The sequence below is a fragment of the Siphateles boraxobius genome, unplaced genomic scaffold, assembly GCF_051911475.1.
Source record: "Siphateles boraxobius isolate OS27281-9 unplaced genomic scaffold, OSU_SipBor_1 29, whole genome shotgun sequence".
Classification (NCBI taxonomy): domain Eukaryota; kingdom Metazoa; phylum Chordata; class Actinopteri; order Cypriniformes; family Leuciscidae; genus Siphateles; species Siphateles boraxobius.
The window spans coordinates 15,964,872-16,036,960 of record NW_027508908.1 but is presented as its reverse complement, the minus strand read 5'-3'; the positions used below and the strand labels follow the sequence as shown (position 1 = coordinate 16,036,960).

Below are 72,089 nucleotides of genomic sequence, written 5' to 3'. Positions count from 1 at the left end.
AAAAAAAAAAATGGTGGAAAATTGAAAGGTTGCATACTCTGTATACCAAAAGTAGGCTACACTGTCTTACATTTAATGGATTTTTTTCTCTCATTCTCCCATCTTAATTTTTATAATTTTGTTTCTGCTTTCAGTCTTTCACCAATAGATTTAACTCTAAAATTAGAGTTAGTCCCAAAAGCCCTCTTCAACTGATAAACTGACTCAATTTCAAACAACTAGCTAAAACATTTAGCAGATCATTTCTTTCGGCAAAACCTAAAAATAATGGGATTATATCCTAAAACTGAGAAGACCGAAATAACCCTTGAAACCGCTCAATGGAGATCATTTATTAGGACAAAAGACATTTATAATATAGTCTTGTGTAACCCAAACTTTGACTACAGACAACAAAGACAAAAATATGTCCAAATAACATGTGAACCCATTAATCTGTTAGTTTTGCTCATACTTGCTATTATGGTGAGAGGTTATCTGCTATTATTAAAATACATCAGACAGAAAATTGCAAACTACTGTATTTAACACATACGCACATAATTCAGAAAACAAAACAGAATATATGTTACTAACCTGGCAAATTATTTTATCCTCGAAAGCAATCAGGTATGACATGTTTTCAGATGGACTGATAAACATCAGTGTGCCCTTATTTGCAGAAGTCAGCCAATCAAATTGAATCTTACTAGATTTTAAGGGCTGTCTCAATTGCAAAATTGGTAAAGTTCACTTCCTAAAAAGTCCCACAATGCAACATGAAAACCAGGGAGCATCAATGCTCACTGTTCCCTTAATAGAATTTCTGAAGCACAAAACAAATCATGATTCAATGCCAAATATTTTTTTTTTTAAATACAAACCATTATTTAAATGTCAGCACAAACATACATCACTAGACAGGTAGGCTAATAAACAAATCTAGCAAACATGTATCATTTATTTAAAGCTGAAATGTTGCACATAATGTTTAACAAGCAAGGTATATCATATTATATATATATATATATATATATATATTTTTTTTTTTTTTTTTGTCCTCACCAGTGCCTAAATTAGTGTACATGATATATTGCTTCACAGAGGAAGCCGGAGTTGATTGAGCTGTCATTGTATGGAAAAATACAACTTGGACATTCTGCTATAAATAACATTTTGTGTTTCCTTTTAAAGTAAAAAAAAAAAAAGAAAAGAAAAAAAAGTCATAGGCTACATCAAAAAAAGAAAGAATACTGTACTTCCTTACTATTGAGAAATACAGGTGAAAAACAGACTGTGAAAATAGTAGTTTGTCTACATTCACAGTATTTATAAAGCATGCACAAAGTACCCCATAGACTACTACTTCCAGTGTGGTTCTGCTTTACTATCCCATGATGCCACGGAACAGGAAAAGAAAAGATCTGGGGGCTCATTTATAAAACTGTGCGTAGAATCCTTACTAAAAGTGTACGTGCGCCCGAAAGCCAAAAATGGCGTACGCAAACAAAAATTGAGATTTATAAAACCGTGCGTATGCCAGAATCTGCGCTGAATTCACTTTATAAATCCCAGTCATCGTAACATTGTGCGCACATGCGTCTCCACCCCGAAATAACCATATATGGAGCTTACAACGCCTAGTTTCACTATGCATATCGTTTGCATATGACTATTCATCCACGTGATAATATGTATAACGGTTCCAGACATTAAGAAAATATGAAATACGGATTTCATTAGTAAAAATTATTTAATAGCCTATCCTTGCCATGTTTTTCAATAAATCAAATAGTGTAAAATACATTTCAGAGAAAGTTTTTCTCAATCTTTTCCACTGGCCAAATAGTATTTTTAATTGATTTATATTTTTATTGGAAAAAGATAGTTTTGTGCAAATTATGCACAACAAGGTCTATTTTCTCAGACAATCTGCCATTATCATGATAAGCAATTAATCTCTGTAGTTAAAACATTAAAACACAGCATGCCAGAGGAAAAGTGTTCAAAAGCATTGCATCCACAACAAATAATTATATTTATTGAATATAAAAATGTTGTAACTTCTCAGTAATGATTTCATGTAGTTTAAGTGTTTAACACCATTAATTAGAATGGCATATTTAATCTAAATGTTTATACCAGAAGTAAAACATAGTTTAAATAATTATTTTATTTATTTAAACTGTATTGTGAACATGCACTGTAGGCCTATTTATGATTAGGACGTATAATGAATGTACGGTTTTAGAAAGGCTGCATCAGTTTCACTAAACGGCCCAACGCGCTCGCTGGCGCAGACAATTAAGAAGGGATGGATGTTTGCTTCATGTGATAGGCTTGATGAGTGAAATTATGATTGTATTATCTTTCTGTATATGTATAATTTTCTTTAGATTTTCTGTCTAAAAGTGACCAAAAAGATATTTAACTCCAGCTCCCCATCGGTGTCGCCAAACTGCTCCATCTCCAAAACGTTTGTACGCATGGGTCAGAGTTTGCGTACAGGTGCGCAAATTTTCCCGTCAAGTTTGTTTTTATAAATCACAACTTATGCGTCGGAAGTAGCATCTTATGCGTCGGAAGTAGCATACGCATCTTTCAGGGCCTGTTTTGTGCGTACGCAACGGTTATAAATGAGGCCCCTCGAAATGATGCAGGATTGTAAGTGTGCTCATGTGAGTGGAAATTGTTGCTAGCCAATACTTGGAGGCCTTTCAAGACTATGGTCGGTCCAGCGACCAAGGCAGAGACCCAGTCCAGGACTGCTTTTCTAAGATCCAACCACAAGATCACACAATATAACCTGCCCATGCTAAACTATGCTTAACAAATAAAACATTTAGTGTGGCTGACAGAATTAGTTGTGCGATTTTCTCTTTTACTCCACAGTTTTAAAAAACACAGTTTCCTAAATGAGAACTAGTCGTCAGAAATCCCATCTACTCCCCTAAAAAAGACAAACAGAAATAATGAAAGAGAGACAGACAGACAAATAGAGACAGACAGACAGATAAACCCTGTCATGTGAAATGGAGCTTAACCCACAGGACATTTCTTTAGATTTAAATTATTAAGTCATTAATCATTGTAACTGCACATGTTTAGTTCAATGATAAAGGGAAGTGTCCTGAATTTCTATTCACTCCTATGGGAAATTCAGTAATGCGCATTTTCCACATAGACAATGCTGTTAACCAAAACAGTAACAGGAAAATAATCGCCGAGACCATATTGAACATTTCACTCCTCTGTGGTACAGTAATCTACAGTTTCATGTAGATTCTTTCCTGTAATAGATAGTCTGAGAAACCATATCGGAGTGATGCGCAAAAAGACCACAATATGCACAGACTGGTGGAAGGTATTTTCCAAACCATCCTATATTATTTTAACGCTGTTCCCAAGCTGCTACTTCTTTGCGAATATGCTTTGCAAGGTAAAGCAAAACATCCAACATTTGGCCGAGAACCCGTATGCTGCTTAAGGGGTTTAGTGGGAAAGCACTAGATCTGCCATAACAGTAAAGATTAAGATAAATAAATTAAAAATCGCTGCACTACCATATAAAGTCTTAAAAAAGGCCACATGTTTATGAAATGGCTAAAGGGAATGGTAAAAATATACAGGTCTTGAGCACAACAGAGAGAGATTAAATGTCAACGGTGAATAAATAACAAGGGCTAAAATAGCTTATGCTGATTAAATAGGGAGACTTTTGCAGACAGTGGACAAATAAAAACAATCCGTGGCAGGCATTATTGTGAGAGACTTTATTCGATTTGAGTGACCTTTTGTTTAACATCATCTGACCCAGGCTGGCTTTTATATCCCCCATATACAAATTAAAAATTCCAGGATTATTTGGATGCATTTAAATCAGTTTAAGAATGATACCGATTGTCTCTTGGACTCTCAAGAGGGAATCTGTTGACCTCAGCTAGCAGATATAAAGCTCAGATTGCACGAACCGAGCGTCACTGGCTAACTAAGCAAGAGGACACATCTGAGACATGGTTGCACGCATGAGCGGAATGCTGTGCTTTATGGGTGATGTGAACCCTTGCGGCTACTGCACTAAGGTCATAACTTCCACAACAATTCTGGAAAGAGCAGGCTACTGAGGGAAGCTGTTTGTATTGAGAGGGAAGGAAGAGCACCATATGCATTTTCTTATCACAGTTGTGCAAATATTAAATATTCTCATTGTTCCAAACCAATATTTCATATTACAAAAAAAGAGGGAGAATTTTAGAAGATATGTTGTATTCCATACATTCATACAATATAGAACATACTTTTTTTAGCGGTCATGGTGTAATTACTTTTAATTACTTTTTCGGGTGCAGGCATTTGTGCTATTCGGGCGTTTTCTAAACAACGTTTGAGTTAGAATTCTTATCACTCAACATCAGAGAGTTGTTGTTGTACCGATTCGGACGGGACTAGCATCTCTGTGTTTCTCTTACGAGAGGTTCTCTCGTATTGCGCAAGTTGCTTACGCTACGGGTAAAGTCATCTTTTCTAAAGATATTGAAGCCAAAAATGATTCTTAATTTTCCATTTATTGTCAATGCAGTGCAGCAGCCAGCAGACCTAGAGTAGGGTAACTTGCGTGCTCATTGGCTGCCCTGCGGCAACTGCTGCAGCCTACCACTGAGCCTACCACTGACGTCGCGCCCTCTACGGGTCACAGCCCGCCAAAATGGGGATTTGCTAAGCTTACAAAGTCAGGCTCGGAGGCTGCATCACTGATTTCATCATCTTCAGCGAAGCTCTCCGCATCGCTGGACTCTGAGAGAAGCTGTCCGCCGTCGAAACTAGCGACCAGCACGCAGAGGAAAGCGCCTGAAGAAGCCGGTCGTCTTCGCCACCTTCAGCCTTCCGTGCCGGCTACGCCATCCGGCTTCGAGTATCCTTTTTTCAATGCTTTTGCTCCTGTGAGTGTTCGCCACCGGCCGCCGCGACACTCACTCTCTCTAAAAGAGCGCAAGCATGTTTTTCAAAATGCCTCGCCTTTCCTGCGGCTCCAGCAGAGCCCTGCTCAGCGCCAGAGACCGCCATGTGATTTGCGCTCTCTGCCTGGGCCCAGACCAAGCAGCCTTCGCCCCGGATTCGGGAGGCTGCGTGCACTGTGAAGCGCTTCCGCTGTCGACCCTGCGGGCTTGACTCGAAGCCTTCACCACGGACGCTGTCAATCCGCCGTCTGGACCGCGCAAGAAGCGCCGTTAACAGAGGATACCGGAGCCTGAGGTCACAGTGAAGGGCTCGCCGGATTACATCTCTCCTTCTCCGCCCCTCCCGGACGCCGAGCTGCCGGCTTCAGCCCTCACTTCCGCCGCCTCAGGGGACGAAGCTGAAGGAATCGACCCAGGTGACAGGTGTTCCATCCTGGCATTGGACAGTGAGGAGTGGTCGAGTTCTCAGCACTCCGCCTCCTCCTCGATCCAGGAATCCAGCAGGACTCGGGCTGGCGTGGACGCTGAACGCATGCGTCTCCTCTCCAAGGCCGTCGATCAACTCGGACTGGATTGGTCACCGCCCAAGGAGCCCGCGCCCAAAAGGCCTCCCCTTCGGGGACCCCGGCCCAAGATTGCGCTGAAGCCCGAGCACGCAAAGCCCTCCTAGCAACAGCAGAGAGGAAAAGACGGTTGGGTCTCGCTGCGGCCGGACCACCGTCAAAATATCCCGTCCTGTCAGTCCCCTCAGAGAAGGCTACTGCAGACGTACTTTTAGCAGCCAACGAGTCGGCAACACAGCCCGCTCGCCTGCACACAACCGCCGTTGTCATGGCGACCCAGAGAAATCTAAAAAAGAGTTTAATTCCTGGTCATCCTGCTCACGCCGTTGGTGTTTTAAGTGTAGAAAAAGTGCCCACAAATCCGTGCTCACCCCTACACAAACACAATACCCCCCGTCTCTCACACACTCACAGAGCCCACTCTCATAAAGTTGGCAAATGCCGCTCGAGTGCTAGATGCAGAGAATGTGCCCACAAATCTGTGCTCACACCTACTCGCTACCCGCTCTGTTATACGGCCACAACAGCCTCTCGGCCAAGTTATGAATGTAAGTCACGTGCCCGCTCACGCTTACTGACAAACACTTCGCCCCAGGCTCCGCTCGCGCTCAATATCAAAAAACATTCCCCATTCACAGCATTCGGGACGCCACAAGTGATACAGTCAGCCACTGCTGTCTGTGAGCCGCCGTGTCCGAGATCCGAGGGTGCGTGCGCCCCGCACACACCTCCGGTTCAGTTTCCCGAGCCCACGAAATGCGGCGATCGGAACCCGGAGTCCATTCTTCCCCTAGCTATACATGTAAAAGCATGGGAGGCTATTCCAGGGGTATCAGAATGGGTGCTGAGCACAAGACAGGGCTATTCTCTTCAGTCCGCTCGCCGTCCCCTCGCTTTCGAGCACGGACCGAGACGAAAGTGAAAGTGGATGTAGCGCATCTACTCCGCGCAGAAATAGCCAAACTGATGTGCAAAGGGGCCATAGAACCAGTACCTCCTCCTCTGAGCGAGTCAGGCTTTTACAGTCGCTATTTTCTCGTACCCAAGAAGGACGGAGCTCTAAGACCTGTCTTAGATCTGAGATATTTGAACAAAGCTCTCATGAGAAGACCGTTCAAAATGCTCACAACCAGACAAATCCTTGCGCAAGTTCGCCCGAGGGACTGGTTTATCTCTCTCGATCTGAAAGATGCATACTTAGATTCCGATAGTGCCCCGTCACAGGCCATTCTTGAGATTCGCCTTCGACGGTCAGGTATATCAATACACCGTCCTCCAGTTCGGCCTGTCTTTGGCACCCCGTACATTTTCGAAGTGCATGGACGTGGCTCTCGCCCCCATGAGAAAACAAGGCTTGCGAATTCTGAACTATTTGGACGATTGGCTGATTTTAGCAGAGTCAGAGATAGAACTGTTATCTCACAGAACAGTGCTCCTCAGTCATCTGGAAAACCTGGGTCTCACGTCAACTGGACCAAGAGCTCATTACCCAGTGGGAGTCAGTTTCCTTTCTAGGAATATAACTGGACTCTGTGGCTATGACGGCCCGTTTAACGACACAGCGCGCACACCGTGTCCGACACCTAGCCGCATCTTTCCAGGACGGCATTCCAGAGGATGCTGGGCTGTATGGCAACGGCTGCGGCTGTGCTTCAGCTGGGCCTGCTGCGCATGCGCCCGCTGCAACGCTGGTTAAACGCCCGAGTGCCTCACCAGAATTGGGCTTCAGGCCTCAGACGGATCAGACTGACTCAGAGCTGCGTTTCAGCTTTGCAGCCCTGGTTAGTGCCCGACTGGTACCAGCGGGGGGTGACAATGGGAGCTGTCTCACACCGAAAGTTCATCTCGACGGACGTCTCCAACTTAGGTTGGGGTGCCCTCTTCGAGGGCAGACCGGCCTTTGGCCTGTGGTCAGACCAAGAGAGACACTTCCTCGTAATCTGTCTGGAGATGATAGCGGTCGAGAAGGCGTTTAAGCGTTTCCTCCCGTTCGTACGGGACCACCACGTCCTAGTCCGCATGTCTGTGGTTTTCTACATAAACCGTCAAGGCGGTGTCAGATCCAGGAGTCTCTGCTATCTGACAGAACGCCTTCTCGTTTGGTCTCAGCATCTCCTGCGCTCGCTGAGAGCTGCGCATGTGCCAGGCCCCCTGAACGACGGCCCAGAAAAACTTCGTTCCCCCAGGGGAATGGTCCCTGCACCCCCAAACAGTCCAATTACTGTGGCACCTTTTCGGCAAAGCGGAAGTCGACCTGTTTGCGTCAAAAGACAACGCTCATTGCCCGACGTTCTTTTCAAAGAAGGACGACGCGCTGGCCCAAATCTGGCCCAGCCTCCCACTTTATGCTTTCCCTCCGGTCTCTGTTACCACTCGGTGCTCCTTATAGCCCCGCGATGGGAGAATCAAATCTGGTTCCCGGAGCTGATGCGGCTGTCACACACAGCCCCTTGGCCGATTTCGGTGAGGAGAGATCTCCTCTCTCAAGCCCGCGGCTCAATCTGGCATCCCCATCCAGAGCGCTGGTATCTGCACGCATGGTTAATCAACAAATACCCGTTGTCCTGCCAGAAGGAGTGATGAACATGAATACGCAATCTCGAGCTCCCTCTACGAGGCGGCTCTACGCGTCTAAATTGTCGGTGTTCTCCAAATGGTGTCCTGATAGAGATCTAGACCCACGTACGTGTGGGGTACCGTGTAGAGGTCTTCACAGTGCACCCGAGACCCGTCGACCCAGGACCCGTACGGGTTCGGGTCTATATTTTAAATGATCAGCCAGGTCCGGGTCGGGTCCGAATCTATTACTTCGGGTCCCGGGTCTGTTTAACATGTGTAATACATTGATAATATTCAAATCAGCAACAAAATATGAGGGTTAACCGTCACATAAATGTTTTCTATGACGCTCAAATTGCGTTAAAAAACATATTTTAGGCTGATCCATCCAGCTAGCGCGCATGTGCAGTCTCAAGCGCGTGTCATGTTTCTATGGCAACCAGAGCTTCCGCCAAACCGCGCTTTACATTTTCTCCCATTTTTATAATATAAATGAACCGTCTTGTTTAATCTTAAAGTTTTGGTGGTCAGATTCAGACTCAATGCAGAGCACAGATATGATAGCAAATAAATAACGTCAGCGGCCATGGCACTGAACGAGCAATCGTTATTATAGTTCAAAAGGTCAAACAGTTAAAGTTATTATGCGAGTTAACTCGAGTCAGAATGTACATGTGCAAAGTTGCATTTGTCATCCATCACTGTGACATCAAATGGACTTTTAAAGCTGAAATGAGTGGATTTAGCTTGGAATAACGAGAGAAATAACATGGATAGAACTTTCTTGTCGGTGGATTGTAATGCATCACAGTCAGTCAGGTAACGTTACAAGGAAGTGAGACGACGGCTACTAAAATTAGGTAAGACAAAAAGGTTTATTTTTCGCAACTTGTGTGAAATAATATATGTGACAATTGGGTCCAGTCGGGTTTGTGTCTTCCCGCCGGGTTCGGGTCCAGTTTTCAAATAATAGACGGGTCCAGGTCGGGTCCGGGCAGTACATTTATGGCATTTCTCGGATCTGCACAGGTCCGGGTCCAACTTTTGAAATAATAGACGGGTGCGGGTCGGTTCGGTGTAGCACATTACGGGTCTCTTCCGGTTCGGGCATGAATTTTTGGACCCGTGAAGACCTCTAGTACCGTGGTTGCTTGGCTTCCTTCAAGAGCTATTGGATAAGGGCAGGTCCCCATCCACGCTTAAAGTATATGTGGCGGCCGTTGCAGCATTCACTGACTCGACGCGCGGCCAGCCAATAGGAAGAAACAAGCATGTCATCCGCTTCCTTAGATGAGCCAGAAGGATGAATCCCCTGCAACCCCAGTCGGCTCCCCTGTGGGATCTTTCCTTGGTCCTAGAGGCCTTGAAAGCTTTCCCCTTTGAATCGATAGATTCCGTGGACCTAAAGTACCTCTCGTTCAAAACCGTTTTTCTGACAGCTCTGTCAACATCAGTCAAACGTGTTGGTAATTTACACACGCTATCTGTTAGCGCTGCGTGTCTTGAGTTCGGACCAAATGACTCTAAAGTCATCCTCAAACCAAGGCATGGCTATGTCCCTAAAGTGTTGGGCACTCCCTTCAGAGCGCAGGTCATTTCTCTATCTGCTCTGCCAGCATCCGATAGTGAGAGCAATGTTAATCTCCTCTGCCCCGTCAGGGCGCTGAGGGCTTACATTACACGCTCCGCCCCTTTCAGGCACTTGGAACAGCTCTTTGTCTCATTTGGTGGGCGCACCAAGGGTCTTGCTGCCTCGAAACAGAGCCTGTCCAGATGGATAGTGGAAGCTATCGCTTCTGCTTATGTGTCTAAAGGTCTGCAATGCCCCTTGGGCATTAGGGCTCATTCCACCAGAGGCGTGGCCACGTCGTGGGCTTGGTCCAGCGGGATATCCATTCAGGACATTTGTGAGGCAGCAGGCTGGGCCTCCCCGTCCACATTTGTTAGGTTTTATAACCTGGAAGTTCCCGCCCTGCAGGCTAGTCTTCTGTCAGTATGAGCGGTGTGCATGTCTTGCCCAGATTTATCATGCGCAGACTACTCACACGACCTTAGCTCTCCTGGTTGAGCTGCACTGTATGATGAACAGTAATATAGACCAGCATCGCCGCTCTGTATACCCTATATGTGCTTATAAACATGTGCTGGCCCGCATTGCTGGCCACCTGATTCCCACTTATCTATGTTCCCCGGGAAGCCCTGGAACTCATGAAGTGGATGCTGGGCGCGCACGGCATTGATAATGGGTTCCTGTAGCGTAAGCAACTTACACAATACGAGAGAACCTCTCGTAAAAGAACGTACTCGGTTACATACGCAACCTCGGTTCTCTCTAAAAGAGGGAACGAGTATTGCGTAACCCGACCGTGCAGGCGGCACGAGCGATTTTCGCTTCAGCTGATGAAACCAGTGACGCAGCCTCCGAGCCTGACTTTTATACGCCAAGCCACCCCCATTTTGGCGGGTTGTGACGCGTAGAGGGCGCGACGCTCAGTGGTGGGCTGCAGCAGTTGCCGCAGGGCAGCCAATGAGCACGATAGTTAGCCTGCTCTAGGTCTGCTGGCTGCTGCACTGCATTGAAAATAAATGGAAAATTAAGGATAATTTTTGGCTTCAATATCTCGAGAAAAGATGACTTTACCCATAGCGTAATCAACTTACGCAATACTCGTTCCCTCTTCTAGAGAGAACCGAGGTTACGCATGTAATCGAGTACGCTATTACAGAAATGGGGGTGTGTGTTTTCATGGGCGATACAGAAGGGCATGTGCTGTGCATCACGCATCCCATACAAAAATTGAATATATGGCTATATATGTACTTATATTTTAAATAGCATGACATATTTATACATCTATTTGATGTATCTGAGAACACAATATATGCCTGCAACATATATGAACATTTATGTGTCCAAACATGTGAAGAACATTTTTGAGTTCATCCATATATGATACCATATATCTGCATATATTACAGTATAGTATTGGTTTCTCGCATATATGGACAACATTAAGTATAAATATGTGACATACATATTTGTTTCCCACATATTTAATAAATGTATGTAAACATACATGCAATACTGATGCATTGAAATAAGTACATATATGCGTCTTACATATATTTAACATTTATGTGCATATATGGGAAAATATATATGGCACTTACATGAAAAGCCATCTTTGCTATATTTTGAAATATATGTTTCATATATGTCTGTGTTTTATATATATGAATTTTGCATATATTCTCATATAGGCAGCAGACATACATGGGCACTGACATTATATATGTAATTTACATATATTGACATATTACATTTCTTGTTGAGTAAATAAACGATACAAATTTTGATTTCTGGGTCAATTAAATCTGTAAACCCCTTTTAAAGGAACCGTTCACCCAAAAATCCAGTGCTTCTCTCTCCAGGCCAGTAGGTGGCAGATGTGCACCATTTACACTGGTATGCTAATCAATTGGATCTGCCAGGATAAAAACACCAGAAGAACAAAGCTGCATTCCCGCCATTGCAGATGATGTTCCTCATTTAAATATTGGGTTTTCCACCAAAACCAATTGGAGCGCTTAGCTGTTCGAGTTATGTTTTTGTTTAAAATGGTAAATTCTGCAAAAAGCAACGCAGGAACTGGTTATTATGCCAACACTCCTGAGGGCAATTAAGTACTGCACTGTAGAGCCATTGAGAATGAGTTTACAGTGGTGGGAATGGAGACGACTGTGGGAGCAAGTTAATGACAGGAAGCAGAAAAGTCTGGTGATGCTCTACAGCCACTCTTAAATTACCCAAATTAGGACTGAAGTATGTATCGGTTTCAGGATATGAAGAGATAATGATAGAGACAAAGCAGGCTGCAGTAAGATGTTTTTAAAAGAAATAAGGGGGTTTAGTGATTCAGTGAATACAGTTTCAGTCCATAATTTTGTATTTAAAATGAAGCTTTATTTCCATGGCAACACTTATTAGTTTAGCCAGTTTTAACTAGGCTATGACATATACAGGGAAACAGACTGAAATCCCACGTAAATTTCCAACAGAAGCGTCCAGCATAAGGGATTGGAAAGAACCATCCTAGGTAATTTGATCTTACAATTATATCCAATAGAACCTCTATTAGCAAGCCATCTGATTGGCAGAACCTAGCATCTATTAAATGGAAAAAACAGATTTATGTCAGTTACACCCAGAGTGCCATCTACAGGATAACATTTCAAAATCTGCAAGCCTAAATACATTTCACATTATTACCATCTATTGTTAAGCAGCTTGTTTAAAACTTTAGCATAAGATTCCTCTTAATTAATTGATACAGAACAATGACTTATCCTTTACATCCCGTTCCCTCCACCATCACCACTATGTGATTTCTACCAAATAGAGGGGGAAAAAAGTGATTGATTACCAAATAAAGTGTGCTAGAACATTTATTAAATAATTATGAGAGGAAAGCTTATATTAAAGACATAAGAGAATAACATACATGCTAAACATATTAGTTCTCAGCAAGGACTTGCATCAAAAAATAAAATTTAAAAGTTCTTAGGGAGTCATGAGACAGATTAGACCTGTTATTACTTGCCACATGAAGGCATAACTGTTCAGCATGACATCTTACTACATCTCACTGATGTCAGCCAGTACAGAAACAACCTCAGGGGTTTCAGCAGTGATCACAATAACATGTTCTAACTCTTCACTACGTAGCGGTCATGCTATGAGAACAACCACAGAAATATCAGTCTTAATGTATTGACTGTCAAAGCCGTGAAAGTAAGCAGTGGAAAAGCCTGCTGCAGTGTTTAGATTTTACTAATAGTTGTGATTGCTGAGGCCGTTTCTGTGGTACACTCCTCTTCGATCTGTTGCAAGGCATTCAGGTCACTTGGAGAAGGAGGGACAGACTAAGAGAAAATGCATAAGAGTCTGTCAGTTAGAATAGAGCTGCTCTTTAAAACTAAAACAGGTCTCACTGATAGCTAAGGATCAAAACGATAAAGGAATTTTCAAACAAAAATTGACAAATGCCATTTTGATGTTTTTGACAACTTATTTACAAGTGTTTCTCAAACCAAATGTCAGGACGCCAAACCATTTTGAAAGATTCAGCTGAGATTATCTGTGAATAATGACTTAAATTTCAGTGAGTTCATCACAAAAATCTGTGCTTCAATGCAATACATGGTCACTTTAAACAATCATATTAAAAAGATCTATGTGAAGATTCTTGAAAAAATGTTTTCGAGTTCCACATTACACAGAAAAAAAAATACATTATACAAATAAGTATATACACATATGCTGCTTTGGTTCTCAAAAAAACATTTCTTCTTATGTATATTACAATGATTTCTAAAGGATCATGTGACACTCAAGACTGAATTAAGCTTTGCCGTCACAGGAATAAATTGCATTTTAAAATGTATAAAAATAGAAAATGTTAATTTAAATTGTATATAAGATTTATAATATTTCACAATATTAGTGTTGTTATAAATGCAGGGTTGGTAAGTGTTGGACATAAAAAAAAAATCAAACTGACCCCATAATATAATATATTTTACAATAAGGTCTCATTTGTTAACATTAGTTAAATGTATTGCTCCTTGTTAGTTACTTAATGCATTGTTACAGTATTTATTAATCTTTGTTAATGTTAATACAAATAGTCGTTCATTTGTTTTCTCTTTGTGAAAAGATTGGGGGGACAAAAATCATAATCCCTCATATAACAGAGACATATACATATTATATGTTACAGCAGCTTATAGAGGAGCATTAATATTTCCAATTCAGATGTAGTCGACATTAATATTTCCAATTCAGATGTAGTCGACCTTGTTCACAAACCTGTGATACATTTTGAGAGACTACTAAAAAGGGGGACCACAAATTGTCAAATTCAGCTTCATTTACTTTAATTGTAGCCCCAAGATGCTCAACTTTTAAATTTGAATGTATTAGTAAATGTTGAAATTAACATTAACTTAGATTAATAAATGCTGTAATTAACATTAATTTAAGATTAATAAATGCTGTAGAAGTATTGTTCATTCTTAGTTTGTTTCAATTAAACTTGTTAACCAATGCTAACTAATGAAGCCTTATTGTAAAGTGTTGAATATAACAATATAATATATATGTGAGGGCAAGTGATTAGAATCATTTGGATAGAATGAAGCAGTAGATTTGTAACTAGTTGCAGTGTTAGCAGTGTCATTTAATCAAGGAATTAAGGAAAGTCTGCAAACTAGCATTCTTGACACGATCCTATTATGGATACTCAAAGCAACCGCTGAATTGTATACGTTTATATAAATGGCATGTTGGTTGCTGCTTACCTCTGATTCTGCTGTAGCAGTTGTTACAGAAGAGCTGTCTGTGTCTGACTCTGACCTGAGCTCCGGACTCGATCCCTCTCCCAAGGTCAGTCCTGCAGCTGACACACTGCAAGATCAACAAGAAACAGTGAGTCCAGATACACATCAAGATGAGCATATAAACCCTTTCTTCCCATGACTCCATGCAGAAAGTCAAAGCCTCCCAAATCAGCAATGCTAATTATTGGGTCAGTGTGAGCAGATCCTCCACCATAGCTACATTTGAAAAGGTGATTTTTTGTTTTATGTTTTTTGTCAAAGCTGTTGAAGCAGTGATGTAACGGTCCTGAGCTGCAGTGAAGAAATAAGCAGTTACCGGTTCCCGTAAACAACATAACCCCTGCAACCAGATACAGGAATCTAAAAGGGACAAACATCATTAGAAGGAACGCAAGTGACCAAAGATCAAAGCAAATACCTTATTTTCCGGAAAATAAATCGCATCCGACTATAAAAGTCGCACTATAATTTGCTGAGAGAATTTTATTTTATTTTTTTAATGGGTGTGCGTCACATTTTATTATTACATTCAGAAATAAATGTAATGTACAAATAAATAAAAACACTTTTCAAACCATTAACACCACTATAAATACATATTTTGGTTCCCTTCACTCAACAAATCATTACATGCATCATTTTGGAATATAAATCTCAGAATGTTTTAGATTACAAAAAAAAATTATTCCGGAAAATGCGGTATAGTTGTGTGTTTAGAAAAGCCTGTGTGTTCAGTGACTGGCAGGGTTCTGGTCAAGTTAACCTTTAATTGGTTGTGAGAGGTTACCCAGGAGGAGTGTTTATTTTGTCAAGTTTATTGGAAATAAGGCAATCAGAAAACAGGCTGGACTTACAATGTCTTCCAATTCAACAAAACATTTTTTAACTTGGAATTAAAACACGTTCAGGTAAGAGTCCTGGAATGATTTAGTGATGCATTTTCTTACATAAATCCCAGGTTTGAATCAAAGTATGAATATGGATAGAAATCTACACCATTTCTAATTTGTTTTGCATGCTTATAATCTGATTGCCTACAGCACAATAGAAGAATGTATTGATGCTAGGTGGCTAAGGATCGCCTGTTGCCCCAAATGCTAAAGGTTAAAAACCCAGGCTAGGTGCAACAGATCCCCGGAAGGGCCCACTCGCTCCTAGTTTCAGGTGACCTCTAGTCTCACCTTGAAGCAACCAATGTGAAAGCAGAGCTCAAGGGAATCGATGACCATGGCGGCTCCCTTCCCTAGAGGCTGCTCGCACCTCGAGCACATCCGCCTGCCACTGAGCAGCCTACAGGCACCACATGCCAGTGTCAGAGTCAGTGTCAATGTCAGAAACAAGACAGCATTTGCTCTGCCCTTTCCCTGATTTGACTGCAGTTAACAGAAGAGGTTGGCGGCAGAGTACTGAAAGGTTCGGAATAGCATACTACCATACTATGCTGCATTTATACTGTACACATTAACACAGCATGCACAGTGTTCCATGGAATACCCAAATTGTCAAAATGCATGCTGTGTGGGATACTGCTTCCAACAATGCAATACTCTCCACTTGAGCTTTCAGTGTAACAAATGGACTGGAGGCAATGATAATTTTCACATTTGCTGTTTTATAAATATGCAGTCAAAAAGTTTAAATTTTGTACACAAAATTAAATTACAAATTTACAGTATTTCCAAGATGAACTAGACTACATTTGGTTGATTTAGCCTGGAACGTAGTGAGTTTTTGTAGCATACAACCATTTACAAAAATATTGCATACTCTTTCGCATACTGTTTTTCAAACATTGTGTGCAATACATTAGACAATGCAGCATATTTTATACACTACCGTTTAAATGTTTGGGGTCAGTAAGATTAGTTTTTGAAAGAAGTATCTTATGCTCACATAGACTGATAAAATGGATAGAAACAGTAATATTTTGAAATATTTTCTGCAGTTTAAAATTAATGTTTTCCATTTTAATACATTTTAAAATGTATACGTGTATTCCTGTGATGACAAAGCTGAATTTTCAGCATCATTACAGTCATTAAATCATTACAATATCATTACATCATTACAGTTTTCAGTGTCACAAGATCCTTCAGATCAATTATTCTAATATGCTGATTTTGTACTGAAGAAAAATTTCTCATAATGTTGAAGAGTTGCTTAAATGAGTAGTTCACTTACAATGTCATCCAACATGTCCATTTCTTTTAATCAAAAAGAAATTAAGATTTTTGAGGTAAACATTCTAGGATTTTTCTCCATATAATGGACTTCAATGCCAACCAACGGTTTGAAGGTTCAAACGTCAGTCTCAATGCAGCCTCAAAGGCTCGAAGCGATCCCAGTCGAGAAATAAGGGTCTTATCTAGCGAAACGATCGGTCATTTTCTAAAAAATAAATAAAAATGATATACTTTTTAACCACAAATGCCCGTCTTGTATCATCTCGGAGATGCATTACGTCATCACGTTGAACATTTTTTTTGCTAGATAAGACCCTTATTTCTCGACTGGGATGGTGTCGAGCCTTTAAAGCTGAATTGAGACTGACATTTGGACCTTCAAATCGTTGGTTGCCATTAAAGTCCATTATATGGAGAAAAATCCTGGAATGTTTTCCTCAAACTATTTTTTTTCGACTGAAGAAAGACATGGACATCTTGGATGACATGGGGTTGAGTACATTATCATTTGAAAGTGAACTAATCCTTTAACATGTTAAGACACTAAGATAAGATACAAGATATTTTTTTTTAGGATACAATGAGTAGAAAGTTCAAAAGAAGATAATTTATTTGAAATACAGGTCCTTCTCAAAAAAATATTGTGATAAAGTTAATTATTTTCCATAATGTAATGATAAAAATTAAACTTTCATATATTTTAGATTCATTGCACACCAACTGAAATATTTCAGGTCTTTTATTGTTTTAATACTGATGATTTTGGCATACAGCTCATGAAAACCCAAAATTCCTATCTCAAAAAATTAGCATATTTCATCCGACCAATAAAAGAAGTGTTTTTAATACAAAAAAAGTCAGCCTTCAAATAATTATGTTAAGTTATGCACTCAATACTTGGTCGGGAATCCTTTTGCAGAAATGACTGCTTCAATGTGGCGTGGCATGGAGGCAATCACCCTGTGGCACTGCTGAGGTGTTATGGAGGCCCAGGATGCTTCGATAGCGGCCTTAAGCTCATCCAGAGTGTTGGGTCTTGCGTCTCTCAACTTTCTCTTCACAATATCCCACAGATTCTCTATGGCAGGCCAATTGAGCACAGTAATACCATGGTCAGTAAACCATTTACCAGTGGTTTTGGCACTGTGAGCAGGTGCCAGGTCGTGCTGAAAAATTAAATCTTCATGTCCATAAAGCTTTTCAGCAGATGGAAGCATGAAGTGCTCCAAAATCTCCTGATAGCTAGCTGCATTGACCCTGCCCTTGATAAAACACAGGGGACCAACACCAGCAGCTGACATGGCACCCCAGACCATCACTGACTGTGGGTACTTGTCACTGGACTTCAGGCATTTTGGCATTTCCTTCTCCCCAGTCTTCCTCCAGACTCTGGCACCTTGATTTCCGAATGACATTTAAAATTTGCTTTCATCCGAAAAAAGTACTTTGGACCACTGAGCAACAGTCCAGTGCTGCTTCTCTGTAGCCCAGGTCAGGCGCTTCTGCCGCGGTTTCTGGTTCTAAAGTGGCTTGACCTGGGGAATGCGGCACCTGTAGCCCATTTCCTGCACACACCTGTGCACGGTGGCTCTGGATGTTTCTACTCCAGACTCAGTCCACTGCTTCCGCAGGTTCCCCAAGGTCTGGAATTGGTCCTTCTCCACAATCTTCCTCAGGGTCCGGTCACCTCTTCTCGTTGTGCAGCGTTTTTTGCCACTTTTTTTCCTTCCCACAGACTTCCCACTGAGGTGCCTTGATACAGCACTCTGTACAGCACTCTGTCTTACCCTCTTGCTTGAGGGTGTCAATGATGGCCTTCTGGACAGCAGTCAGGTCGGCAGTCTTACCCATGATTGCGGTTTTGAGTAATGAAACAGGCTGGGAGGTTTTAAAAGCCTCAGGAATCTTTTGCAGGTGTTTAGAGTTAATTAGTTGATTCAGATGATTAGGTTAATAGCTCGTTTAGAGACCCTTTTCATGATATGCTAATTTTTTGAGATAGGAATTTTGAGTTTTCATGATCTGTATGCCAAAATCATCAGTATTAAAACAATAAAAGACCTGAAATATATCAGTTGGTGTGCAATGAATCTAAAATATATGAAAGTTTAATTTTTATCATTACATTATGGAAAATAATGAACTTTATCACAATTTTTGAGAAGGACCTGTATATTTCTCTCATTTTTGATCAATTTCTCCATCCTTGCTGAATACTGATAGATTTTGTATTTTCAGTTACAGATTCATTTACATTGTGACTGTATCAGATGTAATCCACTCTGTCTGTGTCTGCAAAGGTGTGTGCCAACTGGCCCATACAGATGAATTGTGTATGTATGTATCCATTCAGATGTATGGCCCACAGAAACTGATTGTTGTGAATGACAAAGAATCAGCATTGCTCAGAGTGGATTAGCAAGTTAGATCGATATCCTGTGGGAGGTCCTAACAGGTTTCTATTGTTTGTAGCCCATAGGCTATGTTTTCATGTATAAAGTTCTGTCATACAGACAGAACGTTGGGTTAAGATTGTTGAAGGGCAACATGCGAACATCACTGGTACACTACAAACCTTCAATAAATTCTTCTCCCCACAAGAACTCTGGTCAAGCTTTCTTATTTTATGTATTGGAGACATCTAATACATTGGCGAGGCACCCAAACCACTGCTCGGCCAAATACAGCAAAATCTAACAATACAAGTATTATTTTTTAATTTTTTTACAATTGTACTGATCCCAAACTTTTGAGCTGTAGTGAACGCCACGTTATATGCTGCAAAATGCAGTACATGAGTATACCATTCCGATCATAGTCACTGATTGCTAAGATACCTGGGGTTAAAGGTCAGGTAGAGTGAGATCCTTAAGAAAGACAATAAAAGAGCTGCACTTAAAATCGTCTAAAGGTATTTAAACTGAATATGCATTTTACATAAAGCAATGCTTTGGTTGCTTTGACTAGTCCATACCTGCCACACTGCTGAGAGTTTGAACGGGACTCAGGGATCGAGGGCTCGGGAGTAGTTGTGATTGGTTGAGTGTGAAAGTTGGAGGCTGACAAGGAGCTCTGTTTAAGACCAGTAGAGAAGATCGCTGAGCCTGGTCCCAAGCTGCTGCGTCCACTCCTGTAAGAGCCAGTGCTTCCCAGAGCAGAATGGGGTCTGTTTGTGATGCCTGAAGTGTAGGACTGCCTAGACCAGGAGCTGGTCGAGTGGAGGTTCTCCAGCGATTCATATCTGTGAAGAGATTGAGAAGTTAAAGACAGACTGGAAATGATGCATTCCTGGTTGACAAAAAGTACACTATTATTCAAAAGTTTGGGGTCAGTAAGATTTATTTTAATGTTTCGGAAAGAAGTCTCTTATGCTCAGTAGCTCAACAAGACAGTATTTGCAGCATTTAATCAAAATACAGTAAAAAGTAGTGGTCGACCAATATACACGTTTTTCTTATTGGCCGATATGTTAGAAGCGTTTACGGTCTTTGTTTAACAGTCATATTTAATACGTTATTATATGGAACTGTTAATAAAGGTAAATGGTATGCAAAAAAGTATAGTGTTTTATATTATTAGTAACAAAGGCAAACACTATTATACTTTCTCATTTACAGTCAGCATTCAGCAAATATGCATTTATATAATTTAAACAAATCTCTAAATATCTAATAAACATTTAATTTCACAAACCTTGCAAACTTTTCTGAAGTGCGCATTTGTAGCCTGCATAAACGTGTTTATGACATAAACGTGTCATAAACGTACAGTGCATAAACACTGTACGTGACGTTCGGTCCATGTGAATTAAATGCAGACTGGTGAGAGTTCAGCTTCACTGGAGACGCCCGATCGACAAACTTTAAACCCTTGATTTAAAAATATGCAGTGCTATATCCAGTTGCATGCAATTTTCACTGTGTGCTGTATGTAAAATTAGTGTCACTTTGTCTTTATTTGACAAAATATGATCCCCAGTGCACACAAACTTAGCAGATTACCAGTGTCCCATACGGTTTAATTCCTTTTATTCATATATTTTTAAACAATTACTTTGTGAAAAATACTGTAATAGGATTGAATAAATCAAGAAGTTGCCATCTAAAGTAGAAGCATATTTTAAAAACTTATTTTTAAAACGTTTTTTCATATTTATTAAATATATATATATATATATATATATATATATATATATATATATATATATATATATATATCAGCAATCAAAAAAAAAAAATAACAGTATCGGTCGACCACTGGTAAAAACGGTAATATTGTAAAATAGTATTATAATTTAAAATAACTTTTCTATTTTAACTATTAAATTATAAAATAAAATATTTTACATTTTTTCCTGCGATGGCAAAGCTGAATTTTTAGTACATTGTAAGCCTACAAAAAGAATCTGTGCTAAACAGTATAAGGGAAACTGTTTATTCATTGGGACCTCTTGATTGACGCTCCCGCAGTGATGGACTCTTTGTTGATGCTGGCATTTCGCTGACGGATCCAACTGCCGTCTGTGAGGAGCTGCGTTTTCTTCCTCATCTCCTCCAGGATCTGCAGACGTTCCTTTTCTGCCTGTGACAGCTGTCCCTTCTTTTTACCGCTCCCTGCAGCTAATGAAGGGACAAGCCAGAGAAGAGGAGCATTGTACCTGATAGTCAACTCACAGGAACTCGCATAAGAGTAATCAAAATGAAAGTAATCAGACCTTTAGCATCATGTTTGTGAAGGCTTTCAAGTGCAGGGGTAGATTTTGACTTCGTCCTAGGCAAAATAAGCACATGAAAGAAATAGAGTGAAAAAATATAAATCACCACTACAAGCCTAACTTTAAATGTGAAGTGTGTTATTTTTGCATCACCAACAATAAATGCCTGCCAAATATCTGGCAATGAGGACAGAACTGAATGTGATGAGAAAGATAGGGTAATGTGAAACATTACTATATGGAATTGTAATCAAAATTAAGGTTTGTTAACATTCTCTTGCTTACATTTCTCATGGAAAATAAAACTCTGAATTACTGACAACTTTCTCTTCCCATTAAAGTCAGAAAGTATTTTAATAACGGGAAAAAAATATGCCGTTACCTTTAAGACATTGGAAAATCTTTCAGTACAGAAATAAGTGCTGCCAGATTTACTATATCACATCTTTCCTTATGCCACAAAAGCCATTAAAAGAAGCAAATATAGCCACAAAAGCGAACTGACCTGTCGGAAACTGTAAGCTTGGCAAACCCATAGGACTCCTCTGAGCTGAAGCAGGACAGAGCAGAAGCAGCACATAGATAGACATGAAGGCAATGACCAAAGCAAAAGTAACATGTACATGCAACTCCGCAGTGCACTCGATACAAGAATATTTCCCTACTACTGCAGAAATTGACAATACATTTTAATTAGGTCTGTCAATTTAACATGACAATTTAGTGTGATTTATTTAATAAAACCTAATGCTAAATTAACAATTATAATGCTATTAATTTTGCCTTGTTAAATACATGCTCATAGAGCAAGATGCTGAAAAACACAGCTGGATTCAACATCAGCTAAAAACGGTCCTAAAAAAATGTGAACGGCCTATTTCATCAGACTGGCTGGCAAACTCAAAAGAATTCCTGTGGACTGTACCGGCGCCAGTGATATGTCCAATGATATGGAAATAAAACAAGATGATTGTACAATGCTTGTTTTTTGAAATTATATGCATTAATGCTATGCCAGACTTGCCTCATATTAAAGGGAAATGCTAAATCCTAACATTTTCTCGGCCTCAACAACAAAGCAGCTACAACTTATTTTTCACCTTGTGCTTGGCATATTTCTTACCACTGACTCTTTGTGGTTGAATCGCACTCCACTTCTTTCGTAAGTGACTGGTGTCCTGCTGCAATTTGCACAGCAGCCTGTCTGTTCTGTTCTGCTCCCACCTTCTCTGCAATCTGATTGGATGCCACTGAAGTGGTAGCAATGGGAGGTGGAATATGAGATGTAGTATTTCCATTGGACATCACAGCAAGGCCTTTCTGCTCCTAATACCGGCAGAAAGTAAATAATAACAGTCTTCACTATTCACCATTTTATAATGACTGCAGAGTATTGCAGAGCAATGTAATGCAAACACTTTATACAACGTTACAATTTACATTCAAGTTATGATAATCCTCTGACCTCAGGACCACCGTACTCCTCTCTAAAAAATTCCTCCTGAGCTCTTCTCCACTCCTCCTCTAACTTCTCCTGATCACGCCGACACTTTTCCTGAAACCAGCGCAGACAAACATTTTTTAAATGTAACAGTTTATTACAAATAATTTTATCGGCAAAACAAATTCGCTCCATCAGTGTAGATATTCAAAATTTGCTTTATTGACATGACTGTAAATAATAAAATATTGCCAAAGCTTGGAATAGAGAGAATAATAATAATAATAATCAAATCAAAATAATAGAAGAAAATATTATAACTTAAATTTAAATAAACAGTGTAACAAATTAGAACATGTGTGAACATTTGATACCACAGTGTTTTAACACACACACACACTACTGAGGGTCACTGTGGTGGACAGTAGGGAAACACTTTGAGGTCAGAGGTCACACACACATTCACCTGCTGTCTCTCAGGGTGTGGCACATCCACACGTATCTAGCAGCCAGTGCTGATGTCTGTCCTTCTAGTATTACCTTTATCTGTTCTATTTCAGTTATGGCTGTAAAGTTCCTTATTAAGTGAGTGAATTTTTTTAAGTAGAGGTTTCTGATTAAAATGTGTTTCTGTCTCGATCTCTCCTGTCCTACAGTGAACACACACCATTTGCTCTCTGGGTAACCAGCTCTTTCTGTGTCTGCCGGTCTCGATGGCTAGGCTGTGTTCACTCAGCCTGTACTTGCTCAGGATCCATCTCTGCTTTATCTCTTTCACACTCTGAAATCAAATTATGAATTGGAAGAATACCTCCAGAGTTCAATAGAATTGTAATTTACTTTGTGTTTTAGTTGATCCCAATGTTCCAGATATGTATTTTTAGACCGTTTGATAATTTGGTTTAGTTTGATGTTTGCATGAGAAGCAGTGCTGGTCTGAAACTGGTTAGTGTCATTAGAGTTAGTCAGGTTATTAAGTCTCAGACTAGCTGACTGAGGGGACTTTTTTTCGGGGTTAAGTTGGGTTTGTAATACTTAAAATGTAGCGATTTTGTGGGACTTGACAAAATTTGAGGGATCTTTTTTGCAGATTAACAATCAATGGGAATCGGCCTAATTCTGCCCTACATGCATTATTGGGTGTTACCCTTTGTAGTTTTAGAACGAGTTTACAGAATTCTGTGTGTAGGGCTTCTGTCCCATCTAGTGTAGCTCTGATCACTTAATGGACCCCATCAATGTACACACACTTACTTTTTTTAGTTAAAATAGTAATTGTTTTATTATAATTAACAAAAATATATGAAATTAATCATTACTTCATGTCACCATGAAACAAAATCTATTCTGAAATATCTCGCATTCAAGATCTGGTTATGGTAAGAAAGAATGTGTGATTTGGTGGTACCTGCAGGAGGCGCTCTTGTTCCATCTGCCATTTCTCCTGCCGCCGCCTCTCTTCCTCATGATCCCAGGACCACCGAGAGGAGGAGGAACTGATGGAGGGAACCTGCAACTGATACCAGAGAGTAACAATATGAATAAATTAACCAAAAAGTCAAATTTAGACCGTATCAGCATACTAATAAATCAGAATCAGGCTTTAATATTGATAAAGACTAAATGTGAATGACACTAGTGACTCACATCAGAGATGGCGGACTCCGAGCCACCTAGTAAAAGAAGTGGAAACAAAGATTATCTGTTTAAATAGCATAACAGAGCCCACAAATAGCCATGAGTTTCACAAGCTTGTAACATGTTGATTCATGCTGCTCAGTGATTCTGACACACTCTGCTCATATGACAAAACGCAGGCTTTAAACAACATGCAAGACAGAAGTAAACAATGAACATGCAAAAAACACAGTGAATTACAGAGGAATCTGATAGCGGATCAATACTTCTGGTTTGAAAAACTAAATTATTAGAGACCAGCTAACTCTAGGTTCTCTTTGTAAACTGTTCTGCAATAAGACAGGAATGACACACAGCCAATTACAGACAGACAGAAACAGAAATGAAGAAACAACAGTCTTCATATTTCAGTTATTACAATGTATCACATGCACATTGAAAGCACACCATCTTTATTTACCACAGAGATAGACCCAGGAGCTGACAGTGACACCTGATGGACAGAGCATTAGCTTTTAGAAAAATTGAAAGCAAAAAAAAACAGAGCGATTTCAGATCTTTATACCCAAACCTAGAGCTTAACTATTAAAAGCTTTTGGTACACACAGAATTTAGAAAAGAGCATGTAAAAAAATTCTTAACATAACTGGGTGACAGATGTACTGTACCGTATGTACTAAATGCTTTAGTTAGTCAGGTCCTTCAAATGCAGAATAAGCTAACCCATCTGCTTTTGAGTGAATTCATTAATATTGAACAGACCCCACCAATACACCCCATTAAGAGTGTGCTTGATACAAATCAGTCACAGCATAATTAAATTAATAAGCTGCAGTGATCAATTAGCCATGTAGCATTAAATTGCTACAGCCTGAGCGAATGTGGTTACCTTTTTGCATGAAAAATTCTAACTTTCTTCTATGAATTTTCAAAGCTATGTGCTCATAGTCTACAATACAGGTTAGGAGAGAACAATGCAAAGAAAGGTATTAAAATTACGTGGAAATTGTAAGGTTTGACTCTGAACAAGAACAAAGATTAGATTGCTAAACTTGTATTAAAGCACCCACCTTTGTTTCTTAAAGCAACTGGATTGTCCTGGATATGTCCATTCATCATTTTAGTTAGTGCTTTCTGAAAAATGTTAAGTAAAATTAAACAAATACATAAAATGAATTTAGATTAAATTAAAGTACACTACCATTAAACAGTTTGGTGTCGGTAAGATTTTTAACACGTTTTTCAGGTCTCTTATGCACACCAAAGTTGCATTTATTAATAATTATAAAAACAGTAATGTTAAATACTTTAAAAATGTATAATGACTTTTCTATTTTAATATGATTTAAAATATAATTTCCTTATAAACGTACCCTAAATTATATATATTACATATGACAACGATATGCTTAAAACAGAGTAGTTTGAGTTTTCCGCATTCAGACGACACCCTTGTCAAAACGTTCCCCATTCACACGGATCCGCGAAAACTAATAAAAACCCTGTATTCGGCTGCCAAGTCATTAGATGGTGATGAAACACTATAGATTGAACACGCAAATACGCATGGCAAGTGCATAACGTCAACATCTTCAGAGAATCACGTTTTTGTTGTTTACACGAGACCGTTTTCAAAAACTAAATGTTTAAATGAACGGCCAAAACGCATACAAAGTTTTACGTTTTTAGTTGAAAATGGTGTCGTGTAAACAATTCAGAATTCATGACAGAAATTTAGGGGCTGTTTACACGACACAGTTTCCTAAAAAACAAACGATGAGTTTTGGCTGCTTATATAGTTTTGGGTGCCTGACAACGCAAACTTTTGAAAACGAATTCACGAATCTCTGAAAATGATGACGTCATGCACATGCGTATAACGTGTTCAGTCTATAGTGTTTCATCGCCATCTAATTGCCTGGCAGCAGAATACAGTGTTTTTAGTCATTTTCGATGATCCATGTAAATGGGGATCGTTTTGACAATGGTGTCGTCTGTACGCGGAAAACTCAAAAGGAAAAACTTCTCTGTTTTAAGCATATCGTTGTAGTGTAAACTTACCCCTAGTTGAAACCTGAAATTGTAACAATGTAAAAGTCTTCACTGTCACTTTTGATGACTCACTGAATAAAAAAAGTGACCAATAGTGTACCTTTAACACTCACTGTACAAACAAGGACATGAATTACCAACTTGGTCAAGTACTAAAAACAACAACAGTTAAACTCAGATTTCCCACAGACCACCACTTTCATTATATTCCTGTCCTGACTCACATTAGCAGGCTGTCCGTTGACCTGTGTCTTCACCAAAGTCTCCACTGGAGAGTTTGAGGTTGTGCTGATCGAGACATAGTGCTCGGGCCGCCCTATAAGTGTTGAATTGGCACTGGTCAAATTGATGGTCTTATGGCTCTTGTACGGTAGGGAAGGGTGGCCACTGCCCCAGTCTGTCCAGTATTCAAAACATACATCAGCAATTCAAAAATGCCAGGTCACATGTTAGTGAACTTGTTAGTGATTTAGACCAATTTTTTAAATAAGAATTAGATGTAATTTGTGAAAGGGGAATTTTAAGTTGGTAAAAATATACGTTTTAATATAAAAGTGAGCATTAAATGAAATTAAAGGGTGCTAATAATTATTACCTTTGATAATATTGAAGCAAAGATTACTGATACAATAGAGAAAACCCAACTTTATCAGACTGGACAGTGAAAATGACTGACTTGACAGACAGACAGATAGACCACCTTCCCACAGTGACAGAAAGAAAAAGATAAAGCATCTGATTCTGGAATAGCGCCTTCATTTTCTCAGCTCAAAAGCAGAAGGAACCGTGCCAGAAAATATAAAGATGAAATACCCAACATCAAATTGCAACAGCTGTTTCTATAAATAATTAATATGCCAATTCCACAATGTATGTATGCAATATTGTACTCTGAATAGGCCTTGGATGGTTACTGCATGACCACAATACCGCGGTCACGTGACGCCTACCGCGGTTCTGAGCTCATCACTGTAATCACCGCAAAAAAACCATTGGCCTGCACATGTGTGCACGTTGTGTCTAATGACATGGATTCATTTATTCTATTGAAACATAGATTATGTCTAATGACATTGTGTCTGACATGAAATAATGGTTTTCTAAACAAAACTTATCAAAAGATGGAGCAAATCCGACCTTTCGCGAGTTGGGGAGCGCAATGTTCCATGACACATACCGGTAATAACATTCCATTTGTATTAGAGAAGCACGGATGGCTATTATTTCATCCGCATCACAAAACTCATCCGTCCGCACCAAAGTTTTTTGACCAATTTTCAAAACCGCACCCGACCTAAGGTCTATGGGCGACGCAAGGCGCTGCTGCCGCGAGGCTAGAAAGCTCTCGTCTGTTCAAGAAAGGAGACTGATCAATGCAGCAAAGATATTTAAAGGCTAAAGTCCCTAGTATAGCCTATTGGCTAGGTTGTATCCACAGAATTCCAATCGGCGCACAGGGACAAAAATAAATAAATAGCCTAAATAAAACGCATTACCTGACTAGGCTACTGTACAATCATTTCGTTTAGAATTTTGTTTAAAACTAGACATTTCAAGCTGTCTATTTATTGGCCATGTCTGTTAGGCAAGTAGTCTATACGCTGAGTTTCGGTTCATTTATGAGACAATTTAAGCGGTTTACTGCTATACCGCGGGAATTTCTTGCTTTTCAACCGCGGTTAGAAAAAATACATACCGTCCCAGCCCTAACTCTGAATATGAACAGTGTCAGTAAAGAGGCAAAAAAAAAGTGATTTAAGAACTTAAAATATAATTACTACTTGATTTATGTTCACACATTCCCTTGTTGGTAGTACAAAATTATGATGGTGAAATGATGCTCAGTTTACGCAGAGAGAGCTGATTCTTACAGTTTCCACACCCTCACCATTTTGGCCATGTCGCCGGATGTCCATCAGTAAAGTGCCCTTTTGCTGTGCCGAGTCCATGCTGCCCATAAACTGCTCATAATTCATTTCGGCAACCCTGCATCCACCCAATGCCACGATCTCATCCCCCATCAGCAGACCACACAACTCCGCTGGGCTCCCTGTGTGATGAAGATACAGAGATGAAGCAGGTCAAGGCTGTGCCTTCAAGCTAATCTGAGAAAGTTTGTGGGTACAGAATCAACTTTACTTCTTGATATAGACCAATAGGATATTTATTGTTTTATATAAAACAAATTTATTTTATATAAAACAAATTAAGATCTCAGTAAATGAAAACCTACTAGAACTTTATCTGATGAAGTGCAAACAGGACATCAGCTCTTCAATCTTATTCAACTTGAATTACTGTATTTAGAACATTGCATTGTACAACTTCATACTGCTGTATATTTCACTGTATATTGATTCTGTTCCTGGTAGTTATTCCACTTCATTTTTTGTACATTTAAAATTGTATAATTTCATAATATATTTCATTGTACATAGCCTATGTATTTCATAGAATAACATGCTCATTCTGCTTTTTTTTACTTCATTTACTTTACGCCAATGAATAAATAATTACATTTATTATAATGAAATATCACAGCTTGTCAGTGGCCAAAAAACATTTACACATGCAGGTCCACAAAGGGAATGAAAAGTTATTAAACTATTTCAGATATATAATCTGTGGTTTTTGTGCAAGTGAGAAAAGAATACCGTTGCAGACTTTGCCTGGTGTCTATAATTTATTAATTTACAATACACATACAATTTACCCTGAATTTCAGTACTGAAACTAACATTTGAGCATTTTTTCCTCACACAAGTACTGCATAAAAATGCATTAAACATGCATGCATTAACTACAAAAAAATATTAATCATTACTAAACATGTAATTAATCATGATATGTTAACTGACTGACAGCCCTAAATAGAAAAGAACAACAGGTTCATACATCATTGATGAGGCAGTAAATGTAGGTTAGTGTGTCTAATGGAATTCTGGGGAAGGAGATCAACCCGAACCTTCTACCTCAGCCTGTCTGTTAACTCTGTTAACACAATACATCTGACTAAAGGATGCCAGGAGTCAGAACCAACCACTCCCCGTATCTTCTATACAACAATACAGATGAGAGCTGATATAATGGAGATGTGCTTTAGACTATATTTACTCCATGCATGGCCACCCTAACCTGCTTTTGTAAATGCACAGGTCACAGGATATATCATCACGAATGAGAGGAGAGGCCGCATTCATCTAAGCTCAGGACCAGACTCCCTTCAGGGACAGGTTCCAAGTCTTTTTCAGTTTAACCAATCAGACTAATGCACAGTAAAACACACCTTCACTGTTCTCTATAAATCATTAATCTCAGTCTCACTCCAGAATCCTGAGAATGACACACTGTGACAGAACGTTAACATATATGGCAATACAAACACTCCTTGCATTCTCAAAAATCAAATAAACTACAAAAATAACTGTCAAGCACACGGTGTGATACACAATAAAGATCCACAAACTCTTGAATCTGTGACAAGTATGCAAAGATTCTTCAAACTTTCATCATGAATTCTCAAACTCTCAAAATCTCTAAACAGATTGTGTATGGTAGAAATAAGCATCTAACCAGACTGATTTCCAGCTGGTTCATATTTCACTCTTATAAAGTGAAATTCCAAAGCCCAGATGCATTTAAAAGGAGCAGTTATTATAGTTAAACAGTTTGCCGTTTTGAATTAGAAGTCTTACCTGCTTGAACTGATTTCACACAAGCACCAGTTGAGTCCCAGTGAGCCTTGAATCCAAAGTCTCTCCCGCTGTTAGCCTTCTGATTCAAACAGACTCGCATTTCACTTTGACCCACCTGAGAGAGAGAGAGAGAGAGAGAGAGAGAGAGAGAGAGAGAGAGAGAGAGAGAGAGAGAGAGAGAGAGAGAGAGAGAGAGAGAGAGAGAGAGAGAGAGAGAGAGAGAGAGAGAGAGAGAGAGAGAGAGAGAGAGAGAGAGAGAGAGAGAGAGAGAGAGAGAGAGAGAGAGAAAATTTGACACCTGCGGATCCCATGACACCTTCTTCCTCAAGAAATCTGCTTCAGTCAGTACAACAAACTGTGTCCACTATTACACATATACCTGCATAAATGAAAGATAAAAATAATTTGTCCTAAATGAACTTCTAGGCATATATATAACATTACAGTTTACGCAATTTTATATATATTTTTAGAATCCATGCATTATTAACATAATATTCCAGTGAAAAGTGTTCCAGGTAGGTCAGAGATGTCCTGGACGTCATGATTGGATTGGTTCAGAAAAGATCATCAAGGAGCCTACCTTAATTTCTCTTATTTTTGAGACAACAGGAGATGATGTTTGTATCATGGAAGCGGCCATGGTCACTTTAGTGACGAAAGAGTTCATGGGAGGCGCTGATGACCTTCCATCTCTCCAGTCTTCATCTGCTTTCTTAGGGTTGATAGGATGAGTGCTTGAATGAGAGTGACCTGTCTCGGCAGAGGCTGTGACCTTTCCTTGACCGCTGAGGAAAGAGGGGATGATTGAATAGTCTCTGTGTCCACTGATCAGGCTTTCATGAGAGTCATCAATCTGTAGAAACAAGATAAAACCATACGAATAAAATGGCCAATTTCTTTAACAACCACTTATACAACCATGTAAAAGAGCACTGAAAATCTGAATATGCCTCAAATTGGTTTGAACAAGCCTATGAAAAAAAAAAAAAAATGAAAAAAAAAAACTACAAACAAGCAAAGAAATAACTTGGTCCATCTCTGAAAAACTTTCATGCACTTTGTTGACTTTAATCTTAAATTCAAATGTATAAAGCCAGATTATTATTAAAACACACACACACACAGTACAATATACAGAGGCATCATAATTGCTTTTGTTTGAGACACATTGGCCAAACAGTGCGTGTGTCCACGCATGGTTGAGAAGCCCGTCATGGAAAAGCACACACAAGGCACACCGAAGTCTTAGCTTGGGTTTCACGAAGCACCCTGAGTGCAGAACAGTAGTAGTGGCTTGATTTATTATTCATAAGCCAGCAGCTAGATGATCAAGTGATAAAGAGAAACACTAAACTTCACACACGGAACACTGCACAAACTACCACTCTTCCTCATCCCCCACCGAAAGAGAGACACTAGGTACTATTTAGAAACTAACACTAGTGTAGGTCAAGTGGAACAAATTGGCATTGAAGAATAATGGTGGCCAATATAGATTTAATATTCTCATTATACATGAAGTAACTGGTGATCTAAAAAAAAAATTAAATAATTTCAGTGGATATTTTTAATTGGTGGTTTTGTTTCCTAAAGACCATGAAATTACACTAATTCTCCAAATATTATTATCATCATTTTTTTAAGCTGTATCACCCAGCTCTACCAATGACAACTGCATGCTCATCACCATGCGCTTTGGAAGAGTTACACTTTAGTTTTCCAATATTTGGCCGGTTGCATAAATGCTTGGACTAGTCTAAAAAGATTAAAACTTTTTTTGGATGCAAAAGTCTTTTACATAAAACCATAAATTGATCTAATTTGAATCTGTAAAGTAAGACTGATTACCACTCGTCTAACGGGTAATTGGTCAGACTAGGCACGGTCTTAACACATTTATACAACTGGCCACTGGATGGCATGCGGTCCCAAAACTAATCAGACCTCAAAGTACTGACCACATGCCGCCAAAACCAATCTGGGGAAAAAAATAAAAATGCGTATGTTTTTAAGATCATTGCTGTCACTTTTAATTAATCGGGTACTCTGTGCACATCCCTATTTACAGAAAATCTCTATACATGTTCAAAAGGTCAAACCTTTTAAGCATGAAATAAGCTTTTTTTTGTACGAGATCATGGTTCTGGCAGAGTGGAAAATTCAGGGAACAGAAAAATAAAACTGCACTATATAAAAGGAAAAAACGAGGACACCACAGAGAAAGTGTAGTAGTTGTTGCACAATAAATCAGACAGAGGGATACTAGATACCAAGTGGACACTCACACAAAAAAAACCCACATTAATCAGAATCAAAAGCCTCTAACTTGAGAATCCAGAAAAATAATCAAGACTTGACATTCAAATCTGACTTTTTTTTTATGAATACAGCACACATAAGGCAGAGAATGGCCACTTACGGAATACACTTTGGGTAGTGAGGACACTTTGGAGGGTTTGGCTCCAAATAGACGTGGTGTGATGCCTGTGGAGAGGCGCGAGCAACCTTCTGACCTTCTGAAACCCCTTGGTAGAGTGGCAGATATGCGTGCTCCCCCTGCATAGAAACTCTCTAGGAAACTATTGCGGCGGCTGAAGTCTGGACCCTGCTGCTCGTAGGGTTCAGAGACAACAGCTGCTGGAGGGTTAAAGAATTCACCGGTGCACATGTGGGCTGAGTCAGGCGTCTCTATGTCAGTGCCTGTGGTCAGAGAAGATGTCCCGTTCGTGAGGGGTGAAGCCGAGGTGGTTGACCATCCAGTTAGCCTAGCACTGCTGACACTGGACCCTGCGTCACTCATGGGTCCAGGCATGTTGGAGCTGGAAGAGAGTGAATGAAACAGGAATGAATGTCTGGCCTTATCCCAGGGTAGGAGTTTAAGGATGTGGCAAGACTCTACTAGAAAGCACATGGCTGATAATGGAAGGGGAGAGGGGGTGGAGGACAGGTGTAACTATCAAATGTCTCTATTAGCCACACACGAACACCAAGTTGTAGCACTTCAAAAATGGTTCATTTAGTTCATTATTTCTAACGCATTAAGCGATGTTATCAAATTCTATAGTATTTTTTTAATCTAGGTGGATGCTAATATATAAATATATTATTCGTCATTGTTAAAGATGCGTTCAGTAGTTTGATGTTAATTGAAAAAGTTAGACGTTAAAAAATGGATTGCTTTTATGAAGAGCCATCTGAATGGCGTACACTCAAAACAAGATGAAGGCTGTTCTGTAATAGTTCTTTATAAAAAGAAATTAGTAGATCGGAGTAGATCTGAAGGCAGAAGACAAAGACAGACAAAAAATGGCTGATGACAGAACATTCTGAGTAATAACGCCAAGGTAGCTTCTTTTTGTTAGACAGATAAAGGAGGCATTATGTTAAGCCAGTGTCTTAAGGTCTATGACCCACCATCAGTTATGTTTTGGGATCAAATTAAACCAATCTTCATTTTATATAACTGACTCCAAAAAGTTATGAACAGTCTTAAAGAAATTCTTAACTAACTTGTAAGACTAGTCTTAGCGGTTTATGCAACCGGCCCCGGCATTAAACAGCATTGTGGGAACGATACTTAAAAACATGAACAGCGATGCTAATGCTAGCTAAAGCACTACTGAATTGCCCTTTAATCTGCTACTTTATTAATACACTATTGTATATATTAATTGAAACTTGAAATGTGTATGTAGAAATTATCATTCAGATTAATATATGGTGTAAATGGACTACAGGGTTTTTGCAGTTTTTATGAAGAAAATTAAGAATTTAAGACCAGCAGAAACCCTGGTAGTTACTAATACAACTATATACATATATAATAACTAACACCTTATTGTGAAGTGTTACAGACTAAGGAAATTCACTAAATAGTTGAACTTTTTTGCACTGTCAGTGCAAATTCTACGTGCATTCCTTTATGCACAAACATGCCTCCTATGTAAATCTGGCACATAAATTCACAAAAATAATAATTATGTCATCATCTATCATCATGACTTTCAAAACCCACATGACTTTCTACCATGAACACAAAAGGAGTTAAGCAGAATGACAAATCTGTTTTTTTTCATATATATGATGACAGTAAATGTGATCACGGCTATCAACCAAGATTTTCACTTGAACCTTTAGTGTTCTTAACACAGAGCTATTGGAAGACACTGAATATTGTGAAAAATCGTATAAATGTATGAGGTGGCAACTGGCAAGGTGGGCCTTTTACCCCATACACGGGATAAATGGCTCACCAGCATGGGACAAAAGGCACACATTATTTATCCAAATACTATAAAATAATATAATAATACATCAAATAATATGTTTTTAACAATGTCTTTGCTAAGGTGATTTATTTTGAACCAGTATTAACTAAGTTTGTATGGAAGACCAAAATGAAATAAAAAAATGAATTCAATAAAACAATTAAATGTTTAATATTACTGTTTAAATATCTATTTTTTCATAATAAAATGGGCTTTACATAATAAAATGCTGAATTTACAAATGATACCCATTTGATGAATCAAAGCACGATTTTCCCAAAGATTGTTCATTATTGAGGACATTTCACAAATGCCAATCAACAGGCAGTGGGAGGTGCTTGGCGCTAATTGGTTTAAAGTTGAAGAGGGCAGACATGACAAATCCATCTAAATGAGACAGATACTGCGTCTCAATTCGCATACTATCCGTCCTAAATAGTATTCGAAAATAGAACTAGTATGTCCCAAATCGTAGTATGTTGAAATGAGTGTTTCAAAGATACCCGGATGGTCTACTCTACTATTTCCGGTCAGAATCCGAAGTGTAGATCGATGCACACTCTAACGGCTGATATTGCCCACAACCCATCGCGCGTTGGACGAGGATTCGGTTAGAACTACAAACACGAGTGAAAAGTGTTAAAAAACTACAGACATGGAGGACGCGTGAGTCCCGCGGTTATGAAGAGAGGTTTAGATAGAGGTTTGAGTGATTGATTATCAGTATCTAACCTGACGAAAATAAATGTATTCAGTGTTGTCTACATTATATTGCATCTGCAGCATTGTGAACTTTTGTAAAGATACATTTAGCCATTTCCTTTTAAATGCATCATATTCAAATTGCAAACATGAGAGTATCCGCATGAAAGACCCACGACTGGCAGATGAACGTGCTCTCCGAAAAAGTAGGACATCAAATTAGATTGAATTGAGGATTTTAACTGTGATGAGATGATTGACAGGGCAGTTTACCGTGACAGGATGCACGCAGCACGCGACAGAGCTGTCCATTAAAGATGACGTGATGGTATGTCCCAAAGCTTGCCTACTCTTTAGCTACACACTCAAAAGTATGTACTTTTTCTTCACAAAAAGAGTACATACTTTTAGGGCGTAGTATAAGTAAGCGAATTGGGACGCAGCACATATCTTTCACATATCTCCGGATTGGATCTACTCATAGGTGTAATTTGTGTGTGGGACATGTCCCCACCACTTTTTGCCAGACTCTGTATTGTAACCACCACTATATTTTTTTGAAAAATATGTCGTTGCACGGATATACCTAATGCAAATGAAACGTGTTGATGTTAATTTGTCTTAAGAGGCGATCTGGAGCTGGATGTTTTTGGAATCATGCTGTTTGTTGCGGCTGTTATCAGTGGCCCGGATGCAGTGTTCTCTTTTGGCATCAACTTATCGCTTAATGCCGTTGCGGACTCTCTATTCCGGCAAAATCACTAACAAAATGCACTCAAATGTGTCCCTGCTCATGGTATACAATCATTGACCATCTTTGATTTTATGCATGCATATATATATATATATACACACATACACACACACACACACACACACACACACACACACAGGTCCTTCTCAAAAAATTAGCATATTGTGATAAAGTTCATTATTTTCCATAATGTAATGATAAAAATTAAACTTTCATACATTTTAGATTAATTGCACACCAACTGAAATATTTCAGGTCTTTTATTGTTTTAATACTGATGATTTTGGCATACAGCTCATGAAAACCCCAAAATTCCTATCTCAAAAAATTTGCATATTTCATCAGACCATTAAAATAAGTGTTTTTCAAAAAAAAGTCAACCTTCAAATAATTATGTTCAGTTATGCACTCAATACTTTCTCGGGAATCCTTTTGCAGAAATGACTGCTTCAATGCGGCGTGGCATGGAGGCAATCACCCTGTTGCACTGCTGAGGTGTTATGGAGGCCCAGGATGCTTCGATAGCGGCCTTAAGCTCATCCAGAGTTTTGGGTCTTGCGTCTCTCAACTTTCTCTTCACAATATCCCACAGATTCTCTATGGGGTTCAGGTCAGGAGAGTTGGCAGGCCAATTGAGCACAGTAATACCATGGTCAGTAAACCATTTACCAGTGGTTTTGTCACTGTGAGCAGGTGCCAGGTCGTGCTGAAAAATGAAATCTTCATCTCCATAAAGCTTTTCAGCAGATGGAAGCATGAAGTGCTCCAAAATCTCCTGATAGCTAGCTGCATTGACCCTGCCCTTGATAAAACACAGGGGACCAACACCAGCAGCTGACATGGCACCCCAGACCATCACTGACTGTGGGTACTTGACACTGGACATTTTGGCATTTCCTTCTCCCCAGTCTTCCTCCAGACTCTGGCACCTTGATTTCCGAATGACATGCAAAATTTGCTTTCATCCGAAAAAAGTACTTTGGACCACTGAGCAACAGTCCAGTGCTGCTTCTCTGTAGCCCAGGTCAGGCGCTTCTGCCGCTGTTTCTGGTTCAAAAGTGGCTTGACCTGGGGAATGCGGCACCTGTAGCCCATTTCCTGCACACGCCTGTGCACGGTGGCTCTGGTTGTTTCTACTCCAGACTCAGTCCACTGCCTCCGCAGGTCCCCCAAGGTCTGGAATTGGTCCTTCTCCACAATCTTCCTCAGGGTCCGGTCACCTCTTCTCGTTGTGCTGCGTTTTTTGCCAGACTTTTTCCTTCCCACAGAGGTGCCTTGATACAGCACTCTGGGAACAGCCTATTTGTTCAGAAATTTCTTCCCGTGTCTTACCCTCTTGCTTGAGGGTGTCAATGATGGCCTTCTGGACAGCAGTCAGGTCAGCAGTCTTACCCATGATTGCGGTTTTGAGTAATGAAACAGGCTGGGAGTTTTTAAAAGCCTCAGGAATCTTTTGCAGGTGTTTAGAGTTAATTCGTTTATTCAGATGATTAGGTTAATAGCTCGTTTAGAGACCCTTTTCATGATATGCTAATTTTTTGAGATAGGAATTTTGGGGTTTTCATGAGCTGTATGCCAAAATCATCAGTATTAAAACAATAAAAGACCTGAAATATTTCAGTTGGTGTGCAATGAATCTAAAATATATGAAAGTTTAATTTTTATCATTACATTATGGAAAATAATGAACTATCACAATATGCTAATTTTTTGAGAAGGACCTGTAGATATTCAGACAAGTGTGTGAGAGGATATTGTGAAATATATTAAACAATAAACGCTGTGTTTTCATGGAATTTTATAAAATAAATCGATGCATTTTATTAAATAAATCGATACATTTATTTACAGATTTATCAAATTAATAGTAAATAATACATTTAATTAATAGCATAATTAACTGGTGCATTTAAAGGTATATGTTTTAAAGGTTTATTGAATTAATTGTGTATTTAATTACATTGAGTAATTAGGTCCTCCATAAGTTTGCACTATTTTCTGTTTGTTTTGATAAATAAAATACATTTTTGTTCAATATATACACTGTAATAAAAATGTATTTTTAAAATATATTTTTATAATAACATTAACAAAATTATGTTTAAAAAGTAAAGATCAAATGAGATTCCATAATTTAATATAGATTTACAATAGTAACATTTAATTATATTTGGTTTCATTATAAATATGGTGATTATCTCTAAGGTGGACACCCAAATTAAGATATGATATTTTTACCATCTGAATCTAACCATGTCATGTCAACAAATGGAAAAGACAGCCAGATAATTATCATGTTAATTATTGTGCCTTTTGCCCCGACAGCAGGGGGCATTTTACCCCAAATACCATACTTTTACATATTGTTCCGTTGTTGAAAAACGGTTGCTTTAATTATCTTGAACAAAACTAAAAATCATGTTAAATTTTAGAGATTCTCATTTGCTACTTAAATCTCCAACATTTTAAAAAACATCAAATATTAGATCAACTTTGCGCTGCTGCCCACAATAACGCGTCAAGGATCAGACAAATGTCCACGTGCCTCTTGAAAAGCGGATGTTTTGGAACGTGCTTCAGCAAGCTTTTGTGCCATCAAGTGATCTAACGGAAAATAAAATCAAAAGGATCCTTTTACCTCATGTTGGGGTTTTACCTTTTGCCCTGTTGTACCCTATAGAAGACACCAGCTCAAACATTCTGCTTAATTCCTTATTTTGTGTTACACAAAAGAAAGTCAGAAATTCAGGTTTGAAAAGAAAAAAAACGTTAGGTTAAATATTAACAACAAAATTTTAATTTGTGGTTTAAATAGAACTAATCCTTAAAAAAAAAAAATCTGTATTTGAACCGATTGAAAGTGCATTGTTGAGTAAAATACATTATAGTATAGAACACCTCTCCTCCGGCCCCCCGGTGAGCTGTGCAGTCCTGATGGCACTGGTCTCTCCCCCACTGATAAGTTCATTCTGCTCCCTCTCCTCACGCTTTCTGTGGAGGTCAGAGTTTGTGCTCCGCCGCCGGCTCTTCCACTTGCTCAGATCCTGCAATGACAGAGGTGAAAATTGAGTGATAAATGAGAAAATATGGTGAATAAAAAACAACAACCGTCAGACAATAACATCAGTGTGATGTGTGAATGATTGAAGACGGGTAAGAGTTTTCTCCAAGGCCAGTCGAAAACATGTCTGCTATTATTTGGCTCGCTGAGGCCCCCCACAGTGCCAATCCAGAAGCAACATCATGGAGAAAACTTAAAAAAGATGCTTAAGCAATATTTTATGGAACAACACAGAAAGTTTTTAAGTTAATGGCCAGCATAAGTTTGTAAAGGGACTATTTGTTTTGAAAAATAGCAGACGGTTGTTTAAAACAGTCATTCAATTTGCAATTATATAAGGTTGCTGCTAATGTCTCTATCCTTTTGACAGAATTTCAAACACTTCAACTTTAAACTGTAATGCTTAATTACTCACAATCATGTTGTTTCAAACCTGTGAGACACTTTTTCAAAATATATTTTATTTCCACAGAATAATATGTCTTGAAAGTAAATAGAAACCAAAATTGTTTGGTAAACAAGATTCTTCAAATTATCCTTTGTGTTCAGCAGAAGTCAGTCAGTCACAGAAGTTAGTGCGATAAGTACAATATCAGTGCGAATAAATGACAGAATTGTAATTTTTAGGCAAACTATTCCTTTAAAGTCTTCCTGTAGTCAATTGTATCCTTTAAAACTCATCTTTGATCACCAAAATGACATTTAAAAGTTTTTTCCTTGAGAGAAAAAAATATTCATGCCTTAAAATACCTTGAATGTTACTCTACACCCTTGCCTCATTTAGTATATGGTAGCTGCTCACATCTCATGCCGTTTCTGGACATTTCTTACTGGATGAAGGACCACCAACTTCAACTCAACCTTACGAAGACAGACCTGCTTGTGTTGGGTTAGATGGGACCACCACACCACAAACTTCTCCATTCAGCTAGGCTCGTCATCCATGACTCCATCCAGCTCAGTCAGGAACCTTGGAGTTGTAATTGATGATCAGTTAAACTTCACAGAGCACATTGCTAGATCTACCCGGTCCTGCAGATTTGCCTTATATAACATTAGGAAGATCAGGCCCTTCCTATCAGAGCATGCTACACAACTCCTTGTCCAAGCTCTTGTTCTATCCAGACTGGACTATTGTAATGCTCTCCTGGCTGGTCTTCCAGCTTGCACTGTCAAACCTCTGCAACTGATCCAGAATGCTGCAGCTAGAGTGGTCTTTAACGAGTCGATGAGGACACACCTCTACTCAAAAACTTGCACTCCACTCGCATCAAATTCAAGGCACTGATGTTTGCATACAGCAACCCCTGGCTCTGCTCCCTTTTACCTAAACTCCTCGTGGTCCCATCAAAAAAAGAGTCACAAAATCACTTTCACAGCCCTTTACCTGGACTGTTCCCTGCTGGAATTACCTGCCTTCCTCAACCCAAGCTGCTGAGTCTTTAGCCATTTTGAAGAAACTGCTGAAGGTGCATCTTTTTTCGGCAACAATAGATCCATCAACACTAGCACTTTTTAAAACATTTTTTTAAAAAGCCTTGCTACGTGTACTATGCTAAATTAACTGGGACTGGTCACAGCACTTGCATATTGCTAACCTATTGTTACTTTGATGGCATCTATTGCTCTCCTCATTTGTAAGTCACTTTGGATAAAAGAGTCTACTAAACGAGTAAAATGGAAACGCGGTACTATGAATATTCAAATTAGCCCCGCCTCCACTCACACCAGCTCAGTGATCCACTCATTGACGATCACACGTGATTGGTCACAAGGTAGTTTGTAACGTCTGAAACACACATGGTATCAAACCACATTTTTGGTCCACTGCAGTTTTAAAGAGAAAATACTCCGCAATGGTGTTGACTATGAATTTGCAAATGGTTTGTCTTAAAGCATATTAAAAACACCACAGACAAACATTAAAAGCTTGATTTTCACCACAGGGGGACTTTAAACATTTTTGGCTATTATAATCGGTGTTCAGTAGTTCCCCAAATGTGACAGAATGTGTGACTCAAATAGTTAAGCATCACTCACTTCGTGCCACTTGGCCTCACTTTCCTTCATTCTGGCCCTCATGTTCTGTAACTGCTCTTGTTGAACTCTCTGTATGGCTGAGGGTTCAAGGGTCAGCTCTCCAACAGACCTCTGGTGAACATGGCGTGACCCCAGTGGGTCAAAGCTGGAGCAGTTGTCAGATTCCTGGGGTATAGGCTCCAATGGGATGTCACCCATGGATTTGCTTCTGTTGAGTCGAGATGGATATGGTCATTTAAATGCTAATCTCCATTCAAAATACCAAAAGGTTGCAATGTTGGATTTTGCAGAAGTACAACTGGGTTATACTGACATCTAGAGGTTAAATAAGACCTGCTACAGTACTGTGTTTCCATTCAAACCTAAAAGACTGCCATAATGCCATTAGCAGCATTAAGTACATAAAGAGCAATATGATGCAATATATAACAAGCGTATACATTAAAGCTGACACCATAAAACAAAAATAAGCTTATGTACAGTATTGCAGAGACACACACACACGGCACTGCTATAGCATGCAGCTCTTTCTAAAATGTTTTGTAATGATCAAATAATTTGAAGGACAAGTCATTTATTTTAAAAACCACACATTTAAACAGAAAAAAAGCAGGCTGCAAAATAAAAACACAAATGCAAAAGATATCCGGCGTTTGCTAGCACAAGATGACACCACCACTGAAGCAACATTAAAAGTGCTGAACTCACCCAGTGTACCGAGAGCGTCTGATGGGAAATCTGGGAAATCATGGAAATATTTGATTGTAAATTCCACAGATGGATATAGATTTTTTTTTTTTCTGGCCACGGAAGATAAATTAATTTGTGGGTTAACTATTATTTTTAAGTTATTTACCCACCCACATGTTGTTCAAAAAACCTAGGACTAGATGAAACTTTGGTCTTTTGTGTAAGACCAAAGGAAAAGAAGTTGACAATGGTACCAGTTGCTGTTTTCCATGCAATTACAATGAATGAAGACAGGCTATCAAATGTTCATTTTAGAGTGAACTATTCCATTAAAAGTAAAGTACATACTATACAAAAGTGGATGCAAATAAGAGTCTCAGAGGTAAGTTTAAAAAATAAACGAATGACACGTTACTGAGCTGTTTTTTTTTTAATTGGCCCACAAAAGTTGATTTGACATTTTAGTGCAAGTTGCTTGACTTCAGACACTAGCATATCAGAAAGTCAAAGAAAAAAGTGTGTATGAAAAGTGTATAAAAAAGCAATTTCCAGTTGTCATGACTGCATTAACAGAATGTTACATAACCCCGACAACAGTAAATATTTTTTACTGAATTCTGTAAGCCTAATTCAGGAGGAATTACAAGGAACGTGCAAGGAACGGCCACAGACGTGTTATTAGAGATTTTTCATATAAAGCCCTTGATTTAAAGGCAGGGTAGGCGATTTGTTCCAGAAACCTATTTTGTTAGGTTAGTTGAAGGTCTTTTCACATCCTGATAGAAATCACTAAGTTAAGCAGTCTAAATATATTTATATGTATACATATATCATCTGTGAAAGGCACAGGACCATAACATGTTCCTCCAATCACTGCATTCGGTCCGAATGCATTGATAGGATGTCCTACCTGCCTGTCAAAGCATGCATTTCCATACCTCTGCACACCGTGCTTGTTTAGACATCACACGTCATCAGCGCGTTTCATGCTATGCAGAGTTAGACAGATCTCAGTCACGGAGCACCGCAACTGGAACTGCAACCACCTTTTACAGTTCCTCCTGAACCAAAACGAGCTTATTGGGTTCACGCCATGACTACTGTAATTTGGAAGAGATGGAAACCTGTGACGTTATACTCTGAGCGGTTAATTACTCGAATTTATGCATTTCAATGGCAACCATCAATGCCGAAATTAATCTGCAGCAGTCAGGTGGTACAGGTGAGTGCTCTCTGTTGCTTATGTTATGTGCTTTGAGACATGAAGTAGTTTAACACTATCTCTGGTGTCATGACACTTTGCAGACTCTGCTGTGTCATGCATCATGCGTTTTGAATGAAATGTAGCTTTGGAGACACTCTGAAGGGAGGGTGGAATCTCATGCTTTTAAAACGATCTTGCCATTACTAGCCGCTCTGAAAATTGCCTACCCTACATTTAAAATGTAAATCACAGCAAAATAATCACTAACTGTTTCATGGTGCTCTAAGTTTCATTTCAATTGGGTCTTATAGGAGCTACTGCACAAATGCAGTCTTAGGGACTGTTCATACAGCATATGTGCTTGTATTCTTTGGCATAATTATTCTATATAAATGTGCTAGATTGACTACTCTTTATCCATGCTTGGGCTAAGTCATCTCACACCTATAAATAAATTAGTCTAACACTGAAATTACGATTCAATATTTAATGGATGTTGCCAAATTAGCTACAACTTGCTACAGTCTCAAGATGGCCAGAACTGCTATATTAGACTTAAAATCAAGCTTCATTAAAAAGGAAGCAAAGTTGAGATGCAAACATGCTTGCACTTGCTAAAACTTAGCTACATCAATATTGCAAACAAATGTTTTAACAAAATGAAGCAAAGCTTTCAATATTACACAGATTTTTTACGAAGTACATTTTAATACAAACATTATCTGCATTTAATTAGTATTACAATATCCTTCTCCAAATATATATGCTTGAGTTAATTATCCAATGCACTCCTGCACAAGAAAATAGAAGCGGAAGAATGGCTCAAAAGGTGTGGGGGGATTTGGGATCATGAAAAAAGTTTGGAGCAGGAGCAGCTAGCCAAGGAGTGATGTCAAAATCAGTGTCATCCTCAGAGGAACCAGACATCTTTCGGCTACAGAAAGGAGAGACAGAGAGAGAGAGAAGAGAAAGAGAGAGAGAAAAAAGGAGAAAGCAAAAGCAGAGGAAAAAGAAAAAGGGAAAAGACAGGGACATTTTAAGTACAACAAAAATAAATACCATAGGATCGTCACATAAGTAAAAGGTCGTCATACGCGCGCGTTTATTTCGTTATGGGGTGAATTTAAAGTGTATTAGTAATATTATTATATAACAAGTGTTGCAAATTAAGACAAAAATGTATGGTCAATTTTCGAAAAATAAAAAAATAAAATCTAATCCATAACAGTCAGCAATAATTTTCATAAAAGTAAGCAGCTGTTATGTACTTTTTAACCAATATCTACTGAAAAAAAATAGAAAAACAAGGGTTGCTAACTTAAAACAGTAACTCTATAAGGGTTGAGACATGGGAATTGTGAAGAAAACATTATTTGAAAAACAAGCATATATTATCAAATTTTGTTTTGAACAGCAATTGTAATATTTTATAGATTTAGTTTCAGGCACTACCTAGAATACATCTAAAATGAGTTTAATTTTGATCTGTAAAAAAATAATTTAAAAAAATCAATTGGTATTCTTTTCCAGATTTCCAACTGTACTATAAAGCTCTATAAAAAAAAAAGCATCTTTCTCTCTATTATAAGACAAACCTGAAACCCTGCATCTTCTTATACCATGGCCTGCGCTGAGACCCTAGCCTGATCTTTTTCACATGTAGAGCTTCCTCAGGGGTCCAATATTTGGGCAGGAACCTGTCTGAATCAGCATTGATGGAGGTCTGATGCTCGGAGATGAGCACCCGACGGGTGTAAAGATCGTCCAGCACTGGATCGGCACAACCTCTGTCCTCATCGGAGTCACTCATGCCATTGTTCAGGGATCGCTGAAGAAACTCTTCCTCCAAAGTAGCAGATTCACATTCTGGGGATCCATTTTCTGAAGGAATGGAGGGCGCACTGCTTCCCAAGAAAGAGCCATCCATATGAGATGAGCGAAAATGTCTCCAAGAAGCACATGCATGGACACACATGCAGTGGCATGTTGCATGAAGCTAGCTGAACAACCTGAGTTTCTGAAGGATTGGATTTGAAAAACCCATGCACATCAAACCTGGTTTAGATCAGGTTCAGTTGGCTCACAGCACTCCGTATAAACATTCTCTGTCAACTCCGGTTTGATCTAGAGTCTGTGATATACTCTGGAGCGTGTGCACCTGAAAGTGTGTCATGTGTAGCGAACAGCCAATCACATGGAACATGGAGAGCATCAAGTTTGACTCACTTCCCGGGAGAGAGTCACGCAATTCACTTCTCTGCTGAAGATTAAGAGATTGCTATAAAAAAATATATAATGAATTTAAACGCATTTTCAAGGCAAGAATAAACACTGCTGAAGTAAAAATATGAGAAGGCTGCTGAAAGAAAATATCTAACCATCAATGCAAGTGAATCAACTGAATTTAACACTAGAACCGCCACGGGATAAAATTTACCCATGGCTATTTTTCAAATGTTCATAACAGTTTTGAAATAAAATATCCAAATCTACCAGTCATTGGTGTAAATAACACCCTTTGGTAAAAGTTAGATTAAAAACCGGGCATTTATACCTAAAACCGCCAGCAGGTCAAATTTACATAATGCCTTTATTTTGTGCTCTGTTTACAGTAAGCCTACACATTGCTCAGACAGTCACACAAAGCACGTTCAAATGAACCTACTCAAATGCTCAAATTATTTGTACTTTTTTTTTTGCAATTTGTATTGTGTATTCGTTACAATGTTGCCATTTATTCAAGTCTGCCCATTTCCTGAAAAAAAAAAATCTGATCTATGATGTAATGAATAAAACAATTTTTACGATTACCCTAAGTTTATTGGTGTTCTCATTCAAATTATAAATGATATAAGTCAAATTAATGAAGGCAAATTAATAAAGGTGAAACTGCGCTTGAATTTGTCGTTGCATCATACATCCCCATGCAGTGCATTATTATTGCACATTATTGTCTATTTAGGGTATTTTAGTAATTTAAATAACATGGGTTATCTTAATATGTGATCAATTACATTTTATTATAACATTACACCATCCTAATATGTATTTATTTCCTTCTAATTCTCATCGTCATGAATTGCTGAATATAGGCTAAATCAGCCTGCAGTGTTTCCTGCTTAAAATAGACTTGAACATAAATCAACAGGACAAAAACATAGTTGATGACTAAAAAATTACTTTGTGAAGACCGTGGCATAATACGTTTTTTAGCCATATCAAAACAGTAGTCATGTGCATAGACAAATTTTACCTGCTGGAGGTTAGGTATACAACGACCCCTGGCAGTTCTAGTGTTAAATAATTTATATATGTTCACAAAGAGCTCAATATATATTTTTTGGCACATTTTATTATTAATTATCAATTCAAATAATAATTATATGACAGTGTGAATTATAATTAATATAACATAAAATGTATAATAATATATAACAAATTATTTGAGGCACAAAACGGGCAATTTTGTCTTAACTTTTTTTTTCCCAATGAACTGCTTTAATTTGGAGCTAAAGATACAGTGGGAGTGGCTTTAATGCATCTGATACTATATGTCGCTTTGCTGCAGCTGATTGGTCCAGGTTTGGTTTGTGATCTCTAAACCCTCAGGAACAGGTTAGCCATGTAACAAGTTATAATGTCGATGAACACCTCTAAAAACCAATCCACCTTCTTTATCCCGAAAAACCAGAGTTTACACAAACTAATCTCAAACTTACTTTTGTAGGAACTGAAACCAGCTTCATGCAACAGGCCTCAGAACTGTTAAGCGCTCTTTTGCTCTTAGTGCTAGTTAGTGGAATGCACAGCAACATCAAACCACAATTAGTACTTGTAATGAGATGAATGATCAGCTAATTGGTGAAGACCCACACAATGCCAACATGATTCTTGAAATCGAAGGATCAGGCAAAGCAATAATGCTTCCAAACAAGCTCCATCAGAGTTGAATGTGAGTTTAGGAAAAACTAAGCACATCTTCTAAATTAATAAGCCTATTTATTCGCAATCAAGACATAATTGCTTTTCATGAGCAAAACAAAGTGGTTAGGACCAGTTGGATGTACAGAAGCACAAATATTAGGGCACCACTGCAGACACACTGTATATACGAAACACTCTCTATACTCTGACCTCTGGTTTGATTTGTGTGGTGGCACTGCAGCTAGCCGTGAGGCATCTGAAAAGGTGAGCCATGACTTCCTAGCACTTGGGGTCACCATAGTGGCCACCCTGGGGCCCGAGGGCTTTGAAGGGATTGCAAAGTTCACGGGGGCCATAGAGGTTACAGAGCGAAATCTGCGACTCGCTAGGTCATCCTGCACAAGGTCTGGTTCAGGGTGGTCCGTGTCAGAGTCACTGTCACTCTGGTAACTGCTTGCCCAATGGAGGAAGGCAGAAGCAGGTGGGAGGTTGTGGCCTAAGACCCGCCCACTTTCGCTACATGAGGTGGGGAGACTAAGAAAACCACCTCAAATTACATGGAGAAAAGGTGTGCTAGTCAAAACCTTTTACAATTAACTGAAGAAAATAATTTTATATGCACAATTTTTTAATTATTATAGCAAAAGTATATACATGTTTAATGGAAAGAAATGTGAAATTCAGGCCATTTTAAGGTGCAGTAAGCATTGTTGAAAATTGAAGTCAAGACCAGTGTTGGGTAAGTTACTAAAAAAAAAGTAATCCACTACAAATTACTAATTTAAATTGTAAAAATACTAAAATTGTAATTTGATTACATTACTGATTACTGCATGTAAAAAGTAATCCGAATACTTTCAAGTAACTTGAAACCCTATTAAAACTACAAGAATACACTACACAGTGAAACTCAGTTCTTTACGAAATTTAATATTGCAGACATCCCAAGTCTCCCGGAAGTTCCGGGAGTCTCCCGCATATTGATAGAGGCTCCCTAATGCCCGCAAATTAGTCAAAATCTCCCGGAATCTAGAGCGAGCGAGCAAGATCGCGCATGCGAGAAAGAAGAGACTGTGCTCCAAACCGTGTAGTGCGCGCATGGCGGAGAGGGAGTGAGCGAGAGACTTTGCGTGCGTGTGCCTCATGAAGCGCGTTCTCCGGTAATTCATTAAAGCGCATGCTCATTAACTGACGCAGCCGGCCAAACGTGATTAGAAATGCATTTTACTAAATATTTTTTCTTAATACATTTGTAACGCAAGTAACTTAATTTTATTGACATCCGTAACTGTAATCAAATTGCATACATTTTAAATGTAATGAGTTACATGACTGCATTATCACGAAAAGTAATTAGAATACAATACCCAACTCTGATCAAGACCCAAACAATTTTGTGATTAATAATAAAAAAAGAAAATTATAAAATTAAAATTATATTCAATGTCCTGATTATTAAATTAAAAATGATAGGAATGTATTTAACTTTTTACATATTAGCAACAAAAAAATTTTTAATTGTCAAATTATGCAAGATATTTAAGATTCATTAGAGCCTTTTTTGGAAATTTAGATAAGTGAATTTAGAACATTTATTAAACTTAAGACCCCACTGACACCCTGCTGAATATCTGTTATAAGCTTAGCAAAGTTTATCATCCAACATTTCAATGCGGAGTCAGTTTCTGAAGCGAAAGTAAACCAGAACAGAGTATCATACCTGGTGAGGTGGCCTGCATAACTCCGGTCTCCCTGCTGGTATTCCTGTCTTTTCCTTCTCAGGGCAGATGGGACATGCACCCTTTCTCTGATGGGGGCATCACTTTTACTGCCTTCCGCCATCCTGAAGCAATGTTCAGCTTCTGCGTCACTAAAGCAACCTGGGTGAAAACCAGGGCAAAAAAGAAAAAGGATTCCATTGGGCGTAGTTTCAATTCGCAATTTACATTTGCGCAACTTGAAGGGTAAATGGAAATGCAGCTTGTGTTCAAACCAGATGGTCAAAATCAGGGTAGAAATAATGGCCATTAATGACTGCTTTTAATATAGAAATATTACATTATAAGTGGACCTCAGATAACTTTAAATTTGAACTTTTAAGTCTTTAACTTTCCAAATGTTTACTAATGCTTGTTTATTGCTTGTTTGTTGTTCTTTGTTTACTTATTTGAGAGATACTTGTAGGCTAATGCTTGTTTATTGCTTGTTTTGTTGTTCTTGGTTTACTTATTTGAGAGATACTTGCAGGCTATGATTCCACCATCTTAATGTAATGTGTTCATATAAAAAATAAAATAAAAGTGTGTTAAATGTGGTACTGATATTAGTATCAATTGTGAAATTATACATTGTGAAATTTCATGGCTATTGCGATCAACTGACATTATCATCATGACAGCGCTAGAGCACCAAACAGCCTTCCATGCAGTAATGCAGTCTCTCGGGCACAAGCCTGCCTTCATTTGGCAGCAGCTCTGTGTGTTACCAAATGGGTGTGGAACGTTTGGGAATGTCACACTTACGTGAATGGATGGGGCGAAGGGACAAGGTCTAGGCACTGAACTTTCATTACCAAGTATTTGAGAGATGCAATATCGAAGTCACAAAGTAAACAAGACACTGTGATTTTGGTGATAAAATTTGGAAATATTTAAGCAACTATATGGACCATCATGCCCTAAAGTAAATGTTTGAGGATTTTGCTCATTTGAGATAAAGAAATTATGGCTACATTTGCATGCAACCTAATAATCTGTTAATAATCGGATCGATTGCTCAGTCGGACTGAAAAGCCTTCATGTAAACACCTCAATCAATCCAAATGAGCTCGATCTGAATGGAATTCCCATCAGATTAAAACTGGTTGTGTAGATCTTAAATAATTTGTTAAGTATGAAAATATTAGCCATGTAAACCTCTGACTCCAACTACTCTCTCAAATTCAGTGTCATGGTGTACATTAATGTCATGTGAATGTTCACGTTTATTTATTTAACCTACATCTTAGGAAATGGTCAGTGGAAGAGACTAAATTTGAGAGAAAATTTGCTAAAAGGCATGTCTGACTTTTTTTAGATATCGCAGTTAGTTCCAGTGAAATTCTCACATGTTCCCCGTTTTTGACTGATGGACTACAAATGCACAGAAATTTAGTTTGAAATGGATGTAATGACCACAAACAACCATTTTAAATTAGATCGCAAAGTTTAGGGTGCCTACACTACCATTCAAAAGTTGTGGGTTGATACGATCGGTCTTATGTTTACCAAGTCTGCATTTATTTGATCAAAATACATTAAAAGAAAAACAGTAAAAGTTAAACATCTAAACTAACTTTTCTATTTTAATATACATTTTAAAATGTAATGCATTCCTGTGATCATCATTACTCAAGTCTTCAGTGACGCATGATCCTTCAGAAATCATTCCAATAAGCCGATTTGATGAGAAATGTTTCTTGAGCATCAATGTTGAAAGCAGTTGTGCTACTGGAAACTATTCAGTTTTATTTCAGGATTCTTTGAATAGGAAGTTTAAGAAAGAATAACTTAAAAAAAAAAAAAGTAAAAGTATTTGTTTCATTTAATCAATTGAATTCATCCTTGCTAAAATAAATCTAGTGTTTATTAATTTAGTTTTTAAATCTAGTGCATAAACTTTACTTTCAGAACCTGAAACGGGATTGGATTAATTCGGAATGACGTTATTCAGACAAGTTCTGCAAAGTTCTCACTGTGATGTCCTTTTTAATTGTACTAGTGTGCTCTTTTTAATCTGGTCATTACACAAATGTAATAATTAAATATCCAAAAAGATTTCATTAATGACATATACACAAAGTTTCTCTCAAAAAAACAATTGTAATTGTTTTTTTAAAAAAGATGATTATTTTAACAGACCGACGCATACTGCCTAGTCTTACCTTCACTGCCGGCTCTGATGAGTGTGCGAAACTCCACTGAGTCCAGGCTCTCGACTGAGTCCTCCCTCCTGTAGCCTGACTGTTTCAGACTAAACAGATCCTCCCTGTCAGAGAACCAGCCCTCCACGTACCCACTGTCCCTCACACACGACTTGGACTGCACAGACTCCTCCAGAGCCTGGTAGAAGGTGAACAAAGAGCAGAAAACTTCAGTGATGGATGGAAAGGCTGATAAGTGAGTTTTAGTGAATAGACTTGAGCTCCAATGGACTTTTACAGTAGTGTTTCCATTTCGCTGACTGAAGAAATAACCAACACACTGAGCAATATGTGAGTCAGTGTTCTGATAATTACAACACAAGACTTACGCCCGAGGGAATCATTATATCAGCGGCCAAAATGCATGGGGAGTTCTGGACCTGCATAACGTCCTTAGTGAGAACACAAAACGCAGGAGACTCAAATGTAACATTTCACTATTTGTGTAATGTAATGAATCTGACAACAGGGGGGCTTATTTGACTTATGGATTTGTTACAGTGCATAACCACTTGATAGGATTTGAGTCAATGCAAACACTTGGAGTCGAAATTGTAAAAACTATGTGAAATGTTTTAATTAAACAGAAGGCATTTTAAGCTCTATACAAATCAAATTGACAATTTACATCCTTGTTTATTTTATAAATCTGTTGTATAATTAGGGCTGTCAATTTAGCGTGAAAATATTACCTATATAGCCTTGCTTGTGCATCTCCAAGCAAGACACAGAGGTATTTTTTTCAGAATGAATCAGAGTTTTGAGCAAATCAATTGGGTGAACCAATGATTCAATGGCCCATTCATAAAGAGAGCCATTAGATGTGCATTACTTAAAGCAGCGTTGCGCAGACTGATTGGTGTATGACATCAAATTACAGCGAGATCAGACGGCTCTGTATGCTTTCGAATCGCTCTCTACTCTGATGTCATACACCCAGCGCTGCTTCAAGCCGAACACACCCATTTACTGCAATCCTGAATGAATCAGCCATTTGAAAGAATCGAATGAATGACTCAATTTAGTTTAGATATGGTCTGCCAACTACTGGCAATTTTAATGTTTTAAGAGTATCACTTCTTCAAAAAAGAAAAAAAAATCTAAGAAATGGTTAGACACATTAAATAGCAAGATAAATAAATTCTACTGGAAAAATAAACCAAGAATAAGCATTACCACATTACAGAAAAACAAAGATATGGGAGGATTAGGAGCACCCAACTTTCATCATTATTATCAAGCTGCACAATTACAATATCTCTGCAAATCGATAAACGGCAATCATACCCATAACCCATGGTTAGACTTAGGTCGGATAATGAAATATTTTCACAATCAGCCTGTTCTACCATACATTACTGATGTTATTAAGGTTTATAATTTATATAACATGACAATTCGTACAACATTATTAGCAAGGTGGAAAAGTAATCAAATAACTCATAATCCAATAACACCACATTCCTTCTCTCCTATATGGCATAACCCAGATTTTACCATAAATAAATCTTCACTTGTTAATGAAAAATTGCTGGCATCACACATTTACATCATCTGTTCTTGGATAATAATTTCATATTTTTTTTCAAAATTAATAGAAAAATATAATTTAGGCAAAGATCAGTATTTGTATTACATAAATTAATCATGCTATTAGAACTAAGATGCTAACTGGCAACCTTCTTCCTTAAAACTCCACCTCTTATTGAATTATACAGTATATTGATAAATACAGATACAACATATTCAATACCTATTAAATAATGGGTGTAATAATGACCTTAACATAATCACAGATGTCAATTTCTGGAAAGAAGTCTGTTTAAATACATTTAGTTTAAGCAGAAATACCAACGTACAACTAATCCAATTTAAAGGAATACACAGGACACACTTAACCCAACATAAACTGTTTAGTACGGGATTATCCGAATCAAACAAATTCGAACACTGCAATCTCAATACACAAGATGATTACTTTCATGCTATCTGGTCTTGCCCCCACCAGTTATCCAATTTTGAAAAGAAATTACAGAAAAATTATCCGTTTACCTTAAACGTAATATCCCAGCAAACCTGTCATTATGTCTTCTATGAGACACATTACAAATAAACCCTCCACTGGAACATGCATCACCCTTACTTCTGTCTCTAGTTATCGCCAAGAAAATAATTGATCAATTGGAAAAATAAAAAAAATATCAGTATTACACAGTGGCAACAGCTATTTATTATCAAAGAAAAACAGACGGCTATCCTCAAACACAAAATAACTAAACAAATATTTGGCACCATTACAGATTCCCTAAACAGAGTGTTCCCTGTATATACTTAATATACTTTTAACCTGTATTAATACATCATGAAATGTAAAGGATTATAGACATCTGATGTATTTGTTTGCATTTTACTAGTTAGTATATTATGTATGTGTAAGGCATGTACGTATATGCCCGAGATATTTTATAATTAATATTTCTATTATTAGGTATATATAACTATATGAAGGTGTATACATGTAGGTGTATGTTTGTAGGTGTAATGTAATATATATATATATATATACACACACATATATATATATATAAATAAAGTACACCTGGAATATGTATTCCGCAATTATTTTGAATTACCTTTAACTGTTGCTATATGATTTGTGTGAAGAGCTTTAAAGGTATGAACAACACACATATATCTAGCATACAAGTACAGTTATCTTTTTTCTTCCATTCTTTTCTATAAACTCATTAGTGATGCCACTATCATAATTACATATTTAGAGTTGTTGTTTTTTTCTATTCCTCCTATTCCTCCTTCTCACCCTTCCTTGGTCTCCTGTCCCCCCTCTACTCTCACCCCCTCCCTCCCTTCCCCCCTCCCCCCGACAAGGTCATGACAGGACCATATGGCCAACTGGTCTGTAGACCAAGAAGGGACTGGACAATATATATGATACCTGGCTTAAAGCACATACCTTACGACTACAACTGATGGTCACTTTTAAAAGTTTTATATCCAAGCACAGGCAGAGACTGGACCGGGTCAATCGCCGATGATCCAGAAGGTCCGGCCAATGTGTTTTGGTGGGCCCTTGCAAGACATCTCTTAAAACGGTGATTTCCAAGCGCAGGCAGAGACGCAACCGGGTCATGTACCAATGATCCGGAAGGTCCGGCCAATGTTATTTGGTGAGCCCTTACAAGACATCTAGGAGTGTAAGGTGCATGTCCACATTCCACTGGAATGTGCATAATACAGCAGGAAGTCGATTAATCCGGGCAATAGCCACCTTAACTCCCTCCCCCCAGTTCCCATATTCTCTTTTCTACCTTTCTCTTCTATCCCTATCTATATCTCTTCTTCTCTGTATGTTTATTTTTATTTATTTATTTATTTATTATTTACTCTTTTTTTTACAGTAGATAATAAATGATAGCAATAACATCATACATTCACTATTTTACAATACTACACATTCTGGATGGGGAGATATGCACTGTGTCATGTATGTGTGTGTGTGTATTAGAGATATGCATGTTCATCCATATTGCTTTGTTTTATGTTGTTTATATGTTTGTTTATTTGTTTGCTCATTAATTTCCTCTCGTATTTTGCATTCTTTTTTTGTTTGTCGTCAACAAGCTTATTTGTCTGATACTTCCCTTTTCAACATATATATTTGTCTGTTTTTCAATGTTGTTTTCTTTATGTACTTATCTGTATTGCATTGTTTGCTTAATAAAAAAAACATATTTTGGGGATAGTTTACCTTAAACTGAAAATGCTGTCCATTTACATTTACTCTTGAGTTTTGTTTTTCTTTTACAGAACAAAAGTAATAGCATTTCTAAGAATGTTGGTAACGAAACTGTTTTGGTCGGTGTGTGTGTGTGTGTATATATATATATATATATATATATATATATATATGCGCGTGTATATGTATATAGGTGTGTGTATAATATATATATAAAATGTTTATGTCTAATAAATTCTAGGTTGGATCAAATAAAATACGTATTTCTAAAACTATTTTTTGATGCCCTTTACACAATAATGACTTTAAATTATCTTTTGGTGGTAATTACTCAGCACATCATGTAATTTATTACATTAAAAATGTTAATCGGGTCACAGCCATAATAATAATAATAATAATAATAATAATAGATTAAAATAGTTTATAAATATTTTATAATTTTATAAATTAAAAATGAAAACAAAACAAAAATAAATAGAATGCAATAACATAAAATTGACAATGTCTACACAGCGCCTCAAGGGACATGGTGGTGGACAAATAATAAGTCAATGCTTTTGCGTTCACACGCAAATACTTTGTTCCCTCGCAAAAAACTTTTGCGTTCGCATTGCGCGAACAAAGTTTCTCAGAGAACGCAAACACGTTGGAAAAAATGTTTTCCTCCCATCTCATTTTTTTCCCACCACCAAGTTCCTTTAGGGGTGCTGTACATGTTTTAATTTATATCAAGCAACAACTCTCAAACTTACATTCCTTTACTTCCTTTAAAAGAAAATGAAAAAAGGGGAATTTAAAAATTAAATATGCAAAAAACGAAACAGAAATACCTTAGATAATGCTATGCCCAGCAAACCTTCAAAGGCTTTTAGGTTCAGCTGTGGTCCAGTGTAAAACGGATCAGACTGGGCCTTCCTCCCCAACCAGTATATAGTGATCAAAACCTGTATGTAGAAAGCGTGCGTGAGAGAGTGAGAGTGAGAGTGAGAGAGAGAGAATGAGGACACAAAAATGAGGACAAAATATTATTTTAAAACAAAGATGAAGATTAACTTTTTTTAACATGTAAAGATTAGTTTATAGCTTATATCAGTTTTCACAACTTAAGTTTTAACATGATACGAGCCCAAAGCAAAGCCTTGTGCATGCTTGCGTGTGGCATGAATGGCTTCTGTGTCCCAGTTTCATTTCTGTTCCCATCTAGAAAACCAATGTCCGTTTGCACACACACACACACAAACACAGGGTAGGAATGTAGCACACGTACAAGACAATGAAGACAACAGTGGGCTCTGTAGAGCATGTTGGAAGATCATTAGAACTAGGAATCAAATACAAGATCATTTTCAACATTTGAAATATGTCTGTCTGCGCATAAGATTACCAATTAAATAAAGATGCAGAGCAGATGGGTACCCCCAGTTCCAATATCTTATATGCATTATTGCCATTAATATCAACTTAAACAAATGAAGACACTTCATATTTCAAAATGTTAGTCAGCAATCCCTAATCCAAATAGTGCATGCAAAGCAGTACATGTGGCTTTAAATATCCACTTATAAATGATACCGCATTGACAATACTGCAGAAGACTGTAATGAGATGGCTTTAAATATCCACTTATAAATGATACCGCATTGACAATACTGCAGAAGACTGTAATGAGATAAAATTACAAATCAACTTGTTTGGTATGCAAACGAAAGAGTCAAAGGGCAAGTTCAGTCCATATTAAACAAGCCATGCATAGATACTTGATTCACCGTTTAGTTTGCGGTTTATACCAAGCTTTTAATAGCAGGAGAAAAAGAAATAACTTACGTTTTTCAGTCTCCTGCTCGTCTCTTCACGTCTAAGCAGAGGAGAGAAGGAGGTTAAATGCAATGAGCATTCACTGGTAGACACACAGATCACTTCCTGCTTACACTAACAGTACCAGCAACTAAATCCACCCCATACCCTCAAATAAAATTAAGTCACTGCTATAAATGGACCTCAACTACATACCAGATAAGCTTTAATGTAAGTCACTAATCATGTGCACTAATTTTTATTTACAATAACCATTATGTACAATGAAGACAATCAGCAAGTGCTCAAAAGAACCCGTAACCTATCTGACAGTGGAACATGCTTGTTCCTACAGCGTGCTGACACTGGACATGTGAGCCATCTGTTTGTCACTATGGACTAGCAAACAGGCATTTGCAGAGGAATGCACCTAAACACCCGACGCTCATTACACAGTGTTACGTTATCTTAAAAAGAAGTCAGACGAGCTATAAGAAACAGCACTTGATCTGAGGTTATTAAGTGAAAGCGTTTCTGTTATTTCAGTAAGCCCTAAAACAACATGACCGCGAGAAAGCATGCAAGTTAAAAATAGCAGTCAGATCCACTATAGCTTCACCATAGCATTTGGTTTGAAGGGACAGTCATTTGGGGCTAAATTTAGAGGTCATCGTGCCTCATCTCCACCCTCTCTTGCCCCTCGTCCCTCCACAAGACCAATAGTGGGGACATGAAGCTCTCAGCAGGGTGGACGACAAGATTTATTGTTCATGGCTAGGGTAAGGACCTAAAAATAGTTAGGTTGTGTGATGAAATACACAGCTCAAGAGTTGGGAACTAAATTAGTTATTGGAAATACCTTGAAAATACCTTTTTGTATTGATAGGGATCAAATAAAAATAGTAGAGCAGTTGGGTGCCAGGGCCTCATGACTTAACAGTATTTAAAATCAATTAATCTATAATAATCTAAATCCAAATTATGAAAAAATACCATCAAGATGTGAACTAAAACCATATTTCTCACATATAGAAGGCATCCAAGTCAAAATGGATGAGAAGCACTATGGCAGAGAGAGGACAAGAAAAAGAAGGAATGGTTTTGAACCCCTTCTCTTCAACCACCTGTCATACAAAGACCATTTTTCACATTTCAATAAGCTCAATCGCAATTTAATCAAAAGTGAAATAAGCTATGAACATCTCATGTTGGCTGTACAGTTTATGCTTCATGTTTATTTTATCAAGCCCTTATCTTAAAGAGATAGATCACCCAAAAATGAAATGTCATTTACTCAGCCTCGTGTGTCATTCCAAATCCATAAGACTTTAGTTAATCTTCGAAATTTTGTATTCACATAAAACCACACATTCATAAAGCGCATCACTTTTAGTAAACTCACACATGCATTTTTAAGCTTGCGTGTTTACAAAATGTGATGTGTTCGGTGTGCCACTCATTGTTTAGATGTAAATAAAAGACTAAATTAAATCTTTACAATCATATCTATCTCTTCACAAGACTAACTCATTTTACGATACCTTTATGACCTTTTGGGGTCTTTTAAGTTTCAAATGGAAGAACAGAAACCTATCAGGTTTCATTAAAAATATCTTAATTTGTAATTAAAGTGACTAAAGTCTTTGAAACGACATTAATTGAATAAATGACAATTCCATTTTTGGATGAACTAACCATTTATTAGTGACAGATCATAAGTCAAAACGTCATGTCTGACTGTGCCACCATTTAAATGTCATCATTCAAAATACATTTTCATAAAGCAGCTTGACTAAAACATGGGTCTTGGTTGGTCAGGTATCATTGTTTGAGTTTGATGTTGGACAGATAATGTGTGACAGGACTCATCCAGCCTTCCATTTGGTATGGAAATGTAATCAGACTGCAAACACTATTCAAATTAACCCTCTTCCTGCAATCACATGGAAGACTTCTTTCTTTATACTCACACAAACCGCAAAGGTCGTAATAAAGTTTAAATGCATATAGGTTTGCATCAGATCTTTAAGGATAATTGAATTACGGAAATATAATGCAAGAGAGACATTAGAATGCACAGGCAGCAAATCCAGCCATCTCAGTTCATAACAGTTACTGGTCTTACATTGCAATGAAACGCAACAAACAAACCAGAAATAAGAATTTGTACTTTCACTTCTCTCTGCTCACCTGACAGTCACACGCGTGGACACATCTTGCAGGTCTCCAGGATGGAAGAGTTGTGCTTCATTGAGCCCCAGTTTCTCACAAGCCTTGAGAAACACATTCACGTTATCCTGAAGAGAAACCAGCATTGACTATTGCAGTTAGGGTAAACGAAAAGTTAAACGTCATCCTCCAATATTAAGCAACCAGTAGAAAAAAAAAGTCGAGATGTTACAAGGTAGTGAAGCTTGGATGAAGCTCCACTGAGAATTGACTAGTACAAGAGATGGACAAGTTGAACAGAAAGAGGGTGGAACTGAAGGTTATACAGCATTTATAAATGGAGTCCTCAGTACTCATGGGAAAAATGTCTTGGCATACTGTATGCACAATGTTAGACAAGTTACTGAATTGTTTGATGAAAAAAACAATCGTTTCATTGGAGACTAAATTGTTGACTAAATCTTAATTCTATAAAAAAACTAATAAATCTATTTTTGATGTCATTTAAAATGTGCTCACCAAGCCTGCAATAGGGGTGGACAGCCTGTTAAGTCGTTTGATGATGCCTGGCTTCAGTTTGTTGATCAGACTGAAAATAGATGGAAAACAAAAAACAAAAACTGTATGAAGTTGCATATTTTAGATAAATAAATAAATTTTGCAAAATTACCCATTGCTATGTTCAAAGAAATAAAAATCATAGAAAAAGCACTTACTCGCACAGAAGGACTCCATCCTCCAAGGCCACTCGAAAGGATTTGCTTCCAAAGCGCTTGTTGGTCACTTCCTGTTAAGGAAATTATCCAAACAGATCACAGGCACAAATCAGGACGACTATAAACAGGACATACAACACATATACATACACACAAGGTGTGTAACGATTCACTCGTTTTCTTGAAGCATGGATTACAAATCCTGATGATGCATATGCATCGATGCTGAAACATGGATTTTAGAATCATGTATCATTTGTTTCTGTCAATAATCGATTTAAAATTCTAAGAATCGAATTAATCGCGATTAGAAAGAAAAAATTACTATAGCATTTTATTTTAAATTAAAATAAGAACCTCACATCATGCAGAAACTAACATATACTAACATCTAACAATGGTCAAAAGGGTTTTTTTTGCCCCACTCTCAGAGGTATATATACACACATTTTATTTTTTTAATTAGGAGATATATATATATATATATGTATATGTATATATATATATACACACACACACATACGTGAGTGAATGTCCGCAGACAGGAAACCCCAGGCCCTCTCAAAAACACACCATGCTATTTCTACTCCAACCAAATATATTCCAACCAGAGAATGATCTTCACTCATCACATGCAATACAACAGTACACCAAATTGCTTTTACTGCCATTAAGCAAGCAAAACAAACTGTGAGCAAATTCCACAAGAGTCATATGATTTACAAGAAGAAATAAAACACCAATATCTCCACTGCTAACCTCCATCAGTCAATCCATGCCATCGCTGCCTTAAAGTTAGGCAGCTCTGTAACCAAAACAACACTTTCTCATTTCATGTTGTATCTGTTCCATTCAAATAGGTCTTACCATCCACACATACAGTAATAGTGCACTCAAACAGGGCCTCAGACCCTCCCACACAGTGTGTCATGTTTGGAGACTGAGGTGCCCAAGCAAGCAGGCTCCTGACTGTACAAGTAATGTGGTGGAGTGGGCATTTGGCACGCAAAATGTTGCAAACAGTTCAGGGGTCCTTTGTGTTCAGAATCAGATTGAGATGCACTGAAGCATCCATGCTTGCCCTGGTGCCTGCCCTATTCTGCATCCTGATCATCAGCGTGTTTGGGCACATGGAATGTACTCCATCAATAGCTGCTTGTGTAAGGTCTACATCAAAGGAGACCAGAGAGAGCCAAAGCAGAATCTGCGACATCTAACTACTCACAATTCCATTATTCTATCCAAGTTTATACATTTGCAAACGCATGCAACAAAACGCCTGCATAAAAATGCGCCAGCATTCTAGATGGCAGAGGAGCGGAGCGACAAATCTTCAGGAAATGGTGGTTAGATCTCAGAGGTGAGACTTCAATGCAGGCTGTTGAAAACAAGAACACATTCGCCATGCAAAGCTAAACACTAACAAAAAAGTACCAATCTACTACCATTTTTTCTGGACATACACTACCATTCAAAAGTTCGTCTCACTAGTCAGTAAGAATTTTTATTAAAGTAACTACAACTTTTATCTAGCAATGATACATTCAATTGATTACTAGTGACAGTAAAGACTTTTTACATTTCTACAAAAAATATATATATTTTAAATAAATAAAGCTCTTTGAACATTCTATTCATAAAGCTATCCTGAAAAACGTATCACCGTTTCCATAAAAATTAAGCAGCAAAACTTTATTATTTGTAACAATAAGAAATGTTTCTTGAGCATCAAATCAGATTTTTAAAGGATCATGTGACACTGAAGACAGGAGTAATGATGCTGCAAACTCAGCTGTGACATCACATGAATATTTTATATTATTATTTTTTATACACACACACACATATATATATATATATATATATATATATATATATATATATATATATATATATATATATACACACAGAGTTATTTTAAATTGTAATATTTCACAATATTACTGTTTTAATGTATTTTTTACCAAATAAATACTTGGTAAACATAAGACTTCAATCAAATATTTAAAATATGTTTCCCCACCCCAAGCATGTACAATTGGAAAAAACTCTATTTCTTTGAAGTTTCATATAAAAGCAATACTTTTTAAATAAATACTCTACCATCAAGCATCTGATACAATCACTGTTCTGTGCTACCTGTGATGGTACTTTATTATAAGGGCACCACGGTACACATTTTATTGCTCAAACTAATGTCTTGCTGCTAACTAATAAAACCACCATGATGAAAAACAAACAAGGCATTACATCATTATTCAAAACAATCAATAGCTGAATAAAAGAAGACACATGGTATCTTGGATTTTATGGAGCTGATGGCACTTGGCTACTTTGCAAATGGTTCAGAACTGATAAGTAAGACAACCACAAAAGGTAGAGGCCATCTAAAGATGCTTTGAAAACATCATGATGAATGTTATCTTGTCTAGTTTCCATTTAATTGGACCTCCTAAATAACATTCAGGAAATAAAGCACACACACACATTCTTTGCATTCTGAAAAAATGCTTGCGTGATATAAACGAAGGGGTAAAGCTTCAATAATATCTGTCAAGTAAAATTGACTAATTGTTTACACATTAATAGCACTGGCACCCATAGAACAAGTGCAATCTTCTCAACAGAATATGAGGGTGAAAAGACCTGCACTCTTGCAGCCGGCACATTAGATGATGATGTCATTACCTCGAGCCATCTTTGTGCCTCCTGGAACGCGAGCTCACAGCTGACTGCAGACTGCTGACGCCACTCCATCCCCGCTCCAAATCACACCTGTGAGCATCTCACAATCAAAACTCATTTCAACACATTCACACCCAGATTATATGCAAGGACACAAAAATATTCATCTATACATTTATACCAATATTTATATTTATAATATGTAATCTTTATATACGTGTATATGAATAATAAAAAAGATAAGCATGTGTACAGTTATTTCTAATTTCTTACAACACACATGATTTCTGAAAAGAAGCAACATTAAAGATAGTTCTGGTTGATTTTAACAAATTAAGTGATTTTAAATGCTAATATATATATATATATATATATATATATATATATATATATATATATATATATATATATATATATATATATAAGCATATAAAGCATATTGGAAGCATATAAAGCTAAAGCTTAATATTACCTGTAAACATATAAAACGGTTATATAGCCCATCACACACACAATCAATTTTGGTACAAATTGTTTAGGACAATAACTGAAATCACATTAGCAGTTTTGCCATATAATATAGATCTACAAAAAAGCAATTTAAAAAATGATATTATGACTTGTCTTTTTAATGTTACCCCTACAATTTCAACAGTCTAGCTATTATTGATTTAGTTTTTATATAACATTTAGAGCAAAAATAAATAAATAAATAAATACTAATTACCAGCGTCTAATCTAATAATCATTTGCTATTTGGGTGCACCTAAAGACAAACACGCCAGAGAAAAGTGACGTCACTGAAGTGACTCTGAACGGGTTAAAATTAAATCACCATCCTTCCAGGTTAGCAACCCCAAAATATGGTATGACTCATAATAACACTGTGCACCTGTGGCACCCTGCAAGAATCCCCACCCCACACTTACCTGGAAGCCCCTGTTTTAATTATGTTTTGTGATTTCCTGAAACTACTCTTAAATTTCACTTCCCAGATGTCGACTCGAAAGCGCAAGGTGTTTTTCCCGCTAGCCGCGCGCGTGCCTCCAACACAACTCTTTTAATATGTTGCAAACATTCCGCTACAAATTGGCAACTAAAACGCCCAGCAGCTCTCCTACCACCGAACTTGCTTGTTGCATGCAGGAACAGAAATGTCGCCGTTTAGTGAATACAGGGGCGATAAGTGCACAGGACAGCTGCGTGTTTGCAGAGGCAAATGATTATGATGAGTTGTTTAAATATATGCCACGCCCCCTTCTGTCTCTTAATAAGAAGTGATGACCGGGTTCGCGAGCGAGCAACGACCAGCAGATGGCGACAAAGAATCACTTCAACAACGCTGTCATGCTGTTGAACGCTATAAGGGCCATTTCACCACTTAGCACTTGAATTATAACATTTTTATATTAAAAATAGCCCTTAATACTGAGTGTTTGTATGCTAACACAGTCAAGGGTATTCAATTAAATTATTTTAAGGCTCAACCATATATTTATTTATTTTTTAAATAAATTTGACTACTGAACAAACATGACTTCACGACCTCAGCTAATAAATATGTTTTGATAAACTTTACAATGGAAATCATTACTTTTTATCATTTGAGATTCTATTTGGATATGAACACTGGAGCTGATTTATGTTTGGGGAACATTAGTCTAGCTAATCTATGGCCAGAAAAGACATTAAAGACACCATGAAACTGAAGTATCTTTTCTCCTTTATTGTGATGTATATCCAAGTAAACGAACGGCTTCTCAAACAAAATAAAATGTAGGGCATGACTTGATTTTTTCCAAGGGGAATTGATTGGATTTGACCGTTTGATCGTTTGCTATGCTACAGTAGCCTAGGCTTGTTTGAGATTAGCAAAATCTGTGCAGAACCGATCACGGTGATCACCGCGAAGATGCATGCCGGTGTGGTGATGAGTCCCACTAAAGAGATGGGTCCCTGCTTAGGACCCAAGCAATCCAATTGGTTCAAAGCAAGTTTTATGGGTAATCGCTTTAGTGCCTGGTTACAAATCAGACAAAATCCAGACATCCTAAGTCTCCCGGAAGTTCCGGGAGTCTCCTGAATATATTGATAGCGGCTCCCTGATGCCCGCAAATTAGTTCAAATCTCCCGGAATCTAGAGCTCGCGAGTTACAAACCGTGTAGCGCGCACGGCAGAGAGGGAGAGCGAGAGACCTTTCGTGTGTGTGCAAATGTGCGTGTGTGCCTCTTGAAGCGCGTGTAAACCCCTCTCCCTGTAAACAAAACCGAACAACTCCCCCAACCCCGTCAACAAAACCGATCAATCACACCCCCTCCCGCAACAAAAAGAGATACCTCCCTGAAATGACTTCTTGCAAGTTGGGATGTCTGAAAATCACTTTATTATAGAAGTCGTTTGAACTACGTTATAACGAGTCATTAATGTCTTTTAACCTATATATTTCATATAGTATATAACCAAAGCTATAGATTGTGAATTTGAACATTTTTCCAAACGTACTGTTTTTTTAGTTAGCTTAGATAGTAGCATAGCATACAGCTATCCAATAAGCGTGCTAACGTTAGCTGAGCTTTACCTGTACTTTTCACAGCAATTCGTAATGCAATTATAATGATGTCATTATTTTTATCATAATAATCAGCGCAATATGTTGTACAAATTTTGTTATTAAAAGAACCATGAAATAATGTTAATTTGAGTTCATTACTATTTTTTTATTAACAGTATATCCGTTTAAATAAATGACAGATGAGAACGATCAGGCATATTACTGGCATACTAATGGGCTCCTAAGCTGGGACCCATCTCTTCAGTGGGACCAGGGTTGCTTCTCATTTCTTATTTGTGCATCCTCGTTTCCTTTCCTCGCTTCCTTTCCTAGCGCCTCAGCTCCTCCACCTGTAGGTTGCGAGGAAAGGACGCAAGGAAAGAAAATGAGGACGGAGGAATCGAATGAAAGCTTTTTTTTATACATTTGAATACTTGATCACTCGAGCATCACTTCACAGCGTCATCAGCAGTCATCAGCAGCGCTCAAAGGATCTGCCCTTATGTTGTTGAAATTTGTTTATTTAAGAAATTCATAATGAATAACAACAAAGAAAGATACCCTGTTGAAATATGTGAGATGTGTGGTTTATATAAACTGCAAAGGTAAAGTATAAATTAAAAAGATTGTCACCGATGTGAAGGGGGAGGAGAATGTATACGTGTGTCACGTTTAGTCAATAAAACACTTCCGCATAGGATACACCCCTCGCTCATGACTCCTCTGAAAGCCTCCTCACTCCTCGATCCTCGATTCCTCGCAGTGCGATTAGAGAATTGAGATGTCCTTCAAGATGGCTGTGCTTGATTGGTTTCCGGGTCAAGTCAAGTCATCCTCATTTATATAGCGCTTTTAACAATGTAGATTGTTTCAAAGCAGCTTTACAGAGATAAAGATATAATTTAAGGTAACAGAGATTGGTTTGGTTTTATAGTGGCTCTTGAAAAATGTTTTTTCCAGCTAAAGTTAGTTTTGATTGATTCACTTCCGTCTAAATGATCATTTGTTATTAAACTAGGGGCCGCTAAGATGACACCGTTCTCTCTAAACAGACTTTAAACATGAACCTGTGATAGACGCTGATGGCGTTCACATGCGCATCAAGAATTGATTCTATAGTTATGTGCGTTTGAATATATGTGCGCAGGTTTGTAATTCCTTACAAACCATGCCTAAACAAACTACTTGTCTATAAATTTTGATGCAGAATTTTTATTTTATCTTATCACTTTGGGTAGGTACGCGAACCGAAAAATTCCACAACGCATTATCTGTAGAGTGGTATAGGGATCCTCCATAGGGAGAGGCTAGTTGGCACTTCAGCACTGCATTGTCATCAGGTCCAGGCGAAAGTCCTTCGTCAGATCTGGATACGGCCTGGATCCGGCAGGCTGCGGGAAAACCTCGGGATAAACAAAGACACTAAAATTAGCGTAGATGCCATTCTACTTATGATGTAACGAGTACATCAGGATTTAAGGGAAGTGTTCCCAGTTCCGGCTGACCTAATCTAAGCAGCCTAATATTAAATTATAGAAGTCTATAGAGTGTTATGTGAATGCTAGGTCAAAGAGATGTGTTTTTAGTCTAGCTTTGAACTGACAGACTGTGTCTGCTTCCCGGACAATGTTAGGAAGATTGTTCCAAAGTTTTGGTGCTAAATAGGAAAAGGATCTACCACCAGCAGTCGATTTAGATATTCTAGGTATTATCAACTGGCCGGAGTTTTGAGATCGCAATAGACGTGAAGGACTATAATGCGTTAAGAGCTTGCACAAGTACTGGGGAGCTAAACCATTTAGTGCTTTGTAAGTATTCAGCAATATTTTAAAATGTATACGATGTTTAATAGGCCGCCAATGCAGTGTTGACAGAACCGGGCTAATATGGTCGTACTTCCTGGTTCTGGTAAGAACTCTAGCGGCTGCGTTTTGAACTAGCTGTAGTTTGTTTATTAAGCGTGCAGGGCAACCACCCAGTAGAGCATTACAATAATCTAGCCTTGATGTCATCAACGCATGAACTAGTTGTTCCGCATTTGTCAATGAGAGCATATGACGTAATTTAGATATATTTTTAAGATGGAAAAATGCGGTTTTACAGACACTAGACACGTGACTTTCAAATGAAAGATTGGAATCAAAGAGCACACCCAGGTTCCTAACTGACGACGAAGACTTAACAGAGCAGCCATCAAGTGTTAGACGATATTCTAGGTTATTACGTGTGGAAGTTTTTTGTCCAATAATTAGAATCTCTGTTTTTTCCGAATTTAGTAGTAGGAAATTACTAGTAAAAATTAAAGTAATTTTTAATATGAACTATGCATTCCGACAATTTTGTGAATTGGTGAGTTTCGTTAGGTTTGGAAGAAATATAGAGCTGAGTATCATCAGCATAACAGTGAAAGCTAATTCCATGTTTCCTAATGATATCTCCTAAAGGTAGCATGTACAGAGTGAACAGCAGCGGTCCTAGTACTGAGCCTTGTGGTACGCCATACTGAACTTGTGATCGATAAGACATCTCTTCATTTACTGCTACAAACTGATAGCGGTCAGATAAATATGATTTAAACCATGCTAGTGCAATTCCACTAATGCCAACCTAGTTTTCTAGTCTATTTAAGAGAATGTTGTGGTCAATGGTGTCAAATGCAGCACTAAGATCAAGTAACACTAATAGAGAGATACAACCACGATCGGATGATAAGAGCAAATCATTTGTGACTTTAATGAGAGCAGTCTCAGTGCTATGGTGCGGTCTAAATCCTGGCTGGAAATCCTCGCCGATACCATTTCTTTTAAGAAAGGAACACAGTTGTGAGGATACTGCCTTTTCTAGTATCTTTGACAGAAAAGGTAGATTTGAGATCGGCCTGTAATTGACTAATTCTGTAGGATCAAGTTGCGTTTTTTTAACAAGCGGTTTAATCATAGCCAGCTTAAAGGTTTTTGGTACGTATCCTAGAGACAAAGATGAATTAATGATGTTAAGAAGAGGATCTATGACTTCTGGAAGCATCTCTTTCAGTAGTTTAGTCGGTATAGGGTCTAACATACATGTTGTCGATTTAGATGAATTAACGAGTTTGCAAAATTCTTCCTCTCCTATGGCAACAAATGAATCAAATTTTACCTCGGGGAGACTATAATGCACTCCCTGATGTGATGCTCTAGTAGACGGTTGCATAGTTATAATTTTGTCCCTAATATTATCAATCTTATAAGTGAAGAAGTTCATAAAGTCATTACTGCTGTGTTTCTTGGAAACTTCTGGGCTTGAAGCTTTCTTTTTCGTTAGTGTAGCCACTTTTTCAAATAAATACCTTGGATTATGTTTATTTTCTTTTAATAGGGTTGAAAAATAAGCAGATCTAGCAGCTTTTAAAGCCTCTCTGTAAGCAATCGAGCTCTCCTTCCATGAAATCCGAAATACCTCTAGTTTTGTTTTCTTCCAGTTGCGCTCCATTTTTCTGGCTGCTCTCTTAAGGGCCCGGGTGTGCTCGTTGTACCACGGTGTTGGACTATTTTCTTTAATATTCTTTAAGCGCAACGGAGCAACTGTATCTGAAGTGCTGGAAAGGAGAGAGTTAAAAGTTTCTGTTGCAATATCAAGTTCTTCTAAGCTATCTGGGATGCTGAGACAATGAAACTGATTAGGAAGATTATTGATAAAGCAATCTTTAGTGGCAGAAGTGATAGGTCTAACATACTTGTAACACGGAGTTGGCTTTGCAGCCTTGGCTAAATGTAATTTACATGAGACTAGATAATGATCTGAGATGTCGTCGCTCTGCTGCAGAATTTCAACAGAATCAACATTGATTCCATGTGATAATATTAGATCTAGAGTATGATTACGACAATGAGTAGGTCCTGACACGTGTTGTCTAACTCCAATAGAGTTAAGAATGTCTTTAAATACCAATCCCATTGCATATTTTCCATTATCTACATGTATATTAAAATCACCAACAATTAGGACTTTATCTGCACTCAATACTAATTCTGATAGAAAGTGGATAGGATGGAGGACAGAGGATCGAGGAGGGATTTTGAGAAGCACCCCAGAGAATCCGTAGACGGGCTTTTACTGTCTATGGGTGGGGTGGGACTCATCTCTTCACCACACCTGTAAGAAGTGTCCGAGTTTGGTCCGCCTTGCTCTGATGTCATGCTGACGTTTGTCAAAAAACTCTCGCGATGGCAAGGCGGACTTGTCGCATTCTGCAGTCGGCCGCAGGTGCTCCATCGACTGTGCGGCTCTCCATTTATGTGTATAAATTATGTGTGAATATTCCCAAACTCTCTGACAGTGCGATCTCTATATGGGTTATTTGATTGTTGTTGTCATATTTATAAAAAATATATAAAAAACATGTAGGCTAATAAGTACAAAAAATTATTGATAAACACGTATTTCGAATATAAATAAATAACAGTACTTTGGGTGTCTTGTTAATTATATTTATTTTCATATAAAAGCAACAGAAATTAAATCTCAGTTTATCATCAACATGGCGCGTGAGCGTGAATCCCGCGATATGCGTCTCTGATCTCGTAGGTGTCTGATCCTGTACAAGAAGTAAGTTGCCTACTGTCCGTCTTGCCTGCACTTTTTTTCACTCCTCCCCTCACTGCAGCCGCCTAGTCTCGCCTACATTTCAGGAGAGGCGAGGCGCATCTCAAACAACCCTAATGTGAGTGACAGTTTGTCCCGCCCTCGCGCCAGTGAACACGTCATCATCAGAGGAAGGAGAAGGTGTTTTAAATAAAGATAATCAAGAAAGGGCAAATGATTCAATTTAAAAAAAACATATGTGCGCGGATAAATAATTTATAATAAATACAGCAAAATTCCATTTAAAACGTGTCCATTTTGATTTTCTGATGACTTTAACATATACATGTTAGGTCTGGATATGGACCGTGGTCTGCACTGACAAGTGTTTTAAACCCTCTGGTGCTCTATGTGTGCTGGTCAAAAATGTGTTTGTGTTCGTGTGTGTGTGCGTGCTTGCGTGCGTGCGTGCGTGCGTGCGTACGTACATACGTGCGTGCGTGTGTGTGTGTACCAAGTTTCGTACCATTACAAGAGAAAAAAAAATGACTGCAAAAAGCATCAGAGGGTAAAGTCACGGATGAGGTATGAATATCATAGAATATGATTGTAATATAATAATAATAATAATTATTATTATTATTTGAAAACAGTGTCTAAGGATTATTCAAGACATGATAAACCAGAAGTAGGGTAAGATGCAAGACTGAGAGGTGCTTTCAACAGCTGGAACTAAAACAGGAAGTGCTTCATCCAGCGACAGGAAGTGTTAACCAAAGTTGAAGCAATGTATAAGCCTGTCTGCCCACTGGTTTCCTGTGTGACTAGTCTGCTGTCAGACACACACCACTTTAACACACTATTGTTGTCATCTGATGAGCCTAAGACAGCAGTATAGGTTTTAAAGCAAGCTGGCAGCTCTGCACAGGAAGTTTGTGGAAGGTGTTGCTGTTGATCTATAAGCTTTGAGGTAGCCTATTTATTGCAATGATAAAAATAAGTAGCCTAATTAAATCTTACATCCACTTTTTTTTACTGTTTTATAAGTTTGCTTCAGCCTTTTCTATAATAAGGGAAACTTTTCTATAATAAGGGAAAAATTTCTATAATAAGGGAAGATATGGGTCTCTAATTGTCAAAAATGATCTAACTTGACCATGTTAATTATTTACGTTAACATGTTCCACAACTCATGCTCTTGCATGCTCTTCTTCTGCGTAAAAGGCTAAATGAATGTATGAAGGTATAGATAAGATCAATTAGCATTTTCTATGTTTATTAAAGGAATCTACAGCTATAGAGCAAAAAAATATTTATATATATATATATATATATATATAAATATATACATAGACTTTCTGACTTGCAAAGTGAACTGAAATGCGCATCCGATGGACACTATATCATTCCATGATGCCAAGGGAGGGGAGTCTCATATTCTTATTGCAGAGAACAGCCATATGATGAAAGATGAGAGATCATATTTTGAGAATGACCCACCTGTCTTCCCATTACAGTCCCAACAGTGAAAGCACTATGTGAAGACACCTGACCTGAGAGCCTAGTCTGATTGGCAATGTATGGAACGTGCACATATTCAGACTAAAAAGTTGAATAAAAGTTGTACAAAATCTTGTACAAAATATTGAGCAAGCAAAAGTAGATCTAATCATCGCTTGCATATCCATCGGCCCAGAATTCTATTCCATTCTGATCTTGAAAAGTGTGTTTTTGATTGTAATTATTGGTTTCTAAAGCCAGTGGATGGAATGAACTAAACTAAAAACATACAAAGTAAATTTGTTTACTGTTGGAGTGGCTTTGAGCTTGAACACATATATATTAGAGGTGATATGTTGTTTCTCTTGTTCTAACTCTTATATTTACTGGATATATGCTGGCTACACATACTGTATGTGTACCAGAAATGAATAGATGAATGTTGGTTTGGCAAGGAACTTTTGCTGGGAAGGCATTTTCTTTCAGTCAACAATGAAGTTTGGTTCGAGAACAAACATCTAACCAGAGCCAGCGCAACAATTCGCAAAGGTTGCTGAGAGGATAACTTTTTCTCTCATCTTTTTTATTGTTTTCAGCTACATAATAGATTAAAACCTTTCTGAAAGTCTGAAATATCATCCTCTTGTTACAATATTCTTTTTATTCGCAAAGATTTTTAAATTTAGTTTTTTTTCTGAATTCCACCCTCTGCAATGCCTCATTTAGAGTTGCTGTAGAGCCTCAGGGTGTGCGTGTATATATATATATATATATATATATATATATATATATATATATATATACACAGTGTGCTTCTTTTGTCCCTGCCCACAGACTGGTGGTCTATTTCACCTGGAGCTGCACAGCTGGAACAGCAGTACAGTTCCCTGAACACTGTAGCTTTGTCCTGATCTGCCATTGCCCAGCAGACACATGAGAAGAGGGATGGTATCTAGGCATCCAGATGTGTTAGTCCAGCCAAGGGCACATTTAACTCCTGTTCACACACATATTAAACCACTACCATCCAAACCCACACCCATTACATGGTTCACCAAATAGTCAAAACTGTTTGAATCAGAATTAACAAAAATGGTTACATCATCCTTATTTGCGCTTTAAAAACGCACAACAATTTCTAGAATAGATGTTTAAATGTAACAAAATAAGCGGTGCTTTTTGCTTTTATAATGTTCTTCTATGTTCTGGTATATGATGTTCAGTTCATGGTCTATGTCAGTGGTTCTGAACCAGGGGACCGGAGCCCACTAGGAGGCCTCAACAAACTTCTTTTTCGTGAAGAACCACGATTCCCAATGTCTTGAAGAACTGGGATATATGAGGTAGCATCATTTTAAAACTGGAATGATGAATATGCATTGTTCTAGATATGCCAAGCTCTAAAATATTTTATTGACAAAAGATGAATAAATTGTGGTTACTGGATAAGGTTAAGGATATATATATATATATATATATATATATATATATATATATATATATATATATATATATATGTGTGTGTGTGTGTGTGTGTGTGTGTGCGTGTATATATATATATA

The 72,089-nt window shown here is 38.1% G+C and overlaps 1 protein-coding gene across 27 annotated transcripts; it reads right to left on the bottom strand.

Moving 5' to 3' along the window:
• Nucleotides 1-12,001: 12,001 nt before the first annotated feature.
• lmo7b (LIM domain 7b) lies at nt 12,002-63,137 on the bottom strand. Of its 27 annotated transcripts, none has more exons than XM_077246751.1 (31): nt 62,842-63,135; nt 61,916-62,002; nt 59,228-59,298; nt 59,031-59,100; nt 58,533-58,639; nt 56,373-56,403; nt 55,379-55,492; nt 50,750-50,927; nt 48,548-48,707; nt 41,718-41,747; nt 41,010-41,217; nt 38,807-38,952; nt 32,604-33,003; nt 30,765-31,037; nt 30,182-30,296; nt 28,375-28,536; nt 26,711-26,883; nt 25,505-25,568; nt 24,895-24,927; nt 24,444-24,469; nt 24,205-24,312; nt 22,821-22,910; nt 22,479-22,681; nt 21,861-21,905; nt 21,356-21,411; nt 21,089-21,260; nt 19,616-19,882; nt 19,479-19,508; nt 15,640-15,748; nt 14,420-14,525; nt 12,002-12,982 (listed from the first exon to the last, which is right to left on the bottom strand). In XM_077246751.1, exons 2-31 carry the CDS (start codon nt 61,982-61,984, stop codon nt 12,960-12,962), a joined length of 3,639 nt encoding a protein of 1,212 aa, XP_077102866.1. In that variant the 5' UTR covers nt 61,985-62,002; nt 62,842-63,135; the 3' UTR covers nt 12,002-12,959. The 27 variants fall into 27 exon arrangements, with proteins under 27 accessions (XP_077102866.1, XP_077102878.1, XP_077102891.1 ...); XM_077246763.1 differs by having other exon boundaries at nt 26,711-26,802; XM_077246776.1 differs by lacking the exons at nt 19,479-19,508; nt 24,895-24,927; nt 41,718-41,747 and adding exons at nt 44,499-44,804; nt 47,038-47,343 and having other exon boundaries at nt 62,842-63,137.
• Between the last annotated feature and the right edge of the window lie 8,952 nt (nt 63,138-72,089).

Bases quoted from the DNA above. Each gene is read 5' to 3' on its own strand.
- lmo7b (XM_077246776.1), bottom strand. From the start codon at position 61,984: ATGGAGTGGCGTCAGCAGTCTGCAGTCAGCTGTGAGCTCGCGTTCCAG. The intron at 55,493-56,372 runs GTAAGTTATTTC...TTCTACATACAG, and splicing joins CGAGCAGGAGACTGAAAAAC to GTTTTGATCACTATATACTG. The intron at 38,953-41,009 runs GTGAGTGATGCT...CTGTCATTGCAG, and splicing joins GTGAGGCCAAGTGGCACGAA to GATCTGAGCAAGTGGAAGAG.